General features: G+C 40.4%; 1 long non-coding RNA gene across 3 annotated transcripts; it reads right to left on the minus strand.

The window, feature by feature from the left end:
- Positions 1-10,949: 10,949 nt before the first annotated feature.
- LOC133385342 (uncharacterized) lies at positions 10,950-31,215 on the minus strand. 3 transcript variants are annotated; one of them, XR_009762855.1, is made up of 3 exons: positions 31,038-31,215; positions 12,336-12,390; positions 10,950-11,955 (listed from the first exon to the last, which is right to left on the minus strand). It is a non-coding gene; the product is annotated as an uncharacterized LOC133385342 (long non-coding RNA). The 3 variants fall into 3 exon arrangements; XR_009762857.1 differs by lacking the exon at positions 12,336-12,390 and adding an exon at positions 29,990-30,103; XR_009762856.1 differs by lacking the exons at positions 10,950-11,955; positions 12,336-12,390 and adding exons at positions 23,810-27,136; positions 29,990-30,103.
- Positions 31,216-72,089: the final 40,874 nt, after the last annotated feature.

Consider the following 72,089-nt stretch of genomic DNA (forward strand, 5'->3'; position numbering starts at 1 on the left):
TGAAAATTTCTCTGCATTTCCCCCCTGATCATTCTCCATCTGTTAATGAGTAAAGGAATTGAATTCAAAAATTATGAAGGGGGGGATAAAATGTTGATGAAATTCTCATGGATAGGTGCAGATTTGTTATCCTTCTTTCAAGGTAGCCAAGAGGTGTTTGAGTGAACTTTTGTTCATTCTATAAATCATCTCTCTGGTGATCTGCACTCTGCAACCTTCCTGGTGACTCACTTTTCCTGAAAACCCATGTCACTCTCAGCTGGGCTTTTCTGTAAACACAGGAAGATGCCAGGGTGGGGGGCTACTGTGCACCAGACAGCTGTTGATTGTTGTTATTTTTAAAAGTGAAATCATTTTACTTTTGAAGAAATTAATGCAAAAAGGGTTTTTTAGAAGGTAGAAGGACTTTATAACAAACCAAACCAAACCAAGAGTACTAATCTCAGGTATTCAGTAGCCAGGCTCTCTCTCACTTCCCACACTTTAGTTAAAACTAAGAAGACATTGGGCCTGTTTACATGCCAAGAGAATGTGCATCTGGTGCAAAATGCAGATCCTTTTAATTTGGACCGTTTACTTGACCTTTTACCCAACCCGAGTGCAAACTACTGCTTTTGCCTTTAACTCCAGATTAAATGGATGCGATAAAAACCAGCATTTGCTTTTAAAATCCGCTTCTGCTCCTCCCGTGTATTACCTTTAAAGCGCCTTTTTTTTGGCTGTGCAGTTTCTTCTGCATTAGATCCTCCCTTTTAGCCACCCCTTTAACTGTCCCTGGTGTCATTTTGTTTCCGGCCCTTGATGAAGCAACTTCCATTTGCTCTCACCTTCAGTCAAAGCAGGGCTTCTATTAGTGCCGAAGAGTCAGATCGGAGACCACATTATGGGGAAGATCAACCTGCAAAGCCCAGGCTCTGAAAGCAGGCACTGGACTTTTGTGAGCCAAGAGGCGCTGCAACACGCACACAGGCACACATGCACCCACACATCTGCATGTGCTGGACACCTCTGGTGATTTCTCCAGGTCCTGCCTGCCTGCGCTTCTTCCCCCCCACCCCCCGTGATCTGCTCTCTCCTCCTGAGCTCTGAAGACCGAGAGAAAAAAACGGTGGGCTACAGGCTTGCTCAGACTGGCTCCTTTACCAGCCGCCTCCATTTCCAGGAGTGGGGTCGAGAGCCAGGGTGAAAGCATGTCCGTGTGTCTTTGCCCTTGCATTTTCAGGGATGCTGGAGTCCCAGGCTGTGCACCGTCCTTTCTCCTGCTTTCTCCCGCTTCCCCCCTGTTAAAGGAAATTTTTAGCCCTTGGTAGTCCAAAGCAGAGCTTGGAAAAGTTACTTTTTTGAACTACAACTCCCATCAGCCCCAGCCAGCATGGCCACTGGATTGGGCTGATGGGAGTTGTAGTTCAAAAAAGTAACTTTTCCAAGCTCTGGTCCAAAGTACCTGTTTGGGAATGCTATTTGCTAAAGTAAAGTCTAATGCCTTAAGATTGTGCAAAGTCCTAATGATTTAAGGAACTTTGCTCAAGATGTTTGCTAAATATCTGTCTCCTGTTTGCCTTGTAAAGCTGGTAATGCATAACCACAAGATGTGTACAAGAAATAGAAACAGCATGATCAGCAAGGCAAAGGGTCAGATACTGCTTGTATTTGTTTGTTTGTTTAAAAACTTAAGGCATGGTCAGCAGACTGTGACTCACTGTTTAAACTTGCGTTTGCAAAAGTAAGGATTAAACCGTTGAACCCTTGGGAAAAGATTAATTAGACTACTGATTAAGCAGAGCATAACAAACATGGGTGTGAAATTAACCAGTTTGTTTTGTAGAGGGTATACAAATCCCTGGTTTTGGGGGCTCGGGGCTCTCTCATGCCTCACCCCTTGTGTGAAGTGTATGGTTTGCCTTTATTGCCATAAATCATAGTGCCTTGGAGTCGATATACCCGTGTCAAGTGGTTATTGTCTCCGCCTGGAAGGGCCGTAAGTCATTCTTATGACACCCCCCAATACATTTCCTCCCCGTGTGTGTGTGCGGAGGACCTCTTCAGCCTCTTTTGAATAAACTAGCAGAGCCTCTAGCCTCTGCTGCAGAGGATGGCATTGTATGACTGCAATCGCCATGCACACTTTGGCAAAGAGCCCCATTCAGCATTTCTGAATTAATATGCTTCGTATGCTGTCGTTGCTGGACTTTTCCAAATTGTCACTGCTCATGTAAACTGCTCCTGTCTGAAGTTGTTGGGCAACAAAACAAAACAAAACAAGAAACCTTACTGGGGCCAGTGTCTGTGATTTTCTCTTTCTAAAGATAATTTCACACAGGGTGCGAGCGATTCCCTTTCTTTCAAGCGTCTATTCCTTCATTTACAGAAACACTGACCCTTCCCCTCCTCCACAGTTAACATGCTAATGTGTGGGCTGGGCAACAAGGAAACACTGATAGCAATAAACGCACATGCGTGTGAATGCTACAAAGAAAAACAGCCAATTCATAGCGAGGGCGGAAGTATGTAAACTGTCAAAATCAATCCTGATGGAAAAAGCAGCATGTTTAAACTGGATCTGGGGTCCCATGAAACAAGCCCATTGTGAGATCACTCCCCCCATGGGACTTTTTCAGAGCAGGTAGCACAGGCAGCCTTGAAAGTTGCAAGGAGCTGGGGAAATTTCTTTAATGGAAAGAATGAAACCACACACCACTCATAGCCACCTCACAATGATAAAATAAACTCAATCCACCAAAATTCTGAATAAATTCTAAGTAAATTCTAAAGTGACTTAAGAATGAGACAAAAAAACTGAAACCTTTTTTGCAGAGCTTTCCCCCCCTGGCAAATTGGAGGACAGGTTTTGATATTGCACTAATCTACATCTAACAGGAATGAGGATCTATTCTGCTATTGATTTGAACTGGTTTGGCATCAAGATGCATGCATATTATCGATGACTTATATTCTCTATTGACTTATATTTAATTTCTTTGGGGTTGGAGATCAATATTTTAAGGTCTGCACCAAATGTTTAATAAGGACCACAGCCACATTTTCATGGTGATGAGGAGGCATGTGAAGGTATAGCTACCATCTTACACTATACCTGTTTAAGAAAATTAATCAAAAGCAGAAGGAAATAATTACTTGAAAAAATAAAAGCCAGGAAAATTATAATCATAGTTGTGTGGGGGCTTGACACATCAATCCATCTGCTCTAATAGCTCAGCCTTCTAATCTAATGAAACTGGATTTACAGCAAAAAAGATTTCCAGACAAATTAACCTGCTGCTTTTCCAATGTGCTGATGAAGGGATTATTTTTTCATTTATGGTATGTATTACATGTGCACAAGACTGTACAGATAGATAGATATTTGGATTGAATACACGTATTGTGGTGAGTGCCAACAGAAATGGAGCCAAAACAGGACAAGTGAGAAACAAGGGAGGTGTCAGCATGCTCACAGGCACAAGGTTTGCAGAAGTACAAAAGAAGCCCAAATATCAGAGAAAAGCATATTTGCACAATTTCATCATTGCACAATTGTAAGACAGGTTTTGTCGGAGTGGAACTGCTCCATTTTCCTCATCCCAATTAGGTATATATAGTAGTAATGTTATTCTGCTTACTGAATAATCATTTATTGGTTGGTATTACTCATCTGCATAATTTAGGAAGGAGGATGGAGAAGCAGCTAGTGATGGAAGTTGGAGAGGAGAGAAAGAATTGTCACCCTGGATAAAAAAGGATATGTATGACACATCAGAACAATTGCAATCCATTCTCATCCTGTTTTAAAGAGAAGATATCCCGGACAGTATGTAATTTTGATGAAGTCACTGACTAAACAGTGTAGTTCGGTTGCAAGACACCGAGAGCCTTGAATTTGGCGTGCTTGAATGCTCTTTCTGTATCTCCTGTGTATGAATGTGAAATTTAGCTCTCTCTGTAATCTCGGCCACTATTGTAAAATTTCCATGTTACCTTCCTCGTATAAAATCAGAGGAAGGGGGAGACAGGTGGATATTTGCACATCCTAGCGTTCTTCAGTTTTTTAAAAAATCCCATCAAATTGCTAAATGCTGCTCAAAAATTGAAAACAGAGAATATTTGACACAGGATTTTGAACAATGGAGATGGGGAATTGTATGATTGAATAGTTCTCCTTCTTCTGATGTGCCACTTTTCCAAGACTGTCCTTTATGTGGGAGAGCATCCAGTTGTGTGATTTCCCTACTTATGTTCCAAATGGTGCTCAATGCATAGCAGCTCTTACCTATGAAGCAAGGTTTGGGTGGCATGAAAGATTAACAAATGACAGGGGGAATGAAAAAAGCAGACAAATCTGCATTAGAAGAATTGGTAAGCAATCCTTTTTGTCTTCTTCTCAAATGGTAACGTTTTGAGTCTGGGAGTCCAAAGTGCCCATTTATGAGTAATCATAAATTTGTCAGTGGTTCAAGTCAAAACAGAACATAAAATGACTACAGTTGCTGGCTGCATTTCACCTTCCACTCCTACTCGCAGAAACATCCTAAGAGTTTGTTGTTCTTGCTGTTCTCTGTGCAAAATATGTATGTGTTTGCTTTCAAAGTAAGATCAGTGATAGCAGCAATAAGAACATTTGTTTCTTTATCCACAGAGAAAAAAAAAGTCATACCCTGAATGTCTGGCACCCTTTTAAGCAATATTGGCTGCTGATCACCAACAACCTATTACTAGCCGTTGTAGAGCACATATTTTGCATGCAAAATATCCCAGGGTCAATCCCTGGCACCTCCAGCTAGGGTTAGGGAAGACTCTTGTTAAACCCTGCTGCGAATCATTGTAGACAATACTGAGCTAGATTGACCAATGGCCTGACTCAGTATAAGGCTGCTTCCTATGTTCCCAATCCAACTCAGTGGGACTTGCTTCCAAGTGAACAAGTTTAGGATTGCACTGATTCACACAATGTTCACAACTCAATGTAGCATCAGTAGATTATTGTTCAACATTCATGTCAGAATTAGTTGACGTGTCCATATAGCAGTCACTTATAAAAAAGGATCAGAACCATGCCATGTGGATAGGGAATTTAACCTTTCCCTCCCCCCACAGCAATCCTGATTAAAATTGTCCCTTCAAACTGTGATTTACCCTGGCACCAATGGAAGTTGCCTTCCCAGGGAACACAGTGGGAAACAGGGATTAAAACCTTTCCCCACACATTGTGGTCCTGATCCTGATCATGTACCCATGCAGTTGCTATTTACATTTTTAAAACTAGATATGTCAGTTGCAATTATGCAGTTAGCTTTGTGTTTAGTCTGGCCCTGAGTGCCTCCCCGTTGTCTTGCATCTTGAAGATGGGCCAGGGTGAGTGGGAAGTGAGTCTGGTTATATGGAGAAGATGCTGTATGATAGTGGTGTGTGTGTGTGTGTGTGTGTGTGTGAGAGAGAGAGAGAGAGAGAGAGAGAGAGAGAGGAACAGGGATGAAGCAGAACTGCTTTGGGGTAAGCAGGAATAAACTAATCGTCTGCTTTCATGTTTTATTGCATATGCATTTTTAATGGCAAAATAAAATAAAGTATGTGGCTGTTACAGGACAGCAGAGATATGCAATGGTAAAAGGAATGCTGTGTGTGTAGAATGCCTTTCAGCATGGATAACAAACCTGTTATTATGTGTAAATCAGCTGCTGAGAACGTGATACTGCTAGACTCGTCCGAAAAACAAAGGTGATTTACTCTCTGTAATTAAATCACACTGCTCAAATTGCATGAGCCCACTTGAAGTGTCACCCTTAACATTAACTTGAAAACACTGCAGCCAATAATAATAATAATAATAAAACTCACCATACAGGTCTGGGGATTTAGTAGCTCAGTGGTTTTCAAACTCCTGTGACTGCTCACTGGACAGCTGTTGAAATCCTACCCTGATCAGATAGTTCTTAATAAGTCCTTAGTGAAAATTGGATCCTTGCAACCGTTTCCATTTAACTTTACGCATCCCCAACAGTGACCTATCAAATATTTGGCAGGATAATACAGCAATGTTGATTTATGCTTAAAGCAGACAGAAATCCTCCCTTTATTATCCTTATCTCAGAGAAATAATGCCCTCCCAAGTGGGAACATGCCACAATGAGAAAAAGAAGCTGGTGCCAAAACTATGGGTAGGATTTGGTGTTTGGACAATGGGAACATCATCAGAGGAATATTTTAGCTGAACATGAGTAAACAGAGATTTTTGCATTCCTGTGCATATCTTGGTTTATTAAGGTGAGATATGTACATCTGAAGGGGGATATCTAAGGAAAAAGAAACATCACTTTAAGGTGACTCATATTCTACCAGACCCAGTACTGAGGTTTTGTTAAAACGGTTCTCTGAAGAACCCCAGGGAAACATGAAACTACTCCTGTTGTCCAAACAAGTGTTTCAACACCTTCTTGTGGAAGAATTAAAACTGGCCAGGTCTAAAACTGTTTCTGGCAACTCAGATGCAGTTCACTCTATGGCCTCTGCTTCTCCCTATCTCGGACATGACTTAAATTTGAACCTTGCCCTCCTCATTAGCACAATAATGACAACAGCATGCCGTTCTGAATGAGATACACATTCTCTGATAATTCCACAGTTAATCAAGCTCCCAGAACATTGAAGCTTTGACAACTAGGCCACTTTGTAATGATGTTCCTTGACAATAATTCTTGATTCGGAAACAAATTGTTGTGGCTTGGGGGGGGGGGGAGAGAAAAAGTATGCAATAGCAGACACTTAAGAACATCTAAAGGGCTATATTGGTTAAGAATCTGTTTATTTGTCATTTAGATGTATACCCTGCCTTTCAATCAGATTATCAGAGCCACTTAAAATGATAAAATATTTTAAAAACTCAATAAAATAAAAGTACATAAAAATAAACTAAAACCATAAAATCAATAAAAACACAATTAAAATATCCAAAGCAGAATAAGACATATCCTCAAAAGTTAAAAGGTCTGGGGAAATAAAAATGGTCTTTGCCCAGTGCCAGAAAAATATCAAAGAAGGTGCTAGCGAGCTTCTCTGGGGAAGGTATTCCAAAGCTGGGAGTCACCACTGAAAAAAGTCATTTCCCCTGGAAATACCTGTTGTACTTCAGAAAGCAGGGAAGCTCAGAGAAGGGCCTCAGTAATCTCAAAGTACACACAGGCACAAGTTGTCATTTTTGGGTATGTGAAGAATCGAAGCCATGGCCATCTTAACTGCCTAGTGCTAAATAAATAATTTCAATTATGCTTTGGGAAGTTACAACAGAACCCCATTTTTAAGAACCAATGAAAGATCAGACCTTTCCTAAAATCAGAACAATCATAAAATACCATATCCAAATATTGCAAAACGTATAGCCCTGGGCTCCTACTGGGAGAAAGGGCAGGATATAAATCTAATAAATAAATAAATAAATTTTCAGCCTGAAGAAAGCCATAGAGAAAGGCATGGTTATTTACTATTCAATTTGAGGACATTTTTGAACAGTAGTGCTCTCTGAAAAACTACCTAAAATCAAGAATCAATGGGGAAAGGCAATTTACCCCATCCCTGACTTCCTGAAAGCCCATTACTAGAGGGCCAGAAATAAAAAAGGAAAAATTGAAAAAAAGAGTTTTTCTTGTTTTAAAAACCCTTTCGTTTCCACCCTAATTTTATGGGTTTTTTACCTGGCTTTCACATCATCACCTATTACACAGAGGAAAAAAATACTTGCTTAATCCTCATGGCTGAGGATGTTTATGGTAACTTTTACCCTTGGATCTTTGTAGAGTGTCCAGAAGTTATTATAAGATCTTGTGAGATTTATTGGAACCAATCAGAAGGAGGGTTAGAACAGAACAAGCCATTCTGAACAGTGAGCTTCTGACCCAGGCCATACTATAGAAAGGAGAGACAGTGAGCATTTGTAGAGCAGGAAACTCATGAGCTGTTTGAGAGACTGGGAGAAATATGTCAACCTATGTGCCATGCATGCTGTCTCTCAAGAACGAGGTCCCAGAGTTCTTTAGACCCTGCTGGCATTTCTTATGTACATGCAGGAGGAGTCAACAGGATGTGGAATCTCGCAGGCAGGAGGAGCGAGGGATAAGCAAAATCCTATTCAGAGACATTAATGTCCCAGGCAACGTGGGAGGTAGTGCTACTGAAAGGATTTATAGGCCCCAGGAACATGGGTAAGTAAATGTCAGCCCTCTAGTCTAAGTGTCAGGAACATTTATCATTCATATATAATTAACATATATGTATGCCTTCTTGCTATGTCTCACTATAAATAAAAATCTAGCAACCGGGAGTGTAAAGCGCTTAAACCAAGAGCCCTGAACAAAGGACACCAATTGGTGCTCCATTTTGTCAGTGCAATCCAGTCATGTGTGTCTGCATGTGCTAGGGGAGTTAGTGTTAACAAGTTTTTGTCAGACTGATAGAAATGGTGCTTTAGTACTAAAACACTACTCATAATAAGATTTTAAAATCATAAGGAAGGAGCAGATATACCTTACATTTTCCCCGCCCATTGTTACATGTTGCTTTGATGTTTATATATAGTAAGAGGTGAACCTGGGCTCAATTGAGAATTGGGTTTGGCAAACCAAGCTTCCCCCCCTTTTTTTAAAGGAGAATAGCTCATTTTTTCCAAACCCAAATCCAAAGTAAAAGTCCCGATATGCTCCACATGACAACCCAGGCATAAGTAGGCCCAGGGCATGTCATTTTGTGGGTTGCCACATCCCTTTACTGACTATTGTACTAGGGTACTCCAGAAAACTGCAAGGACTCCCTGCTGATTTCAGAACCATGCTTAGAACTTCAGTTTATTTATTTTTTTCAAGTCTGGAAACAACATCTCATGGCTCTCAATTTGTAATGGAGCTGATCATTAAGAGCTAAAAAAGTTCTTATTTAGAGTCAGATAAATAGCAGCTTCGGTGACATCACTAGTTATGCCTCCTTCTTTCTCTTTATTTTACCCCTATTAAAAACCTCCGTATGTGTGTGTGTGTCCCATTATTGCTGAATCTGGATATTAGTGCTAAGTACTACAGCATTAATATTTGATATGTGAGAAATGCTGTTTGCAATTTGACATTTTACTCTCAAAAGAACAGAGGGGGGGAGGAAGAGCTGGTGGAGGCTAATCTCCCTTCTTAGTGCTGTAGTGCTTAGCACTTAGCACTAAGATAGGATATACCTTATCAGATTGGCACCAACAGATTTCTCTGCCTGATGTTACATCATGACATCAGTTTTCTGACGCGGATGTGGTTTGCCCAAGGTTTGTGGGCCAGTAGCTCCCCACAGCTGCTACATAAAGAGGAATGAGTTAGTGCATGCTAGCCCCATGTCTGAAGGAAGATTATTCATACATTCAACTGAACATACATAGAATCCTCCTCATGACTGGGAACTCTGATAGTGCGGGATTCTCATTTGTGAAGGCTTTCAGAAGAACACGTGAACAATCTCCCCCTCAGACCTTTTCTCTCAATTCAGGAAGGTTTGCAGTGGAGTCAGTGAGTTGAAGGATGGCGGGAGTTGGGCTAGTAGATGTGATTCCACTTTTGCTTACACGGATTCAGGCTTAATGCCTTAATGGACTGCCTTCAAGTCGATTCTGACTTATGGCAACCCTATGAATAGGGTTTTCATGGTAAGCGGTATTCAGAGTGGTTTACCATTGCCTTCCTCTGCGGCTGTGAGGCAGTGACTAGCCCCAGGTCACCCAGTGAGCTTCATGGCTATGTGGGGATTCGAACCCTGGTCTCTCAGGTCGTAGTCCAACACTCTAACCACTACGCCACACTGACTGTGAACTCCAGGTTACTTCATTTGTGATTGATGGTGACCCCATTCTCATCTGATGCTTTGTTCTCAGTCTTTTATGTCATTCTTATGTTGTTAATTGTTTGCTTTATTGGGATTAGAATATGAATGCCACTTGCCAAAGAAAATATTGTTTCTCCCATCTTTCATCACAGATGGATTAGAATAGGCACTTCACAGCTCTCTCTTTCTTGTTGGAAGTTCCTCCCACTCTCTTGCTACGATGGTGTCTTTCTTCCTGTGTATTAATCTGCCCGTTTCCTGCTTTGATGCGGTTCAGGGGTATAATTGGTGTTCTTTATTAATGGCAAGTTTAACAAGTTTCATTCTTTTATCAGTCTTTTATGTTTGATGGATGTTGGCCTATTCTTAAGCTTTTCCTTTAGAATGTTTTGTCTCCTTTTTTAATTAGTATACACTGCTGCTCAGATTTTCTTTCAGTTTTTTTTGTGTGTTTACACATTTTATGCATCACTGTATATTTGTGCATTTATGTATGGGTTGCTATGGACTGTTCTGTGAAAATGCCATCTCCAGGTGCACACTTTGTTTTATTTAAGGCCACATCTGTATTTTACAGCAAAGCAGTATTATACCACTTTAACAGTCATGGCTTCTCCCAAAGGATCCTGGGGATTGTAGTTTGTGAAGGGTGCTGAGAGATGGTAGGAATTTCCTGGGAAGAGCTATTGATTGTTAAACCATTCTGGGAATTGTAGCTCTGTGAGAGGAGTAGGGCTCTCCTAACAGCTCTCAGCATCCTTAACAAACTACATCTCTCAGGATCCTTTGGGAGAAACCATGACTGTTTAAAAGTGGTATGATGGTGCTTTCAATGTAAGGTGCAGATGTGGCAAAACTCAATGAAGCAAATCACAATGTAAGCCCTCAATTGACTGTAGATCCCGTTGTCCAGACAGGTGGGTATAGTTACTTGATATGTGTTTAAAAACCTCCCCTTGATTAGATTGCACATTTGAAACCTCCCTTGCAATTGTGATATGCAGTACACCCACCCACAGTGTTATTGGACAGGTGTGGATACACCCCCTCCTGTTGCTGGGACTGCTTACATTTATTTTCAAATGGACACACTGTAGGGTAATGCAGAATTAATTGGCAAAGAGCTTTTATTTGGGGGATGAAACCAGTTTGTCAAGATGCTCTTTTCAGGGGCAAAAATATGCAATCGATATAGATTGTGTGTGGACTAGGTATAATAACAAAGAACTCATTCTCCATTGATTCTAGAATAAAGTGTGTATACACCAGCAAAGACTTTAAGCACATGCAAAGTGCCATTTCTTCACTACTGAGTAACCTTAACTGGCCCTATACATCTAGCATAGGAATAGGATGCATGATTTCAATGCGGATTTAAGTCCTAGCTTTTCTCAGTTTGAAAATCAAGCAGGCAGTAATGTAAAAAGCACACACCAACTATAATAAGGAGATTATGTAGGGCATACACAACCTTGGCAAGATTTTTTTTTTTTTTGGTGACCTTTTAAGTCACAAAAGGGATCATTTGAGGCAGATGAACTCAGGGCTCCAGACTCACAAGGTCTTTTTTGTACCTCATTGTAAACCTTCCCTCTGACAGAGCTCACTAGTCTTTAAAGTAAACAGTGACATGGAAAATGATGCTACATACACTATTGAATTTTTAGCACCCTAACTCATCATGCATTGTTATGGTCAAGTCTCCTTTACGAACTTCATGCTTTGAGACTTGGTGGTAGTCAGCAAATCAATAAAGATTGGAATGATAAACAGAAGTTCAGTTTTGCTTATATTTTTGAATAAATCTAGCATATTTTGGATCCCACACACATTGGTATAAACAGGTTTGAAACCCCTGAAGTTATATCAGCACAGAGGAGGCTTTTGAATAAATAAACACCCGGTGACAAATGAAAATAACAATTTCCCTATGAATTCTAGTTATACACAGTGCAGCCCTAGCCTCAACAGTTCAATTATATGATTGAAAGAAACACAAATTGTGTTCATCTTAGATTCTCGATTTTGCAGCATCATTTTGATGTCTTCTTGGCTGGATCCTGCAGTGCCGTGAGGGTGCGGGGAGAGCTCTTTCATACTGACCCGTTCACAGGTCTATAAAAAAAATATGGGGAATTAGAATAAGCAATGTTTCAGAAGAGAACTTACATGTTTGGTTATGGGGAAAAGTCAGAAGAGAAATGTCAATTCTACCACAGTGAAAGACCAACCCAAAGTGAATGCCACTGAAAAGTGGGAGGTCTTGTGCAGATAGGCATCTAGTTGGCCACTGGGAGAACAGGATGCTGGACTAGATGGGCCATTGGCCTGATCCAGCAGGCTGTTTTTATGTTCTTAAGCCATGTGGATAGTGATTATGTTTTCAGTTTTAGCAACTATTATTATAAGATTGAACCAAAAGCTAACTTTCAACTCAAAAGTGAAGGGAGAGGTTCAGGATGAAAAGAAGGCTGAAACAGGCCTGCCTCTTTCACCTTAGTACTTCTTTGGATTTTTATTTTTAACCACTGCTGCCAAGGCCACCCAGAGCTGTGAACAGAATAATACAGAAGAAAATACAATAAAATTAGAGCAAATACAAATTCAAAAGTACAATACAATCAATACAAATATGAAATAAAACCCCAGGCACATCATCTATCACACTTTATAATGTTATGAGTTACATTTATGCTCTCATCACAAACACAACTGCAATCTACAATCAAGAGCCCATACAAAAAGCCACCCCCTGGAAGCATCTACAGCTGTGGCAAAGTTCTTATAGTTGCTTTCCAGAGCAAGGCTAGTTGTCTCAACCTTCTGGATCCTCAATAGGCTGCAGTTCTCCAGGTGCAGGATCAGGTGCAACAAAGAAGGACTGGGGAGGCTTCAGATTATATTCACCTCCAACCCAGCAATAGACCTATTGCTGCTCCTTGGCATCGTGGTGACATCGTCATCTAGTGATATGTACTGAAATTGAGGAGTTCAACTTGACAGCCACCATAGTTACTCCCCCAAGGAAAGTCCATTATATATATACTCCGAAACTAAAGACAGCAGTACATAGCACAATACCCAGTTTGTTAGGATCAACAACTGCAATCTTACATATAGTTTCTCAGGAGCAAGCTCCGTTGAACTTAGTGGTGTTTACTTCTCCCTGCTTAGGTTCAACTTGTAAAATACATTGCAAATACAAAAGATGTCATCTGGCTGAAATGCAACAATCAGAAATGCCAACAATCTTGCAAAAGAAGTGTTATTTAAACTGCTAGTGCAAAGTAGGAAACCCATCAAAGAAAAGTAAAGTATTGAGGCTCTGGTTGATTATTTTCTCATTCTCTAACTGTGCTAATTTGTCACAAACTAGAAAGCCTCATTATCACCTCAATTACTTGCTAGAATAAGGAAGGTCCATCAGATATCCTGACGCTTCTACAGATGATGTCATTGTTTCCGCTCTGAAAAAAGTTCAGGAGTTGTGGTCCCTTCTGTTCCCCTTCTATAATAACACTTTCAGGCTTGCAGCCACCATTCTACCTCATGCCCCAGAAGATACCACATTATCTCAGAAGCTCCCTTTATATATTACGAATGTAAAACGTGTTCAGGATTGAAAGGGGCAGCAGACCTACACCAGTGGCCCTGCCACTAATAATACACAGCTTCCCTAGTCCTTCCCCTGACATCCATATGTTAGGCATGGATTCTGAGCTCTGGAAGCCTACATGTTTTCACTAGAGGTGGAACCCTGTATTACCAGGGTTTGAGATCCTGTGGAAGTCTGCATGTATAGACTTTCCTGACTCAGATCCCCTTCAACCTTTCAATACATTCCAAAGTGATCTGGAGTGGAACCAAAGAAATGTCAGTCTTGGAACAATTATGGAAAAGGACTGAGGGAATCCACTCATTCCTACTAAATCACAGATCTGAGCTACAACATACTATTAAGTTTCAGTTTCATTATAGTCAAAAATCACTTCCATCTTTTGGTGTGTTTTCAAGTCGCCCCTCAAAATTAATCTATTTTTCATCCAGTTACTGGACACTAATTGCAGCTCAGAAAGAATCAATATTAGCCTTTGGGGGCTTTGCACAGCTACATCTGAGCTGTAATTGGTGTCCAAGGCTTGTACAAAATGCAGAGAAATACTGTAGATTTTCAAGGAATTTGCTTAGCTGTTTGGCAAAAGGTTTTCCCTCATCTAACTTGCAAACTTTGATGCAAAATCTAAAATGCACAGTGATTCCAGTCATCTTTCCTAAATAGTTGCAGTACTAGTTAATGCACTAACTTCAGCAATTGTGTATGTGTGTGGGGGGCAGACAGCCACAAATAGAAAGATCCCCAAAATGTGATATTTTGTACGATTTCTGCCAAACCTTATTGACCTGCCTTCACATCCATGGCATAACCTGGACAAAATGAACCCAAGGGTCCATATGAACTGAATACTGTTTTGAGGTAGTAGGGGACAGCCCCAGTTGCTGTGCCTTGCTAAATCTGACACAGCTGGGGGTACACATGGGTGGCTGGAAGGAACATGGTACAGCTGTCTGAGAAGCCTGAAAACACCAACTCAGCCCCCACCTGCATATAAGGCAAGGGAGAGAGGCAAGCGATGGTAGCAGCAAATGATGGAGGCTGAGGGAGAGCCTTATCACAACCTCAGAGGCAACAAGGAAAGCCGAGAAGAGGCAGACTTAAGGTGGGGATGGCTAAAATAGAAAACTGTGAGCAGAACAACTACATAGTCCTGGACACTGGAGGTACCCTGGGAGGAGGAGGGAAAAAGTGGCTATAGAACTGTGGAGGATAATAAATGCTGTACAGCTAAATGTCAGAGGGACCTGATCATGAGAAGAGTCCCAGAACTTGTTAACAAAGGAATGAGTTCATCAAGTCACCTCTAAAAAACATGGATCTAATTCACTATAGAAGTGCCAAGTAATTGGTGCCTTCTGGAAGGAAGTACAGGATAGAATTAACTTGGGTCTGGACACATCCCTATTAATAGGGTCTGCCAACCAGGGCTGTGGAGTCGAAGTCGTGGAGTCGGAGTCAGGAGCAATTTTGGGTGGAGTTGGAGTCAGAGTCGGTAGAAATGTACCAACTCAGATTCCAACTCTGTCATAAATGGCAAATGTATATTAACTAGTAATAACAAATTTACTGTAGTAAAATGGTAGCACAAGGCATTTCATCACCACCACATGAATCCAGAGCTTGGAAAAGTTACTTTTTTAAACTACAACTCCCATCAGCCCCAGGGATTGGGCTTGTGGGAGTTGTAGTTCAAAAAAGTAACTTTTCCAAGCTCTGGATTCACATGGTGGTGATGAAATGCCTTGTGCTACTATTTTACTACAGTAAATTTGTTATTACTAGCTAATATACATTTGCCATTTATGACGGAGTTGGAGTCGGACAGTAGAGAAATAGAGGAGTCGGAGTTGAAGGTCTGGCGTACCGACTCCACAGCCTTGCTGCCAACACAGTAATCAGCTACATCCCTACAAAGTGGGGGCTATCAAAAGGACCAGAAGGATGGTTTCACCGAACCAGATTGACAGCACAACAAATTGCCCTTCAACACTGGAAAGCTCACAGAAATCTGGATATAAGACCTTCTGCAACCAGCAGCCCATGAGGAAATTATGTATTATAAACTATACAAAAAGTCAAACTTCCAAGAGACTTTGAGTGTGGTTTTGGAACTCTTCACTGAGTAAAACTTACAAGCAGAAGAAGTGGGAGCCCATAAACTTCTCCAAATCAATGGTTGTTAACCCAGGACGCTAGCAAAACACTGAAACTCACCTATTGTAACTTTCTGAACATATGGACCTGAATATTGCATAACATGTGAAACAACTGACCGTAAGAAATGAAACTGTATGTAAAGAAATAGAAAACGGCATGAGTGCAAAGGGAGATGGGGAAGGAACAAGGGGTTATAATAATGTTAAAACTCTAATAAATTATACTAGAGATGTGAAGGCCCGGAAAAAAACCAGAAAAATGGGGAGGGGGAAGTTTTTGCCCCTGTTTGTTTCTGAAGCCTTTTTTGTTTGTTTGTTTTCTGAAAAAATGGAAAAAAATTAAAAAATGAAGAAAAAAATGGATTATGGAATGTTTTATTTTAGCATGATGAATAAAATGTTTCATTGAATCTTGCCCCCTTTTTTTCTCAGTTCTTTTTATGGGAATGGATGCTTTATGTCTGCTTGATACTATGGAGGACTAGTGGACACATAAATAATTTTCTTTGTTGCTAACGTAGATGGTTTCTTATGTTTTTTAAATTGTTTTTTGCCTGCTCCTCATAAACTGGCAAAATGAAAGAGGTCCCTTACAGTTCAGGTGTTCCTTACAGTTCAGGATCTTGTAGATCCATTTGTTACCAAAAAAAGTAAATTTTTTTAAAAAGTAAATTCAGTTTGTAAGAATTGTTTGAATAAAATGTACGTTTAATATACCAAATGTGATAATTTTATGCCAAACCAACTTGTACACAATTACATTTGATGATCCTGAAGTAACAAAGTGACTTTCAATCTGTAAAAAGTGCTAATATTGCATTTTTTCAATTTTTCTGAAAATTTCCATTTTTTTCTAAAAAAAACACCAGAATTTTTTTTTTCCCCCATGGCTTCAAAATTTCTGGAAATTTTACATCTCTAAACCATACACTAAAAAAAAAGAATTGGGGCTCTGAAGGAATCCTATTAAGTTGTTGCATCTTTCTGGGGCAGTATCATAGGACAGATACATCTTGTGCAATTTAGCTCTTATCATGACAGTTGCACTCATAGTAAACATGTCTGTGGGCATAGAAACAGAACAGAATCATAGAGTTGGAAGAGGCCTATAAGGCCATCGACTCAACTCCCTGCTCAATGCAGGAATCCAAATTAAAGTACACCTGAGAGGTGGCTGTCCAGCTGCCTCTTGAATGACTCCAGTGTCGTACCGCTCTAGCAGTTAGGAAGTTTTTCCTGATGCAGTAGAAATCTAACTTGAGCCCATTATTCCATATTCTGCACACTGGGACAAGAAGAGATCCTGGCTCTCCTCTGTGTGGCAACCTTTCAAGTACTTGAACAGTGCTATCATATATCCCCTCAGTCTTCTCTTCTCAAGGCTAAACATGCCCAGTCCTTTCACTCTCTCCTCATAGGGCTTTGTTTCTAGTCACAGATCATCCTTGTTGCCCTCCTCTGAACCCATTCCAGTTTATCTGCATCCTCCTGAAAGTGTGGTGTCCAGAACTGGATGCAGTACTCAAGATGAGGCCTAACCAGTGCTGAATAGAGTGGAACTAGTATTTCACGCGATTTGGAAACTATACTTCTGTTAATGCAGCCTAAACTAGCATTTGCTTTTTTTGCAGCCACATCACACAGTTGGCTAATATTCAGCTTGTGATCAACAATCCCAAGATCCTTCTTGCATGTAGTATTGCAGATCCACTCCATATATTTAGAGCACATTCAAAACATTAATTATTATTACACATTAAAGCACATGACTCCCCCTCAAACCCCGGGAGCAATAGTTTCTCCTCACAGAGCTACTATTCCCAGCACCCTTAACAAACTACAGTTTCCACTATTCTTTGGGAGGGATGCATATGCTTTAAATGTGTGTCAAATACACTTTAAATGTATGGTGTGGAATTCTGTATGTGTGCTTTGTTGATGCTGTACCACATGCTTTGAGATTCAATGGACTTGCTGAGCTGGATTTCTGAGAAAATCCTTGCCCACAGCTACAGCTTTCCTCTCTGCTGCCTTAAACCTAACAAGATCCAGGTGTTCCCTTTCTGAACACTTCTCTTGGTGAATAACAGCATCAAACCAAACTGGTTTTATTTTTGTACCGTTCCACAAGTTCTAATAAAGTAAATTGAGCAATATCCTCTGTTTATTGCATTGATAAACAGACTGTAAAGTGTTTTATGATATTGCACTTCTAGTATGAAAGACATTAGATGAACATAAATTGCCACTGTAGCCATAAAGTACTAAAAACCAAAACAAAGCCCCCATATTTTCCCTTTAGGGCTTTCGACTATGTTTGGCTCTAGAAAAATAAAATAAAACAGACTTGTTTATTGTGTATATTTTAGTGTAATTAAATGTTTGAACAGCTTCCCCATGGAAGCAAATAATTCACACACACTCTCTTCACAGATTGCTCCCATGTACAGACAGACCATCACCTGTTCAGATCCATAGAGGCAACTACAGAGGGCTGAATACAACTTATTCAAAATGCGGCGGCTCGATTACTCACAAACAGTCGTCGCCGGAACCACATCACGCCAGTGTTGTCCGATCTACACTGGCTTCCAGTTGTTTTCCAGGCCCAATTCAAGGTGTTGGTTTTAACCTTTAAATCCCTACACGGTCTCGGCCCAGTTTATCTAAAGGAGCGCCTACAACGCCACCAATCATGCCGCCTGACAAGATCGGCCACACAAGGCCTTCTCTCAGTCCCGCCAACCAAAGCAGCTAGGTTGGCGGGCACTAGAGAGAAGGCCTTTTCAGTGGCGGCCCCCACCCTCTGGAACTCCCTCCCACAAGGTCTTCGGCACATCTCTTCCCTGAATATGTTCCGCAAGGCCTTAAAGACCTGGCTTTTTCAGCAGGCTTTCGGGACTTCTGGGGAGGCTTAATATTCTTCTGTTTTAAATGCCTCCTATTATGTATTGTTTGCTCTTATAATTTATATATTTCACTGTATTTTTATATTGTATTCTGCCATATTTATTGTATGTACGTCGCCTAGAGTGGCCACTGGCCAGATAGGCAACACATAAATTAAATTGATGATGATGATGATGATGATGATGCCCCAAATGAAGTAAGAAAGCATTCCCAGGAATGTAGGACTTCGCTGTATGTGAAGGAGCAAAATTGCTCAGTAAGTGATCCCAAAGTAGATGGAGCAAGCACTCTTATATCTCTGTGTATGCATGTGTGTTGTGCCTGCACCTGGAATAAAGAGGGTGATACATTTAAAACTGTGGTGATACATTTAAAATTGAGCATGAGGCACAATGGCAATTTCTGTCCAAAGGGGGCCATAGCTGGAAAACCAGCCATAGATGGAAAAGGGTACTCCTAACCACCAAGGCCAATTGAGCCTCCTGTGACAGGGCTGAATCCAGGAACATCTCCAAGCTGTGGACCTGCTCCTTTCAGGGGAGTGCAACCCTGTCCAGAACAGGCCATCTCCCCACTTCCTGGGCACAAGAAGTTGGGACATATAACACCTCTGTCTTTTCAGGATTCAGCCTCAATTTATTGGCCCACATCCAGCCCATACGAATGTCAGCATTCCTCAGATTTTGGGCCTGAATTGTAATATGGGGAGACAGACTTGTTTCTCTAATCAAAATCCAAAAGATCCTCTTAACAACCACACAAAAATGTGGCAGTTTACAAGGACGTGCAGCATGTATGAAGAGGCTACTGATACTGATTAGGACTGTGGGAGAAGGGTCCTATGAGCCCTTAAAGGCAGACATTGTGAGACAGCATTGTGATATGATCCTTAAACCATGGCATCCAGATCAGTGCCATGGAGAGGTATGGGTACTGACTGGCCAGGCACTTTCAGTAGATCTGCTTATACATTGGTTCACCTCTATGCCAGTCAGCAGTCACACTTCTTACTGGTGTAATGTAGATAGCCTTCTGTTTCTGCCATCACAATGTCAGTTGTAAAGGCTGGGGGGGTGGGGTCAGTCACTTTTGCTCAGCCTTTTCTACATGCCACTCCCCCTTATAAGCTATTGCTGCAGCCAAGACAGATGGGGGGGTTGGATTTTAGCAAATACTTTTGGAGATTCTATGAAAACCTGGGAAAAGCTTGTTTCCTACTGATATGGAAGTGGAAAGAAAAACTATCTAATACTGTATATATAAGACAAGGATAAGAGCTAACATCTGTATTAGCCCTAAATTTAGCAAATTAATCATAGCTCAGTGGTAGAGCATCTGCCTTGCTTGCAGAAGGTCCCAGGTTCAATCCCTGGTGTTTCCATGCAGAGCTGAGCAAAGCTCCTGCCTGAAACCCTGGTGAGTTGCTGTTGGTCAGAGTAGGCAGTACTGAGCTAGGATGCCCAATGGTCTGACTCAGTGTAAAGCAGCTTCCTATTGTCTTTGGAAATTCCTGATTCCTTTAGAATCCTAAGGTCCTCCTTCCCCTGTATTCATTTATTTATTTGGACAATTTCTACATCACTTATATTTAAAGCAAACTCTAAGCAGTTTACAACACAAGTTAAAACATCTTAAACAAATAGCAAATACAAAAAATACCAAAGAATTTTTACAATATATAAAACACAATTAACTAAACAGAACATCCTCCTAAGTATCAAAACAAACATTGCAGATAAAATCAAGTACAAAAATACAGGGGGGAAATCATAACAAGCACAGAAAACAACTGAACAAAATATCCTCTAGACACAGCTGTACCAAGCTGTATGGCAGTTAAGATCATCCCTTAGGGCCATTCTCCAAAATTATTGACACCAGTATCAGAAATTATGCAGGTAGCAACAGGAGGGCTTTTTCAGTGGTAGTTCCTTGCTTTTTCAGTTCCTTTACCAGGGATGTTTGTAGTGCCTGCATTTTATGCACCAGGTTAAGGCATTTTATTCTCCCAGGCATTTTAATTGATACTTTTTTTTTATTAGATCTGATAGAAAAGGAGGCTAAATACCATAATTGAGTCAATTCATTCTGCTGTGTGAATTTGTTCTGAAGTTGTGATAACTCTGGAAAGTGCTTTTGTGTCTGCTTTTGGTAGTATTTTAATAATATAATTGTGTTTTACTGTAAGTTATTATTGTAAAGTGTGCTGGAATATATCTGTGCAAAAGGTGGTATACAAAAATGCTAAATAAATTGTAGCTGAGTGTTATGGCCAAACTTGATGTGCAGTTTGTCAAAAGGTTAGCCTTAGCATGCAAGGTTTAAAAAATAAATAAATTGTGGGTGTGTGGTGGTGGTGGCACACAATGGGACCATGATGTGACAGGAAGGAGCAATAATCTTTGCCCCCTGTGTGTTTTCAAGCAAAATTCTCCCCCTCCCAGTCTTCTCTCCACAACGGGAGGAAGGATGAATAATAACTAACTTACAACCATTCAAAATGTTAAATCACTGATCTTGAATTTTCACCCAACCTGAAAGGACTGCATCTATTGGCATCATACAAAGGTGCCAGTCCATAGATTTGGCGATTTCATCGAATTCCCACTGGGGAGTCCCTATGTGCTCCCAAAAACAATTCCAAAAGGGTGCTAGATAGAGAAGAGCCATAGCTCAGTGGCAGAACACTGAAGGCCAGTGGCTCTAATGTCAGTAGAGCAGTGAATCAGCTCTGGGTTTTAGTCTAAAAAGTTTGGATTTTACTATTGAACACCTTAGACAGCTCCCTGAAAGTTTGGACTAAACCTGGGGTGGACCTCCACTGGTAGAATGCATGCTTTGCATCCAGAAGTCCCCAAATTCACTCCCTAGCATCTCCAAGTAGTTCTGAGAGAGATCCTTGTCTGAAACCCTGGAGCACCACTGCAAATAAGTGTAGAAAATAATGAGCAATTTGGAATAATCATCTGACTTGGACTTGGTACAAGGCAGATTCCTTTGTTCTTAATCAGTTACTGGGTGTTTTGTCCTTGATGACTACTGAATATTACTACAGAACTGTTGCCACTGAAAAATGTCATGATTTACCTGAAATAGTTATTTGGCATATGAAAGTTCTGTCTGTGGAGATTAATCTGAGCCGACTAGAATCTATTTAAAACAAGTGGTGCTGTACAGATACATTAGTCACTAGCATTGTTGTGCAGTTCATGGTCTGGATTTCATTTATGTTCATTTAAATGAAGATTGGGAACTGATTCATTGTATATAGGTAGTAATGATCTACAGTATATTTGTTTATACATCTCAGATTTGTTTGTGCCAAACCTCACTTAGGTTTTATTTGTCAAATTTCTTTTTTGTTTTGTAATGACCTTTGGTTTCAGCAAATAAAGTACTGACTAACTGATCTCTCTCTCTCTCTCTCTTTATCTTTCTCTCTCTCTCCATTATGGTGTCCTCCAGCAGGGCCTCTGAGAGGAATTTTATCAAGGGGTACAAAGTTTCTTTTGGGCCCCTTCCCTTCTCCATTAGTCATTCTGTTTTTATCCACTACGGTTTTATGCCATGAGCTGTAGCCTGTAACGTCAAAAAGGGCATGGAAGACAAGAGAGGGGTGGAGTGGAGCGCTCTGTTAATTTTCTGTATTTAAGGCCTTATGCTCTTATACTCCCTCCACGATAAATATAAATAAATATAAATAAAATAAAAGAGGATCAGAGATAAGAAGCACATTTAATTTGAACATCTTTTTTTTATGCTACAATACAGATAAGGAGACAGAATTCACATTGAAACAAGGTAGATAAACTTACTATTTACTTTTAAAAAAGAGCTTTCCTGGCCTTTTTTTGTGAAAAATTTCAAATCACAGCATTAAAATTAATTGTTCTGGCAATGTTTGATTCAATACTTAGCCTGGCCAAATCCACAAGACGTTCCTGAGACATTGTAGACCTTAAATAATTATTAATTAGCTTAAGTTTGCTAAATGACCTCTCTCCAGAAGCTACTGTTGCTGGAATTGTTAATAGTATTCTTAAGCTAACACAAACATTTGGAAACAGGTCACCAAGTCTGTACTCTGTTAACAAGTTCAACAGATCTAATGGGTTTAACTGTGCATTTACAAAATTTGCTTTATGTACTGAGGGTAAATGTTGCATTTCTTTTCCAAAATCATCACCATTAAGGTCAGCAGGATATTGCTCTGATAAAGATAAAGCTTTTCTCTCCACATCACTTTTGGTCATGGTGAGATATTTCCCCAAGAAATCATTTTTTTCTGCCAACGGCTTAACAGCATTGAAGCGGACAGTTAATCCTGCTATAACATTGTCTCCCAAAATGTAAAACACACACATTCTGAAGTAGGCTTCTTCTGGAGTATCATCTGTGTCATTCATTTCTTCCAAGTTAGCATCAGGTGTGCTATCGTCATGCGGCCTTGCCCTCTTGCGCCTAACTCCATCTCGTCTACGGGAGAGTTTTATTTCTATGTTTAGGTTTGACGCAACCAATTTGGCTTCATGCCACATGCATTTCCAGTTCTTTCGAAGTTTTGTCAGCTCTGTGAGGAGAGTTTCTATGTTTGCTACTTCAACATCCAGTGTGGCATCTCTAGCTTGGATGACCTTGTTGCAAATATCTATGCCAGCTAATATTGTGTACCACATGGCTGACATTAACACACAGGCAAAAGATGTCACATATAATAAAACTCCATGGACTTCATTTCTTGTTGTGGCCATCAAATTTAGTTCTAGGAGGTCTTCCAGTGCTAATTTAATGCCAGACAAGTGAGCTGCAAAAGGCTTTACACATTGAACATGATCTGACCATCTTCTTTCAGACATACCATGAAGAGAACAACCAATACGGTTTTGTAGTAATTCCCACCGCTTAGCACTGGAACTGAACAGGTGGTACACAGTTTGAATTGTTCCAAAAAAGGTTATTGCTTCAGGTATGCATTCAGCAGCATCATTTCCACATGAGTGTGTGACAACCGCAAGGTGAAAAAATTGCTGTTGAGCATTGTTCTTGTATTTTTGCTTGTGCGCCGTTGTATTTTCCGGCCATATTTGCCCCATTATCGTAGCCTTGAGCTCTACAATCACTGAGAGGAATAGCATGTTCTTTCAATGTATCAGTTATCAACTGAGCAATTTCTTCCCCTCTTTTGTTGCTACAATCTGCAAACTTGAGAGATCTTTCTTGAATCTCATACTGCATTTCTTTTGAAAGTACGTATCTCAAAAGAAATGTTGTTTGTTCAATATGGGAAGAATCTGGTGTGGAATCTACTATTATTGCAAAGTACTTTGCAGATTGCCTCTCAAGAAAAATGTTTCACAAGATTCGAGCATTCTGCAATAAATTCATTTTGTGAGTCAGGGGACAGATAATGAACTTGAAGCCGCTCACTCATTTTCTGTGACTCCTCTACACTTAGCACATGTTCCTGAAGGATGGTGTCCCCCCGGCGAGGAGTTCAATGAGTTGTAAAAAGTTTCCATTGTTTGAATCACCAATTTGATGGGATGAACCAGTAAATGCTAGACCACGTTCTCCCAAGAAGAGTACAACATCGATGATGTGCTTTAAAAGGTTGTACCATTTCACAGCTTCAGTTTTGATCGACGCTTCTAAGATGATGTCAGCTCCTGTCCCAGACAGCAGGCGCCTTTCTAGTTCTCACCAAGCTAGGTAACATTCTCTGTGACTATTGCCTTTTTCATGTTTTGGGATCCTGTAGGAAAGTTTCTGCCACTTCCCATTAGAATCCTAGCCTTCAGCAGATACCAGTGCAGACTTAGACACAGAAGTGCTAGTCTTGACTGTCTTGTGCCAAAATAGTCGACATGGAAAGCAATATAAAGCTTGTTTCTGTTGACTCCAGACAAGCCAGTCTCTTACATGTAGGTCTCCATTAGTGCTTTGAAATTTCAGTATGCTTTCTGGGAACACTTGATTGCAGGTGTCTTTTGGGAATGTTTTAGGCAGAGGGATGTGACCATTCGTAACTTATTTTCTATTTCCTTTTGAGATGGAAACTTGGTTGTGATACATCCAATGTCAAGGCCTACATTATGATTACTCCTCTCATCTTCCAAATTCACTTCCACATGCGTCTGTATGTCTGTTTCTTTCTGTTTTCCATTTTCATTTTCTGCATCTGCCCCTTCATCAAAATACTGTGCACGATTACCCAAATCAACTGCTCCTTGTTTGGGGATGAAGTTTCCAACAGTTTCTTCTTGCTCCAATTCTGTAGGTGGGTTCAATGAAAATTTTTTTGAAGCCGCACTTAATTCAAATTGAAAGAGCGTTTGTTGACCCCCTTTTTCATTTTCCTCTTGTTCTTTCTTGTCTTTTCTTTTCTGGGCTCCTGATTTGTGAGAATACATTTTGGAAAGATGATTTCTCATCGTGATAGAGGTTAAAGGTTCACATTGCTTACCTTATATGAGGCCTCAAACCCCATTTTTCCTTTCATGCTAAAGGGGAAGGGTTAATCTAGCTTCCTAATGACCACACCTCCTTAAGGTCAAAGTATCTCTTCCTCTTGTTACCTTGGACACCGAGCATGCTCTGTTTCTTCCAGAGTAAGTTTCATAAAAAATGAAAAAAATCCTCAAGTTTGATTATTTGTATTTTCAGAATCCAACAGAATATTTGTTTGAACAATGTTATGCTTTTTTGCACAAGTTAGGGGAGAAAGAAAAAAAAAGCACCATTTGTAGCAGGCTTGCAGAATGGGAGCCAGCAGGAAATGACATAACAAAGGGAGCTCCCCTCCTTTGGCTCCCAGGCCCCCTTTTTGACCCCGGGCCCAGGTAAGATGTACCCCCTGCACTCCCCTCTCATGGGCCCTGTCCTCCAGTATTAGCTTCTTCCCAAGCCTTCCCTTCTAAAAGCATTTGCAGAAGCTTCCTTGAGGCAAAAATTAAAAAAATGGATCTTTAGGGAAAACGGTAGGTATGAGGTATTTGTAAAATTAACCTCCATTGATTAGGCCTACTTTGCTTAAAATGATGCCAGATCCATCTCTTTCTGTAAGGCTGAGATCTATCATCTCACAAATACATAAGAGAATACAGATCCCAATTACATTTCTGCCCTTTGTGTTTTGGATAAAAGGGAAGATCATACAGAGAGATGGAGAAAAGGAATAAAATTTTTGTTGTTCAAAGGCAGGATCCATCATAGTCTAATCTCTACAGGTACCCTGTTTTAACTATCTAAGACAGACTGTTCCTTTCTGCAAGTTCTACTACTACTGAGTTGCTTTGCAATATCTTTGATATTCTTTTCACCTGATATCTACCCAATCCTTTAATAAAGTTTTTTTTTAAAAAAAGGGTTCCCAGATACATTGAAATACTGTCATTGTTTTGTTCACCACTCCCACATCCTGTGATCCAATAAAAAAGGGTTCCCAGATACATTGAAATACTGTCATTGTTTTGTTCACCACTCCTTTCATTTGTTCCTTTCATAATTCACCACTGGGTATTTTCAGATTATGCTTACTAAGGTAACAAAAAGGGAGCTGAGTACCCTACTGTGATCAATGATGACATCAATTTATTCAGGTTAGCTGCTTGTCAACACTTTTTAAAAGATGGGAATATTTCTATCATTACAGGAATGACCACATGATATTCCAGAATGTATACTGCATTTTTTCCTGTGCTCACAGAACAGAGATTCCTCCTCCTAGGATACTTGGATGACTTAAATGGTTAAGTGATTTTATAACAAGTGTACAACCCCCCCCAAAGTCTTGGTAAAACCATAGATTCATCATTGCAAGGTACCCTCTGTCACACAGCCTACTTTTCAGTCATCAAAAGACACCTTCACAGATGCCCATCCAAAATTACCAGTTGCATGATTTTTGCTGTTGGACGTTTACTTGTTTTGTTCTTTTATCACAACTTTTGTTCTTTTGCCACAAGGACCAGTGTGGACACAGGAAAACATCATCAGTAGAGGGAGTGTAAGAAAGTTCCAAGGAAAGAACATCTTGCCTGAATTAAGGAATGGCAGGATATTCACCGCAAGGCTGAGTAGCTCTTGACTGGCATTGCTGTTTGTGATTGTGAAGGCTTTATACTACTAACAAGGGTTGCAGGTATCTCTAGCAGAGAACCTAACTCACCTCCATGTCTATCCACAAAGGGGATGAGTAGGAGGTGCAGCTTCAGGGTGAGGTGCATTGGGCTAGAAGAGAGACAGTACCTTAGCTCACTGATCTTGAACTTTGGGTCCCCAGATGGTTTTAGACTACAAACCCCATCATCCTCAGCCAGCTTGGACAGTGGTCAGGGGTTATGGGAGTTATAGTCCAGCAACATCTGGGGACCCAAGGTTGAAGAATACTGCCTTAGCTGGCTGTCCATGACAATCACAGTGGGATGGGTTGTTGCTGTTGTTGTCAATATCCACATTGCTCTTAAAAGTCAGTTGGTCTGACTCTGTGGTCTGCTTAATCTCAGCAGTTTGTAGCAGCTTCTTTATTCTTCCCACATTCTTTCATTTCTGCTCTTGCTCTGAATGTGTATTCAGATATCCATTACTTTTCCAGAGCTCTGTCTTCAAGAAGATTCTGCAGTAGTGTTTGGGATGGAAGATACAATAACAGAGGATGACATGGCTTCAGAAACAGAGCGTGAGATCAGAGTCAGTATCTTATTTACTGAAACCATGGGAAAAATTAAAATTTGTCAAAATAAAACCAAGTGAGGTTTAACACAGCAAAACAAATGAAAGTAATTTTTTTGCACTCTGGAATACAAACAAGACATGGAAAGTTGTTCATTATATTAAATAATGGACTGTATGAGTACGTGTAACTGCCATTGACATTTTATGAAAAAGAACAATTTTAAATTATTCTTACACATGGTAAATGTGAAACATGAAGTACTTCACATCTGTAGAGTCTGGACTATGAATCAGTAAAAATAACTTAAGCAAGGAATTTATCCAATGAGAGAGATTAATATCACAGTAAGTTCCATACTTAAGTAGAACTCTAGCTTTTATAGCCCTGATGGTTTGTATCATGGAACTGCAGATAAGTAAGACTAAAATGCTTTGCCTGACAGTTACTGCTCTTATCCTGAAATTGGAGGCATCTGCTAAGAATATCACAGGGGAAATGTGAACATCATGACTTAAGGGACTATTCTCTTTCATTCTGTCGTATCCAGTGATGATATTTGTACAGGATCATGGTGATTCTCCATTACTTACTAATAAAAACACTTGATTCTACTTCTACTAAGACACAGTTAAGAATCACATTATTGAGTAAATCTGATATTGATGCTGTTTTAGAGTACACTTCAAAAAAACAGCTTTTACTTGAAATACAAATTCTTTTTGGCAGGCTTTTGGGGTGGGCTAGATTTTATTATCTTGTGTCCAGATTTTTAATGTTTATTGTATCTGTATGCTTATTTTGTACATCGCCCAGAGTGGCTGGATAGCCAGCCAGATGGGCGACTAAGAAATTCAATAAATAAATAAATAAAAATTTTACTGGCAACCTTTTTATTAAAAGAATCTTTGAAACATTGTTCATCTCATGACATATCAAATTAAATGCAATTAATGGGGGTACAGGTTCCCTTCCTTTCCTAAATCTCAAATCTAAGAAAAGTATATGAAAAGGTTAAAGGAAAGGGGAACAGTGCACTCTGCAAATCAATGATCAGAGGTGAAGGCAGCATCAAAGTTGACATTATCTTTTTGTTTTCCTCCAGAGTTGCTCATAACTGAGCAAACAGTGGTAATATAGCTGCACTATACAGGGCACTGAATACAAATGCTCGCCTGGCTTGACTGAGCAGGTCTTTGATACCACAAAGTTGTCTTTAGCCTAGGACTGCAAGAGATCTACACTCATCAGTCTTTTTTCTCCAATTATAATTCTCTTACTGAATAAAGTTGAGAGCAAGTGTGTGTTTTATATTTATATAACACCATGTTTAGATGGTGTTTTATATATGATGATAATAATGATTATGGTGGCGGCAACAATGTTACAGTCTCTCTTCCCAGAAAGTAGCTGAAGAACAGTTAATGAAGACACCTCCTTGATTAAGTTACACAGCAATTTGCTAAGCCTATTTGCTCTTATTCTCTTAGGAGCATAGAATATGGAACAGATGGTCTCCAATGTCACATTTTGAACTAGATTTTACTATCCCTCCTGTTTCTTTCCTTCCAGTTTGTACTTCAAGTATTATGGTTCATGTTTCTCTCTGGAAGACCAAGTTACATTCTCAACCACATATCCCTTTTACCTTTGCACTAATTCTACTTCTGAAGAGTATGTCTCTATTTTGTTGTAAGGAAGAGATGTTAGGTCACAGGGCTACATATGCTCTCTTGGCGATATCTGATTGTTCCCACATTTAGAACAAATTTCAGTCTAATTCCTCAATATCCTCCTCCTCTTCCCTGGTATTTAGTTGTATCTGATGCCGAATAGCTTTCTGCATGTCTTTTAACCAAAAATGTCATTCACTTCTGTATACAACAGACAAAGGTCCACATTTTCTCTCCCACAATTCTAGGCATTATATTTTCCCACCTTACCAAGTTCAAGGTGCTGGTTTTGGTGTACAAAGCCCTATACAGCTTGGGACCGGATACCTGAAAGACCGTCTTACCCCTTATATACCTAGTCGATCACTGTGGTCTGCAGGTGAGGACCTCCTGCAGATACCATCTTATCAGGAGGTCTGTTCTGCACAACATAGGAAGCGGACGTTTAGTATAGTGCAGCCTTTCCCAACCAGTGGGCCACCAGATGTTGTTGGACCACAACTCCCATCAGCCTCAGCCAGCATTGCCAATGGTCAGGAAAGATGGGAATTGTGGTCCAACAACATCTGGTGGACCACTAGTTGGGAAAGGATGGTATAGTGGCACCTACCCTTTCAAATTCCCTCCCCTTAAACATTAGACAGCACCATATCTGTTATCTTTTGGCACCAACTGAAAACCATCCTCTTTCAACAAGCCTGTTAAGTTATCCCAGTCTGCATCTGTGTTGGAATTGCTTTTTAATGCATTTTTAAAGCTTTTTTTTTTAAAAAAAGATGTTTTACAAGCTTTAAAAAATAATTTTAAAAGATTTTTCGTTTTAATATGTTTTTAAGGATGTCTTGATGTTACAAAAGTACTAAAAACACTCTAAAACATAATAAAAACAGACTTTAAAATATAAACATTGTTAAAGTCTATTTTAATGATGTTTTAGAGTGTTTTTGGTGCTTTTGTTTGCTGCTTTGGCCTCCTACTGGGAGGAAGGGCAGGATATAAATCTAATAAATAATAATAATGATAATAAATACTTAACTGCCTAATCACATCCCATACTCCATCTCTGGACAATGCCCAAAGCATATGTGATGACAATATATTTCTTTTCAAAGTGCACACCTACCTTGTGGTTGGGCCTTCAGACTACTTGGCAATGCATTTATTTATTATCCCACCTAAACATAAAAGTGGGTCCCTTCTTCAACATCAATGTACATCTGGTAATCTCCAAAACAACCTTAAAATGATAAGTGAAGGATTATTGGATAAGAGAGTTAATGGGGATAAAAAATCTAAATCTTTCCTAATCACTTTTCCCACCTTGATCAAGTTTAAATTTAAGGGGACAGGCCTTAGTGTTGCAAAGCTTTTTTTTTTTTATGCAGTTGGAAAGAAGAAAATAGTCTTACTGAGACCTTTATTAAAACAATGTGTTAGTGGGTTTTTTTTTTCCTAATGGAGCTGGGGAGTGTATGTTTATGTTTGCATTTCTAGCAGTGGCTTAGAAGCTGGTGGGTGGAGCAGGTAAGAAGACAGCTAGGGCCTGGCAACAGGCATTGCAATGTGTGGAGGCTAGTGTTCACTAGAACTCACAGGGCAGAAGGCAGGGCGGCCAACAAAAAGTGGAGCCAAAGCAAATGAATGGTGGAGACAACCAATGTTCACTTCTACAAAGGCAACACTGAGGCTAAGAAGGAGGAGGAAGCTGACAGCCAGTGCCACATCCTAGACTGGTTGTAAGAAGATAGACAAGTGGGGGCTGGCTGAAAGCAAATAAATCATTATAGGGCAGTGCCCCATTTGCCCTGATGGACCATCCACCACTCTTGTTTAGCTGCTGACTTGCTAGGCATACATAATGGAGCCCGCATTACCCTGAACCAGTTTTCTGCCTCTGCTACTGCTTTGAAAGTGCCTCCCTAGGTCATTGCTCCAGGGTTGGTAGCCTCTGTGCCTCCTCAGTGCCCATGAGTAAACTGATCCAGTTAAGCAAAGTCTGAATCTTGATCTGTCACTGTGTAATGCCGCAGGGTTCTACCCCCTGGGCCAGGGTGACTGCCAATTAGCTAGTTCATGAATCTCCATTAGGCTGTTAAAGACACCAAGAGGTAAGCAGTCTAGTAGTGTTTATTGCTGAACACGCACATAAAAATAAGCATAAAATATCTCACATTCCTTGACAGCAGTGTTTAGAAGATCCCCTGGAAGCAGCTGGTTGCCACTCTGTCACTCCTGAAAGGGGCCTCCGTGACTATTCTTCTCTTCTTCCTGGGCTGATGCCTGCTGTTTCTGTCTGTGCCTGCCACAGTTGTTTCTTCCCATGAGTCTTCCTTCCTGTCTGTGTAACAAGCTGTTAGACATAGTCTACCTGACCCCTCCCTCAGAGGAGTGACATAATACAGGTTGAATGTTCCCCTCATGAGAGCTCTGAAGGGGACAGTTAGTACAAGCCTGGGCATGCCCTCCCTATACGAGATGATCTAATAGAGAAAGAATGTGACCTCTTTCTACTGCTTTCTTTCACTTAACTAAATCCATACCCTTATGCAGCACAAATGGACTTCAATATTACAAGATCCCCCCCTAGACCCTAAGTATAGCATTTGAGAGGTAATCTGTGAATGTCACCTATACCTCCTTGTCTATACAACAGTGTTGGCATTACTCACTGTTTCTTAAGAGTGCTTTCAGATGGAAGTTTACTGTGGGATTGGTGCTCATGCATGCTGGTTTTTTGCAGCATCCACGCAACAACACTGTCATCAAAATGGCAGCCTGTATTCCTCCCCCCACCTTTAATCCAGAGTTACCCTTTCTGGGGGAAATCCAGTAACGTACAACAACACCCTGTTGCCAATAACCCAGCTACAATATTTCAACGACCCATTTACAATATTAAGCCCAGTCCAAAAGTATACTTGGTATGTTAGCAGTAAGCAGACAGTCCCCACTTCACAAAAGAGATATGCACTATTAATTTTGGATGTCACATAAATGTTGGATGGTGTGAGCGTCAATTGCCATGTATGGCTCAGAGTTATATGCTTAGATATTTTGGGTATGCCTCATGTCTTCCGGGTCAAAGGAATATTATCTAATTGCCAAATATCACATTTCTTCCTTATTGTGCTAATAATTCCCTAAAGGCTTCATAATTCCACTTTAAATAATCTCTAAACTAAGAACCTCAGCATTCTCAGTGAGTCTACTTCTTTTGTACTATCATTCACATGGTCTCAACCATCACAAGAAGGGCATATTTACATCCAATCTGCTTGTTAGGTGACAGACATTTGAGAAATAAAATGTTAAGAGACTCTCCCTGGATGGAGCTTGGCTATTAAGCCCCACCAACTGAGGATGGACTAAGTGAATGAACTAGGGTTTATTGGCAAAAGGTTGAACAGAAGAAGAACAAACAAGTCAAAGATTATAGGGTTTACCATGTTACATAATATAATTGATTCGTTCCTCCCCTATTTCTCTCTATGTAACTTAAGTATAAAAGAACAGAAAAAGAGCTTTGCTGGATCAGACCAAAGAACTATTAAGTCCAGAATTCTGCTCTCAGAGTTGTCAACCAGATGAATATAAGAAGGTGTTTGTTAGCAGAAGCTTCTCATGTGGCTGCAATGATTTCAACCATAACACTGCAACCCACCTTTAGCTGGCATGGTTGAAAGGACCACAGGAGGCTAGGAGAGGTTTCACAGAAACAACTTCCTGTGAGAAATGGTAACCACACAGTTTCATTTTCAAGTGGCTACCAAGCCATAGTTGAACTAGTATTCTTGTTATGTGCCTTCAAGTCGATTATGACTTATGGCAACCCCATGAATCAGTGACCTCCAAGAGCATCTGTCGTGAACTACCCTGTTCAGATCTTGTAAGTTCAGGTCTGTGGCTTTCTTTATGGAATCAATCCATCTCTTCTTTGGCCTTCCTCTTTTTCTACTCCCTTCTGTTTTTCCCAGCATTATTGTCTTTTCTAGTGAATCATGTCTTCTCATGATGTGTCCAAAGTATGATAACCTCAGTTTCATCATTTTAGCTTCTAGTGACAGTTCTGGTTTAATTTGTTCTAACACCCAATTATTTGTCTTTTTCGCAGTCCATGGTATGTGCAAAGCTCTCCTCCAACACCACATTTCAAATGAGTTGATTTTTCTCTTATCCGCTTTTTTCACTGTCCAACTTTCACATCCATACATAGAAATTGGGAATACCATGGTCTGAATGATCCTGACTTTGGTGTTCAGTGATACATCTTTGCATTTGAGGACCTTTTCTAGGTTTCTCATAGCTGACCTCCCCAGTCCTAGCCGCCTTATGATTTCTTGACTATTGTCTCCATTTTGGTTAATGACTGTGCCAAGGTATTGATAATCCTTGACATGTTCAATGTCCTCATTGTCAACTTTAAAGTTACATAAATCATCACTTTAGCCTTTTTGACATTCAGCTGTAGTCCTGTTTTTGTGCTTTCCTCTTTAACTTTCATCGGCAGTCGTTTCAAATCATTACTGGTTTCTGCTAGTAGTATGGTATCATCTGCATATCTTAAATTATTGATATTTCTACCTCCAATTTTCATACCTCCTTCATCTTGGTTCAATCCCGCTTTCCTTATGATATGTTCTGCGTACAGATTAAACAAATAAGGTGATAAACACACCCCTGTCTCGCACCCTTTCCGATTGGGAACCAATCAGTTTCTATATACTCTGTCCTTATAGTAGTCTCTTGTCTAGAGTACAGGTTGCGCATCAGGACAATCAGATGCTGTGGCACCCCCATTTCTTTTAAAGCATTCCATAGTTTTTCATGATCTACACAGTATTCTCTGGGATCCCCTTTCTTTGGAATTGGGATGTATATTGAACGCTTCGAGTCTGTGGGCCATTGCTTAGTTTTCCATATTTCTTGACAATATTTTTTGTCAAAATTTGGACAGATTCAGTCTCAGCAGCTTGTAGCAACTCTACTGGTATGCAGTCTGTTCCTGGTGATTTGTTTCTTCCAAGTAGTTTAAGAGCAGCTTTCACCTCACATTCTAAAATTGCTGGTTCTTCATCATATGGTTCCTCTGTGAATGAATCTGTCATCCTGGCATCTCTTTTACAGAGTTCTTCAGTGTATTGCTTCCATCTTCCCTTTATTTCATCTCGGTCAGTCAGTGTATTCCCCTGTTGATTATTCAACATCTCTAGTCGTGGTTTAAATTTCCCTTTCATTTCTCTAATCTTTTGGAATAGGGCTCTTGTTCTTCCCTTTTTGTTGTCCTCTTCTATTTCTAGACAATAACTATTGTAGTAGTTCTCTTTGTCCCTACTTACTAGTCATTGTATTGTTGCATTTAGGGATCTGACCATGTTTCTATCACCTTTTGCTTTTGCTTTCCTTCTCTCTTTAATAATAATAATAATAATAATATTTAATTTGTTTGTCGCCTATCTGGCAATTAGCCACTCTAGGCGACGTACATTAAAAAAGATAAAATACAATAATATCAGATGCAATCACATTAATAACAATAGATAAAAATATTGGACAGTCATCAATACATATAAAAGCAAATTATATTAACAGCATACGATAGATGACAGACTCATGGCGATTTACCCATCCCAAGGACCTCAAAGGCTTGTTGGAATAGCCACGTCTTCAGGGCCTTGTGGAAGACATCTAGGGAAGGGGCATGTCGAAGATCACATGGGAGGGAGTTCCAGAGAGTGGGGGCCACCACAGAAAAGGCTCTCTTTTTAAGGGGTTCTTCAGTCATCCATTGAGGTCTTTCTCTCTTTTTAACTAGAGGTATTGTCTTTTTGCATTGTTCCCTGATAATGTCTCTTGCTTCACTCCATAGTTCTTCTGGTTCTCTGTCAACTAAGTTTAAAGTCTCAAATCTGTTCCTTATTTGATATATTCTTCTGGGATGTTATTTAAATTGTATTTTGGCATTATGATTGCTTTGTTGTTCTTCTTTAGCTTTACTCTGATTTTCAATATGACCAGTTCATGATCTGTACCGCAACCTGCTCCTGGTCTTGTTTTTGCTGAAAGTATGGAACTTCTCCATCTTCTGCTACCAATTATATAATCAATTTTATTCCTATATTGACCATTTGGTGATGTCCAAGTGTACAGTCGTCTTTTTGGTTGCTCAAAAAATGCATTCGCAAGAAACAAATTATTGGCTTCACAGAATTCAATAAGTATTTCTCCTGCTTCATTTTTGTCTCCTAAGCCCCATTTCCCCACAATTCTTAGTTCTTCTCTGTTCCCTACTTTTGCATTCCAGTCCCTCATGATTATCAGCACATCTTGTTTTGGTGTGTGATCAACTTCCTCCTGTACTTCTGTGTGAAATCTCTGAAATTCTTCTTCTGCATTTGCTGTTGGAGTGTAGACTTGGATGATGGTTATGTCAATAGGTTTCCCACTAAATCTCATTGATATCACTCACTCAGACCTTGCGTTGCAGCTCCTAATTGCTTTTGCTACATCACTTCTCACTATTAAAGCAACCCCATTTCTTCTTGATTTCTCATTTCCTGCAGAAAATTTTGTATAGTTACCTGATTGAAAATGTCCCATTCCTGTCCATTTTAATTCACTCACACCAAGTATTGTCATGTTGATACATTCCATTTCTTGCTTGACAATTTCTAACTTTCCCTGGTTCATGCTTCTCACATTCCATGTACCTATTGTGTGCGTTGTACAACTCCAGACTCTCCTTTCGCATCTGTGCGCATCAGCCTCTGGGCTTCCTTTCGGCTTTGACCCAGCTGTGTCATTAGTCACAGTGCTACTCGTAGTTGTTCTTTGTTCTTCCCCAGTAGTTTGGTGAGTGCCTTCTGACCTGGGTGTCTCATCTTCCAGCACTATCTCGTGTTGCATTTTGGATACTCTGTTCATAGGGTTTTCTTGGTAAGAGGTATTCAGAGGTGGTTTACCATTGCCTTCCTCTGAGTTTGGATGCATCTTAGTCTGGTGTCTCAGCTTTGACCATTCCGCCTTGGGTGCCCCTGCTAGGAGTCTAGCCTCTTGGTCTAGACTCTTGACGGCTTGCTCTCAGCTTCTTCAACACTCTCAACCCCCCTCACCACATTAAGGTGTGCATCCTAAAGGGGGTAGTTGAACTGAGCCTTAGTTTTCTTTTGTAGATTCAAAAATATTTCTGTGGTGGTATATCCCAGAAGTGTGCACTGACCCAAGATTTGGTTCAGATCCAAAATCAGTGCTTTGTAAAACAGAACAGTCCAAGGTGCTTTGTAGGTTGCCCAATCCGCCTTGCTTTGTTTTATCTAATATAATTATTTCAGTGTCTTTCTTGTAGAGAGCCAGTGAAAGCCAGGCATACCTGTTTGTCTGTGCCAGCTGTTCCCCATTCTGGTTTCCTCCAGATGTTTTGAATTACAACTACCATGATCAGACCATTGGCCATGCTAGCTGGGGTTGATGGAAGTTGGAGTCCAAAACATCTGGAGGACACCAAGTTGGGTAAAGCTGGTCTAAGGCCTATCTGGTGGAAAGTACACTGGATGCTACTACTCCTCATTTAGCTCTGAATTAGTTGTTAATACATTCTGGTTGTGCTTCAGGTCCATTATTATCACATGAGTTTGTCGCAAGTATAACTTATCACTCTAGATCTTGTAAACCCTCCTTCCTTAGAGCTGGCAGTCTGAATGGCCATGAGCTCAGAGTGAGCTAACTTCAGGTGGGTGAAATTTGTCAAATCACTAAAGCTCCTCTAAGTCAGCCTTGCAGGTGTTAGCTGTGGAGGACAATAAGAACATCATTTTTTCCCACAGTCTCATACTTCCTAGTTCTAAATCGCGTAGACAGGATTCATTCCATAATTATAGTACACATACAACCATTTCTTCCAGACAATGTCAGTTTGCAAGAAAAGAACTTGTCTTCATGGATTAAGGTGCATCTATCAGAGCTTTTTCAATCCATCAATTTAGTTTCTGCAGTCCTTGTATCCCTTGATGTTTAGTCTGAGTAGGTTCCCCCAGAGGCTCTTTTGGGAGAAAGGGCAGGATATACATTTAATAAATACAGTAGGGCCCCGCTTTACAGCGCTTCGCTTTACAGTGTTCCGCTAATACAGCGGTTGTGAACTGTAGAAAGGCCCCGCTTTACAGTGCTTGTTCTGCTTTTACAGCATTTTTTTTGCCGCCGGGCGCTATTTTGGTCAATGTAAGTCAATTGGATCTGCTTTACAGCGGTTTTCGCTTTACAGCGGGGGTCAGGAACGTAACCTGCTGTATGAATGGGGCCCTACTGTAAATGAGAGCCAGTGTGGTGTAGTGGTTAAGGTGTTGGACTACAACCTGTGAGACCAGGGTTCGAATCCCCACACATCCAAGAAGCTCACTGGGTGTCCTAGGGCCAGCCACTGCCTCTCAGATTCATGAAAACCTTATTCATAGGGTCGCCATAAGTCAGAATCAACTTGAAGGCAGTACATTTACATTTTTTTAAAATAAATAAATGCACAAAACACTGGTCCCAATTGCTAACCTCTGATAACCAGCACAAAAGCCAATTCTTCTGAACTTTCAGTGGTGGTCTGTGCTAAATTGGAAGTGGGACAAACTCCTTTGCAGATGGGCCCTCAGAGGTGAGACAGACACAACAGGTGCCTGTACATCCCACTCAAATTCCTACATTATAAAAAGGCATTAGAATCCACGTGGATATCATTTTGTGGAGTGGAGTGATATGAGATGCAAATAACATATGCTCAATTTAAAATGAGCTCTTTGCTTTTTGATAAACTAGCCCAGTGTAATGCAATCTCCACTTCCCAGCCCCATGCAGGTTTGCCAGTGGCCATTGTTGAGTAGAGAAGAAAAGATGAAATGCAATGATCTTTGCTGATCGCTCACAGAGAAGATTATGGAGCATTTTGAAGCGCGTCTTCTTATTAATTGTTCCAACTGCAACAACATCATTCACATTGAAAACCATTGTCAAAATGTGTACACATTGGAGCTTTAACTCCTGAAGGACATTATTTAAATAAAATTCCATCTCCCCTGCCCCCGCCAATCTATTTTAGTTTCAGAGGATGGAGACTCAGTTTTGTTTTGCAAATTCTCTTCCTGTTGAAGTTTATGTATGAAGGGATGGGAGGGAGGAATCAAGATAAGTGGACATGTCAGCAGAGTATTATCTCTCTCTACATATACTTGTACTTTTCTGACTGCCAGTAAAAATCCCTTTTATGCACTGCCTTTGTCTACCTTGTTATGTCTAACATTCCAGTACAACAAGAATGAAATGAAAGATAGCTTTACTTGATGTGTTTTCAAAAATTGCAGTCTTTAAAGTCAGTCCATTCAATTGGATTAGACAATGGCCTGCATTCAATGAAACCAATGAATGCTATGCTGAATGAAAACAAGAAAAGAAAAAATGTATATGGAGCAACCAGTAAGGAGGAAATGTGATGCTTCATATTTGAAGTCTTCGTATGTCTTCGGTGTTTTGTGTGACTTTCTGCCTTCATTGCTAAATATACACATCCTTTCATTGTCCTTTGAAAGGGCTGCCAAAAGAATATTACCCTATATATGTTGGTGGTGGGGATGGACGAGAGTGAAACAAAACATTTCTCTCTAGTGTTAAATATAGGTAGTTTGGCCTTACTTCTACACTGAGGTATCCTTTTGGATAAGAAAAAAAGGGAAGGAGGAAGGAATAATGAATGAAGAGATCATGATAGCCATTGCACCTAGACTCCCAAGGAGTACCCCGAAATGCAGGTAGCTGTGCTGATTCAGAAATTCATATGCATACATACATGTAGGGAAGGGCCATAGCTCAGTGACAGTGCATCTGCTTTGCATGTTGAAGGTCCCAGGTTCAACCCACAGCATCTTGAGGTAGGGGTGGGAGTGTCCCCTCCCTGGAAACCCTGGAGAGCCACTGCCAGTCAGTGTAGACAATACTGAACTAGTTGGACCAGTGGTCTGATTCAGTATAAATTCCTTATGTTCCCGATCCCTGTGTCCACATATCTCTTGGGGAAAGCCTGTAGCTCAGTGGGAGAACATCTGCCTTGCATGCAGAAGGTCTCAGGTTCAATCCTCAGCATCTACAGATAGAAACTCCTGCCTGACACCATGCGAGCTGCTGTCAGTCAGTGTAGACAATACTGAGCTAGATGGACCAATGATTTCACTCACTATAAGGCAGCTTCCTATGTTCACTCCCTCTAGCAATATTAGGCTCAACAGATAATAATAAAATGGGTGTTTATAGAATAAATTCTTGTAAAACACCATGAGCTTTAACAAAGTATCTTCAGCCAGAGGTCAGTCTATTACCCTGGTACTCCATCTGATGTGCTCCTCTGCGTTCCCTTCCACCAGGCATCTGTATATCACAATAGTTTGGTGGATCTGGCACATGAAATTTTGGAGAAATTAAAGAAAGGCTGTCAGTTTAGTTGGTTTGTTCCCTAGTTTCCCTTATTAAATGCATCCATAACTTTACTTATATATACCCAGCCACACCTTCAACTTCATTGTTGTTAACACCCCTGCCCCAGTAGGGTTGCCAGGTTCCTGGCCTGAGATTGATCCTGTATCTTTAGGAGAAGAGAAAGTCAGCCAAGTGCAGGTGTTCTTGCAACTCTGTAATGGGAAAAACCACAATGTGGAATTCTCCCTTCCTCCTGCCCGGCCTCCAAGAGGTCTTCTGTATCTTTAAAAGTTGTGCATGGGGAAGGGAGAATTCCACCTTGTGGTTTTTCTCATTACAGTGTCGCAAGAACACCTGCACTTGGCTGACTTTCTCTTCTCCTAAAGATACAGGATCAGTCTCAGGCCAGGAACCTGGCAACCCTACCCCCCCCAGCTGTAAACAATATAAATGTGCTTTCCTCATCAAGAAGCTCATTTAGCTGCAGCTTGATTGCAGGTAATTTATTATTATTATTTATTAAATTTACACAAACTGTCTCTGTTTTTTGTTTGTGCCTCTTTCTAATCTATAAACTGTAACTTCAGGCAGGCTATCTTTGCCTTACCATTTCCTCTTTGTAAAGCATATCTAATAACCTTGCTCTTCTGACTTTATGTATGTAGAATCCGATGAACAGAAGAAAAAGCCTTCCTATTTGAGTCAAAGTCCATTAAAACAATAATAAAAATCCATAATATTTTTGGATTTTGAAAGAGGAAATTTAAAACGTCCATGAAATTTTGTCCCATTTTCACATGCAAATCAAGGTATATTACAATGATATAAAACTGACTTTCTACTTTATTCTGAAATTCTGAAAATTCGTTCGTGTGACCTTTGAGATATGTAACTCTACATACCAATTTGGACACCCTGAATTAATCAGAAACCTGGTGAATTTTATTCACATATTTTGAAACTGGCACGATTTCTCACTGGAAAAAAAGAAAGCATGATCTCATCCATTAGTGTTTCTGGATTTACTCAAAGTCTGTCCATAAGACAGAGTCTTTAAAGTAATCTCATTAGAAAGTCTTCCAAATGTGGTATCCATGCCAAATCTTTTTATTCCTTCCACCCAATCCTCTTTACCCCAAAGTGCAAACATAAATATATTTATGACAGATAAGCAATGCAGTCAGGACTAATCTTTCATATATATATTTGCTGAACCCTAAACATTTTAGTTGCGCTAATTATAGGAAAGCTAGTTCTCAGAGTGAATAGTATTAAAGTTCTTTCTAATGAGAGGTTGCAGCCTCTGTCTCCTTGGTAGAATATGAGCATGTTCTGGCCCCAACCATCAGTCAGGTGACTTAAGGTTGCTAGGCTGAGCATGTGTGTGCAGATGTGTAAGTTTTGGGATTTTTGTATTATTACCTGTTCCTTGTAAGATGCCTTGAGAATCATTTGACTGACAAGCAGTGTATATGTCTTCAAAATAAATAAAGTGAATAGCAATTTCTCCCCCCCCCGCTCCAAAATAAGCTACATTATTTACATACTTCCACTCATGTGGGAAATTATTTCACAAATATCACAACAAAATTTGAGGGGCATTTTGGGCGGTATTCTACTAATGCATCCCATCAGCGCACAGATTTTCACTTGACCAAAACTTTCCCCCTTTCTTCCACCCACAGATGCACATTTGCCTTACCCAAATCTGCTCCAGAGGACTGGGGGAACCCCTACAACAGATCTGGGAGGCAGCTGGAGGGAGGAGAGTGAGAGAACATTCCCTTACATAAGCAGAAATCCTTGCGCTGATTGAACATTCACCTAGTGATACTCTGGATACAACCTTTGGTTCATGCCATTATCATTTACAATACAGCTACTGTAAGCACAACAGGTTTGCAAAATATAGCCAGCATGGAACTAATTTGGGGGATCATCTGTTGACAGTGGCAAACAAGTAGCATGGTTTAGTGCTGATTCACATTGTAAGTAGTGGTAGTTCATGCTTGGTCAGATTCAGTGGCTAGGATGCCATCATCCATACTGCATTGCTGCAGTTTTTGAGGATGGGAGATCTTGTGTATCATGTCAGCTTCCTTCATTTAAATGGAACTTCATAGCTGTCTTCAGTCATTCTCCCCTCACACACTTGGTGCTTCACTTGTTGTCCCTTCTCTCATCATTTCATGCCCTGCTGACCCCAGCCTGTACTGTCCATGCACTGGGGTCAAAGATCTGAAGCAGGGAGCATGCTATATGTGCATAAATTCCCCATGTGATATAGAACTGTAGTGCCACATATCCACAAGACTATTGTATTTTGAGGAGGCTTAGGTTGGTGCACAACACTTGCTCATTTCATACTTAGGGATACTTTTTAGGCCAGAATGCATATAATTGGTTAATGCCTGATATTATCTGACCCATATAATGGTTTAATGCCAGATATTCTCTGACTGGTATTGCCATATAAGAGATGTATGCAATGTTCCCTTTAACATTTCTGGTGTATTTAGGGGCCTGAACCCATGCTTATTAGGAGTCATTATATGACGCTTATATCGTTAACTAGAGCTGACAAGTAAAATGCCTTCCTGAAGGAGCTAAATTAGCTTTCCTGCAATTCTCATAGTGCTAGGCTGTAGGCTGCAAGCTCAGCACTCATCATGAGAGACTGCACTAGGTAACAGATGTCTTATCAGCTATGTGGTGGCTACTATAATGAAATCATTAATGGTGGTAAAACAATAAGGTAAACAACTAGGAAACATCTCCCTTTGATGTAGACCATTAGGCTCTTCCTATGAGATGAGCTCATTACTTCATGCTGTGCACCTTTTGCTAAAATTGGGGAAACTCACTAGTCAGCAACAGATCTTTGCTGTTTCCCATGAGTTATCTGTCATAGCTACTGTGGATTAAAAATTCCTAGGCCTCAAACTTTGGTTAAGACTTTGCAAGTACAAAGGGGTGTTGGAAAGAATGACACTGAAATATCCTGGAAGAATATGCTAGACTAAGCACTGTCTAAGCCTTGTGGAAAACATAAACATGGTCACAACCCTCCCAAAAGCAGGTGTGGCTCATTAGCATTTAACAGTATGAAAAGCCCTGTAAAAGCATTCCATGTTGGAAATCAGTGTAGACCCGAGCAGGAGTCCATTCATTGTTGTTCTGAAGGGTTCCCCGACAATAGAAGGAATGTAAGATTGAGTGCTTCACTTTCTATATCTCTATACTTTGCTTAGTAGTTAATAAACCTGTGACTTTTCACACCATCTGCATTGTTATTGTATCAAAATCTGCAAAAAAAAAAACCCTTATCCTTGGGCATTACAACTTGGCCTGGGCAATACAAGAACTCTTAGCATCAGGATTCCAAATCATGGGGGGGGGGCACACACACAAGAGGCTTAACCCCCTCAATATGTGGATGGTGGAATGTGTGGCCATCAGGGGATGCAATGACAGGGGCACCAAGCTTGGCCCATTCTCTCCCCCCAATGCTCTTTCAACCATGAGGAGAGAATGACCAGTGGGTGCCTGTCTGTATAGCAAACAGAGTAACTCTTGGGTTCAACAGGAGGCGATAAGCACAAAACCAGGCTGCAAGGGGTCTGCATGTGACAATTACTTCAGGAGAAATGTTCCTGTTTTCTTGGCAGTCTCACAGTGAGCTATAAAGTTATTAATGTTCCCTGATATTTGCTTTGACAGTTGCTGTGTATCCTCTTTAATCATGTCCAGCATGGTCCACAGCACTTTTTTTCTCTTCATGGGTTTTTTTTGGGGGGGGTGTCTTTCTTTCGGACAATGATACAACCAACAAGCTGATAACTCTTCAGGCCTCATACATTTCCTATAATTTCTTTTTCTCTTATTGTCTCCTGGGTGTCGACTTTTTCTAATGTTTTCTAAAATGGAACTGGGGGAAAAGCAGCCTAGGGAGCCTTGCAGCTATGTTAGCTTAAAAGATGCTTAGATTCAGGAGAGACCATTAGCTTGCAGCCCACATCTGTTCATCAGTAATTTGGTTATGCATTGAGGGCTCTGTCAATACTTGAGAAGCCCTTTCAGAAAAAAAAATCATATTACATGTTAGCTGTATGACTTTATTGTATTTCTCTGCATTTTTTCCAGTTATTGATAATCTTTGGAGGCGTTTAACAAGCCCTTTCCTTTGCAAGTCATGTCTCTGAATGATCTCACACTTTCAGGTTAGGAGAGCCAATTATTCAAGATTAATTATCAACTGTAGTTTGTCTTTGTTATATATTCAATAATAATACAACATAAGATTGTCAACATCACATTAGTTCATTTTATTCTTGCTATAATTTGTTTATATTTATGCACAATGTTAAAATGTCTTAAGATCCTCGTTCCTGATTTAAGAAGAATTTTCTTTTAAAGAAAAATATTTTTTTCTTTCTTTCAGAACTTGAAGGAAATTGTCAATAAGCAGCATTTTCCATCCAATATTAATCAGTAATAATCTTATTACATTTGTCTGCTTAAGGGAAAGTCTGAGGAAACAAAGCTTGGTAGAGTCTATTAATTATATTATTTAATATTTCTAGAGCACTTTCACTATGCAAAATATTGTCCAGTTCTTGGCTGCAATTAAAGCCCATTTACTAGAAAATCAGTCCCATTGAGCTTGAGTAGCCATGCTTAGGATTGTTCTGCTTATCTCATATATTTACAAACTAACCCTGGTGTTGTAGGGCAGCCATATAAGATCACTATACAGTTAGGAGAATGGGATCACCTGATCAGTTTGTGGAGGAGCAGGGATATGACCGTAGGTCACCTACACTGGCTTTACAGCTCATGGACAACATTAAGGATGAGAGGATTTCCCCCATTCTGTTAGTCTTTTGGTCTTGCCCCTTGTTGGCAACAGTTGGTACAACTTCTCCATGGCCTTGCCTTCCTCCCACAGCACTTAACCACTTTAACTTTCCAGAGTGACACACTTCCTTCCTAGGTCTTTGGGGCAAAAGTTTGAAGCCTTAGGTCTTCATACTGCAACTTGCTCCTCTCTCCTCAGTGTGACACTTTCCTTTCCCTCCTCCCTCCCTTTTTGTTCCAGACCCCTTCTCCTTTAGCCCTCACCTCCAATTTCTCTTTGATTCATTTAAATAGTCCATCGCTGATAAGCAGCCCTGCCCTCAGCCAGCTTACTGCTGCTGCTGCTGCAGCGGGCTCTTGGGTGAGACCTTAGCATCTGTGTATGAGGTCATCAGTGGGTTATAAGAGCTGACAGATATCACAGTCTAGCCTGCAGCATTTCCAGAAGGGGAGGCATCTACAGGTCTGGCTGCCCCCCGACATACATCTGTATATTAATAAAACATGCAAAAAAAGCAGTCTTGAAGTAATTGTCCATATGATTGCATCAAGTTGTTTTTTTTGTGTTGTCCACATGAACTATTTTGCATTTGCAAAAACAAACTCAAATAAATATTGATCTTATAATTGTACAAGTAAGAGTGTTTTTGGAGAGAATGTGTGTGTGTCAGTGCTTTACCAATACCCAAAACTACATATGCATATTTTGGTTAGACACCATATAAATATAACTTTTATTTTATTGGATGGTACAGACTTTACTGTTTTGAGGAGGGAAAACAGAAATCATGTTCCCTCCCCAAGTTTTTTTTTGTGGGGAGGGGGCAAAATGTGGAGTAGTGCAAATTTTGAAGAAGAGCTATGGTTCAGTTTGTGTATTGGTTTGGGAAGTTTGAATTCAGTAAGGCCGCATTAATATGTAAACTGAACTAATCTTTCCTTCATCCCTAGGACATCATTAATGCAGAGGCTGGGAAAGGATGTAGCTCAACTGAAGGAACTGAAAGCTGAGGCAAATTGTGCATGTGCAACGAGCACAGGAAGTCACTTTATGTCAAGTCAGACCATCTAGCTCAGTATTGTTTACACTGACTGACAGTGACTCTTCAGTGTTTCAAACAGAAATCTTTCCCTGCCCAATCAACCTGGAATAAACCTGGGACATTTTACATTCAGTGCATGTGCAGTGCACTACCATTGAGTCATGGTCATTCCCCAGTGCAGGGCCAGTGCCAGGTGTAACTGGGCACTTGGACGCCAGTCTGCCCCGGGCCCTGTGCTCCCAGCCCTCCCTCACAGACCATGTGGGACCGCTCCACCTACTTCTTCTCTTTTTCTGTGAGTGCCCTGCACGGTGGGCATGCAGGTCGCTGCCATCAACCAAGATGGTGGTGGAGTCTTCTCTAAGGGGCTGATACCCCTGCCACCATCTTTGTTGATGGCACGCATGCACACTATGCTGAGTGCATGACATACCTGCCATCGATCAAGATGGTGGTAGGGGCATCAGCCCCTTAGAGAAGCCTCTGCTGCTATCTTGGTTGATGGCAGCTGCGTGCACAGCACGCAGGGCATTCAAAGAAAGGGAGATGTAGGTGGAATGGGCAGGGGCTGTGTGCCTGCAAGGTCTGTGGGGGGGGCTAGGAGCTCCATCTTTGTGACCTGCAGCAGGGTCGAGAGTCGACCATACCCCCACACCCTAAGGAGGGGCTCTTAAGGGGCCCTCAGCCAAGGCCCAACCTGGCTGCCCTTTGGCGCCGATGCTGCCCCAGTGCTTTGTATATAATAAATAACAGGGAATAATAAATATTTCCCTGGCCATTGACATCAGGCAGATGCCTTCATTGTACTCTTTTTGGCACCTGCTAAAGACATTTTTGTTTAGGAAAGCCTACCCAGGCATGTAGAAGCTATTATGTTTTTTATTTGTTTTTAACTCATTGTTGGTTTTATTATTGTTTTATTATATCTTTAAATACTTGTCTTGAACTGTTTCTGCCAATAATTTCTTTTAAAATTCCTTCTGTGAACAGCTTTGAGGTTTTTACAATAAAGTGTTATATAAATGTTGTAAATAAAATACGTAAATAAATTTTGGAGTTACTGTGGCCTTTGAGTCTCTTTCCACTTTTAGAAACAAAGGAAACTGCCTTATAGCACTCAGGCCATTTGCTACCATCTAGCTTTGTATATAATAAATAACCAGGTCTCCAGTTTTTGCCTGGAGACTCCGGATTTTTGAGGTCCTCTCTTGGTCTCCAGGTGAGTCACCTCAATCTCTGGACTCTCAGCTTTCATTTAAAAAAACAAAAACAAACCCTAAGTTTCTAGGTGGTCTGGTTCAAGAAATATATATGTCAACGATAGCCCCCCCCGCAACTTGTTAAATGAGCTTGTAGCTGGCTGCTGTAACCCCGTCCTTTTAGGTTTGGAGCATATACGTGAAATCAAGGTAGTGATTGACAAGGGATTTGTTGACCTCCAGGCAATAGCTGGAATCCATTGCAAGGCAAGAGAACTGTCGTTTGTTTCTGCTTGTCTGAAAATCTCATAAGTAAGTTTATAACTTTCAGCAGTAGCAAAAAAAATTCTGTGTTTAGGAGATCTAAATACGTTATGCTTTTCTAATTATGAGGAATCAAGCAAGTTTAAATTTTCCTGGGCTGTTGAACAGGGCAGTGTTTTGAAAACCTTCCCAATATGAAACTTTAATCCTATACTCACTTTTCTGGGAGTAGAGCTACAGTGCTAATCCACAAACTGGGAGTAAGCCCCATTGAATTCAATAGGACTTACTTTTGAGTAGACATGGTTAGGATTGTACTGTAAATTAATGGGACTTTCGAGTGAACATTGCAAAGGATTGTGTTTGTGTTGTAAATCTTTCTCTCCCCATTCAATCCTATTTTTTAAAAACAGGCAGGGCTTCCTTTGGTTTCTCTTCTTTTATTTTGTGGGGAACTAATACTGATTTTAATTTTTATAAAATATTCTGCAATGACAACTGGCTTTGACGATAAACAAGTATATGAGGTGTATGTATTTTACATCTTCAAAGTGTGTGTAATCTTTCCAACATCCCTGTGAGGTAGGGTTGCTGATTGGAAACTAAGCCGGCTCACAACAAGAAATAAATCACTTAAATTGCATAAACACAAGCATAAAACAGTTGCAAAACAGCTTAAAGTGGCATGATTCTGAACTTTGGGTTGAATGAGTGAAGTTCCTTATCATGAGAGTTTGCAGTTCTGTGCACACTTCCCTGTTTGAATAAGCCCCATTGAATACATTAGGACTTGCTTCTGAGTAAACATGAATAGGATTACCCTATAAATATCTTTACAGATTGTGTAAATAATAAATATTTTGACAGTAATGCTTATATAAATATTTATTCATACTATGTCCCAATAAATATCTGATTTCACTCTATGGTTGTAAATTATTATTTCCTCTACTGTACTCTTCTTCCTTGGGGTGGTCTTGATTCCCCTCTGTTGTTTTCACCCTGAGGGACAGATTAGACTGAGAAATGGTGAGTAGCCTATGGCCACTGAGTAAACTTTGTAGCTGATTTCCATTTTAAAAAATTAATTGAAACTACTTATATGCAGGCGAAGTTTATGAAGTAGATCCATCCACATAATACATTTAAAGCACATCCAACTCACATTTAAAGCACATGACTTTCCCCAAAGAATCCTGGGAAGTGTAGTTCCCCCCTCACAGTTACAGTTCCCATGATTCTGTGGTCGGAATCATGGACAAGTATTTAAAGATATAATAAAACAATAATAAAACCAACAATGAGTTAAAAACAAATAAAAAACATAATAGCTTCTACATGCCTGGGTAGGCTTTCCTAAACAAAAGTGTCTTTAGCAGGTGCCAAAAAGAGTACAATGAAGGCATCTGCCTGATGTCAATGGCCAGGGAATTCTAAAGAGTAGGTGCTGCCACACTAAACAATCAGTTTCTTACAATAGCAGAACAAGTACTATGTGGCACCCATAACATGGAAAGCACACCTTGAACCTGGCCTGGTAGCAAATCAGCAACCAGTGCAGATTTCAAAGCAGAGGTATTATGTGCTGATAGGATCTCACTCATGTCAGCAATAGTGCCACAGCATTCTGTACTAACTGCAGCCCTCAGGTCACGTTATGCTGCATGGGGATTTTTGTGACCTTGGCTGACTGGCTGCCATAATTTTTTTAGTTTTTGTTTTTGTTTAGGAATCCTGACTGGTTGTGGTATGTTGAGTTTTCTGCCTTACTCATAGAAATCTTATTTTGGTTGATATTGTATTGCATTTAGAAAATAATAATTGCTTTTTGTTGTTGTTTGTCTGTTTGCATTTCATTCACTTTTAACCTCACTCCCTTATATCCATTGAAGCAACAACACTGGTTCCGTGTGCTTAGCTCAACCCCCTGAAACCCACTGATGATTCACCTTATTGGTTGCATGACAATTTATTTCTTGCCCAATAGTTTGTTTCTTGCCCAATTCACATACTGGGAAGTGTGGCTTCAATCACTGTTGTTCCCAAGCTACTGCTTGTGAAGGTAGACCAAACCGTGTGTGTTTTCTCTGTTAATTATTACGCACTGGAATTGGGTTGGCTGTCAAAGTGAGTTTATAGCAGCCCACAAGATAGGCAGAAAGAGATGGAGAATCTTCTTAACTCTTACTCATTTCTCAAACATCTTTCTGAAGTAAAGAGTCAAGTCAGTAAAGAAGTTTGGAGCAGTCAAGTTAAAAGGTGGGGGCAAGCAGGGGGTTGCCAATCCTGCTTGAATATGGATATTGTTGCAGTGGATCCCTAGTCAAGTTTTACCAACCACACAATCTTAGCCCCTTCGTAAGTGTTTCTAGAATTGTAGCCTTTAGGGACATCCATCTTTACTCTTGAGTGCTTCCATCTAACATCTCCACACACTAGAATCCCTTCTTCCTACAATGGCCTTCTGGTGATTGGCCTGGCCTGAGGACACTTATACCCTTCTTGCTAGAAGCAGGTAGGCTAGATTAAATGTTCCCTACCCAGGCTCCCTATGCAGATGAGAAGGAATTATCCCTTCACTTCAGGTGGACCTGGGAACACCCTTATTTAGCTAAGGTTTCTGTTTTAATTTCCAATCAGATAATTTTTGTTTGTTTGAGTGGTATGCTCCAAGCAAGTGTAGTTAATCCTTAATGCATCATGCATAATGACATCACTAGGGCCTGCCCCATAAAATATCTAGAGCCCAACCCTGCGACAGCATTAGAGCCCATCCCTGAAATGCCAGGGTTTGGAATGCTTTGGAGCTGGCAATACTACTACCAGACTCCCTAAGTAGGTCAGAAGAAATTATTCCATCACTTCAGCTGGATTTGGGAACGCCATCTTTTATGCTTTTGTTTTTGTTTGAATTGTATGCTCTAAGCAGCTGCGGTCGATGCATAATGTGTCATGCTTCATGACATCACTAGGGCCTACCCCATGATATCACTAGGACCCACACTGTGACATCAGTAAGTCCTGCCCCCGAAATCTCAGGGTTTGGGATGCTTCTGACTTTGCAACCGTAAAAGGGGGGAGGAGTTAATGTTTGCTTTGATTTTTATTTCTCACACATTTACATGAGAAGAATTCAAAATGCCACAAGGAAGAATGTACACAATAACAGATTTACATTGATGAACACATTGCTGTTTTGGGACTGGGAAACATTATTTTGCCAAGAGAAAAAAATGAAGATCTTCCTAGGTTGTAATGATGATTTGATTAGTTTATTTCAGGGGTAGGGAAATGGCTGCCATCCAGATGCTGTTGGACTATAACTCCCATTGTCCCTGACCATTGCCCATGCTGGCTGGGACTGATGAGAGCTACAGTCCAACAACATATTGAGAGCCACAAGTTCCCATCCTAGCTTTATGGGTTTGAAGAAGCACAACAATATTTGATTATTTCCAAAAACAGGTGTTTGGGGAATTATATACATTGACAGAGAACATATAATTTATTTTTTTGGGGGGTGGGAAATGGAGGTTTAAGATATACAACTGCAAATTTGAGGACAGAGAATAATGGTGTATACTAATATGGATGATAAATTGTCAGAATTTAGCATTTTTGGTGCATTCCCAGCTCTTTGTGACCGCAGTCAGGCTGAAAATACAATAGCAGGTTTTTCTCACACTTTCAGGATTAAATTGTGCTTTTTGATCTCATAGCTAGAGTCTTATGACATCAGTGAGCTGTGAAGAATGTGACAGATTTTGGTCCTAGATTTAGTATAGTTTAAAGTCAATTGACTTTGGGAAACATAAAGATTTCCATAGAACATTAATTTCAAACAAATTATCACAGGTGCAGAGGTGTTTTTTCAACCTTTGTTACATTTACATGGAGACTGCTATTGTTAGAAGTACTCTTTTTTACCAATTTAGTGTATGAATTATGCCTCATGGCTGATTTTTAGACAGAAAAAAAATGCCCAGGGAGTCTTCCACATACATACACACTGTCTAAAATTTATCACTGTGTGATGACATCTGCCTGGCCAGCAATACAAACCACATATGAAAATAGGCCCTATTGATCAAGCCACAAATACCCATGAGACATGTATTTCTGGACAAAACCTTATCTGTCCTTTTCCCAATTATTTTCATTAGCTGGACTAAGAATGAGTAAGAGCTAATTAATCAGATTAAATAAACTCTCTTGATTTTCAAAGTTCTTAATCCTTTTGGTGGGTTTGGGGAAATGAGATTTTCTCTCTTTTCATGTGTGCGTATGTGTGTGTGTGTGAGAGAGAGAGAGAGAGAGACAGAGAGGGAGAGAGAGCTTGCAAAACATATCGACATTTCAGTGCCCTGGCTCAAATTTAGGATTTTACTGAATTGCTAAGCCTAGGCCCAGTCCATGTATTTCCAAAACAACAAAAACAAAACCTAATCTCACCAGATTCAGGAAACATAGCAGAACCAAAAAAATAAGGAGAAATACCCTGCATTTGCCAAACCAGACAGGAAAATTATAATAAGGTATAATAGATCTGAAATGATGTCAGAATAGCAGTTTCTAGGTGACCACGATAGATAGATAGATAGATAGATAGATAGATAGATAGATAGATAGATAGATAGATAGATAGATAGATAGATAGATGCTACAACACTACCAGTACTCAGTTTGACAGCACTCACATCTTCATGTATTACCAACAACAGTAACTCTTTTGCTACGCAATGGCAATGTTAAGCAGTGGTAGGCCAAATGTGCAAATAGTCTAGGTCAAGTGAACAAAAGCCTGAGATATCCACAAATAGGTCAATATCTATTTGTTTTTAATGAACATTCATTAAGAGAAGAAAAAAAGTAGAGAAGGAAGATTATTGCTCAAGGAAAATGCTATGCTTATAGTAAAAAACCTGATAACACAAAAACCATGAAACATGTATTTACTCATCTACAAAATGACTAAAATAATAGAGTTGGAAGGGGTCGAAATATAATCTGGTCCAATCAATTGCTGTTTATCTTGGATAAAGTTTCTGTTGATGAATCGTAATTTAACATTCTTTGCATCAGTATTATGTTCCTAAGCCATAAAGTGTCTGTTTGTGATCTATAACACCCAGATTCGAAATTCCATAGTACTGAAGAGAGCCAAGCATCGCATGGGGCCAGGTCAGTTGGCAGTTTCCTCTGGAGCTCAATTCCTATTCTAAGATTAAAGAAAAGAACACACATACACACATCTATTTGTAAACGACATTACATTTTATTAATTTATTCAAGTTAAGATAAGACACTCGTATTTATCAAGAAAAGAGGACAGCAGATCTTTTCAAGTACAGTTCAGAAGTTCACGGTTATTTAAGTATCCATATGTAGGCTGATTTGTCTGTCATAGTCAGAAAATCCCTATTAGTAGTAACAAGTGACTAATACTATGTTTGCTGCACTGCACATATTGAGTAGCTGCAAATGTGGATCTAGACTGCTGAATACATCATTAATATTCACTATTACTTTTGTACATATAATGACAAGGAAAGAGATCCTGGAAGATGTGAGCAAATATAGTTCTGAACTACAGTGTACAGGATGTATTATGAAATTTGATCAAAGTTGCCATGAATTTTATAGGGTTCATTAGCTGATGTAATATCAATTTCAGTAAAATAAATGCATACAGAGGAGCATGTTTATCCCTGTCCATTTTTATTTTAAAGAATGGTTTGGGATGGGTATAGATATATTAGAACCTAGCTATCAAGTTTCAACAGGGGGAAAAGCCTGTTTTCCTATTTTAAAGCTGAGTCTTTGTTTTAGTTTTTTACTCTCATACAACTGATGGACTAAGATAACGAGATTAGGTTTTGCCAACACCACACAGGAAATATGTGAACAGAATTTATCTGCAGATCTAAAGTACGAAACATATCCAGAATGATGCTGGGACAATGCCAGCTCCACAATTCTTGGGTAGAGCAGTGGATGTTCATCAGATCCTCAGGACCTCTCAGGATTTTGCTGTGTAAGCTCACCTCATCAGATGCATCATGAAATGTATCCCAGTTGATAGTTGATGAAATGGGCTTTAGTCCTTGAAAGATTAAGCCACAATGAATCTTAGTCATTACGTTCCACAGGACTCTTTATGGAGTTTGGCTATAGGATTATCATACCAATATGTTGAATTTACTGCTGGACTGAGACAGAACATTTTTTTCATAGTGGTTAAGGTGTTAGACTACAACCTGGGAGACCAGGAATCGAATCCCCACATAGCCATGAAGCTCACTGGGTGACCTTGGGTGAGTCACTGCCTCTCAGCCTCATGAAAACCCTATACATAGGATCGCCATAAGTCAGAATCGACTTGAAGGCAGTACATTTACATTTTTCACATGAAAGAAGTAGTAATTACTCAACATAAAGATAAAAATAATTTTAGGCTACAGTCCTTCACAAAGTTACGTAGGAGTCAGCTCATTTTAACACAATGGGATTGTTGTTTGAGTAGATACACATAGGTTCTCAAACCTTGTTGTAGGGTATAAATGTTGCAAAAGTAATTTCAAACAAAATCCTGAACTCAAATTATACTGGATATAGGAGTTATATGCTGATGAGTTGGTAGTGCATCTAATTTTCCCATCGTTCCCTACACTACAGCATGTTGTTATCCAGTGCAACAAAGGAACACCTCCCCCACATACACACTTCCTCTGCTGCTCTTGCCCAGCCCAGATTCAAAGTTAGGAGAGAGAAAAGGAGTACTGGGTGGTGGGGGATGGTCTTTGGGGAAGGGAGAGAGAGAGAAAGAGAAGGGAGGAATTCTTCTCTGACTCATATTTTAGTCTGAGTGGAGAAGAATTTTAGAGGACATTGAACTTGTCAAGGATTATCAATACCTTGGCACAGTCGTTAACAAAAATGGAGACAATAGTCAAGAAATCAGAAGAAGGCTAGGACTGGGGAGGGCAACTACGAGAGAACTAGAAAAGGTCCTCAAATGCAAAGTTGTATCACTGAACACCAAAGTCAGGATCATTCAGACCATGGTATTCCCGATTTCTATGTATGGATGTGAAAGTTGGACAGTGAAAAAAGCGGATAAGAAAAAAATCAGCTCATTTGAAATGTGGTGTTGGAGGAGAGCTTTACGCATACCATGGACTGTGAAAAAGACAAATAACTGGATGTTAGAGCAAATTAAACTAGAATTGGCACTAGAAGCTAAAATGATGAAACTGAGGTTATCATACTTCGGACACATCATGAGAAGACAGGATTCACTAGAAAAGACAATAATGCTGGGAAAAACAGAAGGGAGTAGAAAAAGAGGAAGGCCAAAGAAGAGATGGATTGATTCCATAAAGGAAGCCACAGACCTGAACTTACAAGATCTGAACAGGGTAGTTCATGACAGCTACTATTCGAGGTCGCTGATTCATAGGGTCACCATAAGTCGTAATCGATTTGAAGGCACATAACAAAGTGGACTTTACAAGCCCCTGAAGTTTGTTCCTAACTCTTCTGACAATTCTAGAAAATTCATGTTACTGAATTCTGGCTGCTGAGTTTGTTGCCTCATTTAGAAAGCATTCACTGAGATTTCTCCCAAATTCGTATGGTATATTGTCATATTTTTTTCCTGAAAGTGACATAGCACAGAGGATACGCAGGGGCTAATTTATTGATCTGCTTGGGGATCACAATGGTTTGGCCTTGCAATCAATGTATGAAAGACTAAATTATGCTCCTCTTCCCATTTAGATATATTACCAAAGTTTTCAGTTAACAGCATGCTACCCAAGGTCAAAGACACATTTTACTGTCTTGTCCACTTTTTTTTTAATAGACAGCATCACTTATAGCATTGGAAGGGCAAATTCTGTTTTCAGCTCAATCAAATGCTCTGGCAAGAACCTGGGTCAATTTGATAATGAAAGTTGATGTATACCAAGCAGCTGTGCTTATTCCCTTAATGTACAGGTCAGAATTGTGGCTCTGCTGTTATCATCATCTTCCCCCTCTAAATTAGGGTTGTTAGATGTCCAGTTTCCGCCCAGAGACTCTGGATTTTTGGAGTCTTCTCCAGATTTCCAGGTGAGTCACCTTAATCTGCAGACTCTCAGCTTTCATGAAATGATCTCTTAGCTGGCTGCTCTAACCCAGCCCTTTCAAGTTTGTAGCCATAGTGAAGTCAGGGTTGTGATTGACAAGGGATTTCTGGGCCTCCATGCAGTACCTAGATCGCATTGCAAAGGGAGAAAACCGTTTTTCCTGTTTATCTGAAAATCTCATAAACTGAGTAAATATTTACATTTCAGCAGTACGGAAAGTCTTTTTTTCTGTTGTGTGTAGGAGTCAAACAAGTTTAAATTTTCCTGTGCTGTTGAAGAGGGCAATGTTTTGAAAACCTTCCCAATATGAAGTTTTAATCCAATACTTACTTTTCTAGGAGTAAAGCTGCAATGCTAATCCCACATACCCAGAGTAAACCCCAGTGAATTCCATAGGACTTACTTTTGAGTAGACATGGCTAGGATTGTGCTGTAAATTAATGGGACTTTTGAGTGAACATAGCAAAGTATTGTGCTTGTGTTGTAAATCTTTCTCTCTCCCTCCAATCCTATTTTTAAAGCAATTAGGCAGGGCCTACATAGCTATCACTGCTTTTATTATGTAGGAAATTAATACTGATGTTATTTTTTAAAAAAATGTTCTGCAATGACCAATTTGTTTTGACAATAAACTATTATATGGGATGTATGGATTTTTACATCTCCAGTGTGTGTGTGTGTGTATGGAGTCTTCCCAACAATACTGTGAGGTAGGATTGCCAATTGGAAACCAATGCAGCTCACAAGAAATAAATCCCTTTAAAAGCCAATAACCATAAAAAGTATAAACAATTGCCAAAACAGCTTAAAGTGGCTTGATTCTGAATTTTGGGTTGGGTGAGTATTCCTTATCATTTGAGGCTGCAGTTCTGTGCATGCTTCCCTGTTAAGTTCCATTGAATACATTGGACTTGCTTCTGAGTAAACAATCATAGGATTGCACTACAAATATCTTTACAGGTTGTGTAAATAATAAACATCTTTGACAGTCATGCTTATATAAATATTTCTTTATACTATGTCCCAATAAGTATTTGATTTCACACTATGGTTGTAAATTATTACTTCCTCTACATTTTAAGTGTGCCCTTCTTCCTTGGAGTGGTCATGGTTCCCCTCTGCTGTTTTCATCCTGAAGGGCAGATTAGGCTGAGAGATGGTAAGTAGCCCATGGTCACCCAGTAAACGTTATAGCTCCTTTCCATTTTAAAAATTAATTAAAATGATTTATATGCAGGCAAAGTTTATTAAGTAGATCCACACATTTAAAGCACATCCAACTTGCATGACTTCTCCTAAATAATTCTGGGAAGTATAGTTTCACCCTCACAGTTATTGTTCCCACTACACTTAACAAACTACAGTTCCCATGATTAGTGAGATTCATGTGCTTTAAATGTGTGTTGAATGTGCTTTAAATGAATGGTGTGGATCTGCACTAGGTATATTGTGCATTCATTCATGAACTGAAAAGAACAATTTTAAAAGATTTTTTTTAAACAGGGAAGGGGCTATAGCTCAGTGGCAGGGCATATGCTTTGCATGCAAAGGTCCAACATTCAATTTCTGGAAAAGACTATTGCCTGGAATTCTGGAGAGCCAATGCTAGTCCATGTCATCAGTACTGAGCTAGATAGTATTAATTGGCCTGTGTTGGCATATAGTAGATTTCTTTGTTCCTAAAAGTAGAAAGAGACTCAAGGGCCTCCAAAATTATTTATGTAGTTTGTTTAAAACATTTATATACGGCTTTATTGTAAAAACATCTCTGAGAGGTTTACAGAAGGAATTGAAACAATAAAATCATTGGCAAAAACAGTTAAAGATAGGTATTTAAGAACATTCAAAATAATAAAACCAACAATGAGTTAAAAACAGATTAAAAAACCACAATGGCTTCTACCTGCCTGGGCAGGGCTTGCCTAAACAAAAATGTTTTATCAGGTGCTGAAAAGAGTACAATGAAGGTGTCTGCCTAATGTCAATAGGCAGGGAGTTCCAAAGTGTAGGTGCCAACACACTAAAAGAATGATTTCTTATAAGAGCAGAACAAGTACTATGTGGCACCCTTAACATGGAAAGCACACCTTGAACTTGGCCTGGTAGCAAATCAGCAACCAGTGCAGACATATTCAGAGCTTGGAAAAGTTACTTTTTTGAACTACAACTCCCATCAGCCCAATCCAGTGGCCATGCTGGCTGGGGCTGATGGGAGTTGTAGTTCAAAAAAGTAACTTTTCCAAGCTCTGGACATATTATGTGCTGAACGGGTATCACTCTTGTTAGAAATCATGCCACAGCATTCTGAACTAACTACAGCCCCTGGGTCAGGTTGTGCTGCATGTGGATTTTTGTGACATCGGCTGACTGGCTGCCAGGAGTTTTTTTTTTTAGTTTTGGGTTTTGTTTAGAAATACTGAGTGGTTGTGGGATGCTGAGTTTTCTACCTTACTTATAGGAATTTTGTTGTGGTTGGTATGGTATTGCATTTAGGAAATCATCACTGTCTTTTGTTTTTCTGTTTGCATTTCATTTACCTTTAACCTCACTCCCTTACAGCCATAAAAGCAATAACAGTGGTTCCATGCACTCAGCTCAACCTCCTTAAACCCACTGATGATGCAGTTTGTTGTTTGTTTCTTGCCCAATAGTGGCAAAACAGAATTCACATACTGGGAAGTGTGGCTGCAACTGTTGTTGTTCCCAAGGTTCTGTGAGGGTAGATAAAACCATGTGTGTTTTCTCTGTCAGTTATTATTCACTGGAATTGTGTTGGCTGTCAAAGTGAGTTTATAGCTACCCACAAGGTAGACAGAAAAGGGTAGAGAATCTTCTTACTCTTACTCATTTCTCAGACCTCTTTCTGAAGTGAAGGGTCAAATCTGAAAAGATGGTTTGGAGCAACCATGTTAAAAGATAGGGACAGGGCGTTCCAGTCAGGGGGTTGCCAACCCTGCTTGGATATGTACATCTTTGCAGAGGATCCCTAGTCAAGCTTTACCAACAGCACAACTGAAACCATATCTACTCAGAAGTAAGTCCTATTGAGTTCTATGGGGCTTGGTAAGTGTGTTTAGCGTTGCAGCCTTCAGGAGCATCCATCTTTAGTGCTATCTAACATCTCCACAACACTAGGCTCCTTTCTTGCTACAATGGCCTTCTGGTGACTGGCCTGGCCTGAGGGCACTTAAACCCTTTGTGTGAGAAGTAAGTAGGCTAGATTAAATGTTCCCTACCCAGGCTGTATCTTTTTAAGATTTCTGTCTTAATTTCCAATCAGAGAAATGTTTTTATTTGAATTGTATGCTCCAAGCAACCATAGTTGATGCTTAAGGTACCATGCTTAATGACATCACTAGGGTCCACTCTGTGACAACACTAAGACCCGCTCCTGTGACATCACTTGAGTCCACCCCATGACATAACTATGGCCCGCCACATGATATCAGTACAACCTGTCCCTGTGACATCACTAGGGCCTGTCCATGAAGTCTCAGGGTTTGGGATGTTTCTGACCTGACAACCCTACTCTGAATAGACTGTCCATTGTCTGCCTTTCTTCCTCCCCTCCCTTCCTTTTGTTTTTAAATCAGTGCTTTTAACCCAGATATCACACTCCTTCCTGCTCTCCTGCCTACATTCTCTCTCAGCCCAACTGTGCATACTTCCTATCCGGTCAGCAACATCAGAGAGCTGAACCATGATGCACTACCATATGACTTGCTACAATCTGGTTGGTTCATATTTGAATTGTGATTGTTCCATTTAGGACTGGGAGGAATGATGTCCCAGGTTAGATTAGCTAGAGACCCTGGGGGTTTTACAGAGCTTGAAAGTAACTAGTTACAAGTAATGAATTACTTGTAGTTCATTACTTTTTTGATTAACGAGTGGGTAATTCCTTTACATTTTGATTGTAATAGAACAAGGAGTAGTTTTACTACTTTTGTAGAGTAATTGTAATGTTTCCAGAATTACTTTTGGGCATTACTTGGGGGGGGAGCAGGGGAAGTCTTCTGCTCCTCTGACTTGTGGCTGAAAATCATGTGCCTCAAACTGGGCTTCTGTGCAGTGTCGCTCTTTCCTCTTGCTCTGTGGATGGGTAGGAGGCGACGAGGGACGAGGCAGAGAGTGAGACAGGTTGGAGTGGAGAAAACAATTATTTTAAAAAATGGATAGTGGTCGTGAAGAATGGAGTGGAGGGGGAAAGGATCCAGAGGTCAAGAACGTGGATAAATGAGGAGAAGGAAGCAGCAGGAGAATGGAGATAAAGAACTGTGGAGGTGAAAAATGACAACGTGTGTGTGTGTGTGTGTGTGTGTGTGTTTGTGTGTGTGTGTGAGAGAGAGAGAGAGAGAGAGAATACTGTGTTTGCACTTGGCACACAAAGTGGCCTCCACCACCCTCTCTGGCTACTGTGCTGCATTTGCAGTATTTAAACTTTTTTGGATCTCAGGGGAAAATGTTTGCTTGAGTGAGTGTCCTTTAGTTGGTGGCAGGGCAGGGTCTGGGAGGTGGTTAAGTGAGAGAGATTATGCTGGCTGACTGAGTGGGGGGGTTGCACTTGGTTTGACGTGCAAAGATCTGAGTAGTGGCCTCAGCCTCCCTCCCCACCACCCTTACCAGTGGAGAGACCACCATTGCTATCTTATGAATAAAAATAATTATCCTACTGCCTCTGTATGTGTTTGTTTATTTTTAATGTTGTTTTAGGCTACTTAGATGTGCAGCAGCCAAGGCCAGCACCTTGTAGGCATTTTTTTAAAGTAACTGAAATGTAATTGTAGTGATTACTTTGGAGGAAAAATATAGTAATCAGTTACTTTCAGAGCAATTGTAATCGCAATGGTAATTACTACTTTTTTGGGCCATGTAACTGTAACTGTAATTTATTACTTTTTAAAAGTAATCTTCCAAGCTCTAGGGTTTTATCAATGTATTTATGTGTTTGTTTGGTCTTCTCCTGCAGTAAGTAAATGGCTTGGTTCCTTGCTTGAGTCACTTGGAACTTATGTTTTGTAGGTACTATTCCACAGTGCACAGATTCTCTGCTTTGATCTAGACTGCAAAGGTTGACTAGGAGCAGGGTAGATCTGTTAGGGTGCAGTCCATACAGTAATATCAAAGAGGACAATTGAGGCATTAAACTTGTATTAAAGAGTACTCTTCACTTTTGACCTAAACACTTGAGAGGACAAATTACACATATCAAATGTGCCATTATTCATGTCAGATTGGCTTGCATAATTTTGAGGCTCTAAGACTCTACTGAAATGATCAACATCTGAAACTGCATATAAACATCTGGTGTTCATTTTCCTCTCATCTATTTTCTGTAAGAGCATCTGGTTCAATGGGTAACATCTGACTCCCTCAGGGATCCTAAGATCTGGGCAGTGAGGGGAAAAAAGGGGAAATTTCTTATACATGTAGAATTGTATCACTGAAGCCATCATTTAATTCTGCTGTAAAATGTCAAGCCTAAAAGTTAAAGCATATTTCTCTCACTTAAGTAGGTGCTAGTCCTCAGAGGAGATTTTTTTCATTCAACCCTGCAGAAAAAGTAGTTGGTTAAATTAAAATATTTAATTTGCATAAGCTCTTATCTTATTTCAAAATAATATAGAGATATATGCCGAAAGGTTTCCTCACAAAAATTGAGAAACTTATTTTTTTTATTAAATTTATATCCCATCCTTCCTCCCAGAAGTAGCCCAGGGCAACAAGTATTAGCAGTCATTATTTGGCTCCACCCATATTATCTTCAGGTTAGGTTGTGAAAGAGCTCCACGAGCTAGAGGGAGCCCCCAACTGACAAAGCGTTGAGGCCCCAGCTGACAAAGCGTCAAGGCGAGTTAAGCAGCAGAGCGAGTTTGGCAGCAGGGCGAGGAGGCCAGGCTCCCCACTCTGCCCGTCTGTTCCCTGACCTCAACTAAACTGCAGTTTCCAACCCATTAACTTAAACCTTAAACAAAACAATGTAGGTAAGAAGCCAGCAGGGGTGTGGGGGCTTTCCAGTGTTTTGCACCACCTGCAGCATGTACGACTATCTGCCTGTTGGACAGAAGTCATGGGTGTGCTCTCGGTGCAATGAGCTCCTGGCTCTCCGGGAACAACTTCATTTCCTTGAGGCCAAGGTGGCTGACCTGGAAAAGCTGAGAGAGGCAGAGAGGTGTGTGGATGAGGCCTTCGGGGACATTATAGCTGTGTCCCACTCCAAGGGTGAGGCTCTCCTGCTATCATGGAGAATGATGGTCTCGGGGAAGGATAGCATCCAGCTGAGGAAGAGGGAAACGATCCCTTAGAAGGGACCCATTCCTTGGGGGATGAGCAGCTATCCTCTTGTGACGAGGATATATCTCCGGGGTGTGCGTGTGGAGGAATCCTTGTAGTGGGTGATTCGATCATTAGGAACATAGACAGGGGTGTGCAATGGGCGTGCAGACCGCAAGGTGATTTGCCTGCCTGGTGCGAAGGTTGCGGATATCGCCCGTTGCTTAGATAGTTTGGTAGACAGTGCTGGGGAGGAGTCAGTGGTCGTGGTGCATGTTGGCACCAATGACATAGGGAAATGCAGCCATGAGGTCCTGGAAGCAAAATTTAGGTTGCTAGGTAGGATGCTGAAAGCCAGGACCTCCAAGGTGGCTTTCTCTGAAATGCTACCGGTTCCACGCGCAGGACCAGCCAGACCAGCACATCTTTGTAGTCTCAATGCGTGGATGAGACGATGGTGTCGGGAGGAGGAGTTTGGATTTGTTAGGCACTGGGGAATATTTTGGGACAAGCCGGGCCTGTACAAAAGGGACGGGCTCCACTTGAACCAGAATGGAACCAGACTGCTGGCACTTAAAATTAAAAAGGTAGCAGAGCAGCTTTTAAACTGACTGAGGGGGGAAACCCGACAGGAGCTGAGGAAGGTCCGGTTTGGAATAAACCTCCCCCCTGCGATAAAGACCAAACAAATGATGACATTTTAAAAGGGGTAGGCCTAGAAGTAGGCATTGTGAGAGCAGGGGCACAGGATATCAGTGCAGAAGGGCAAAATTACCACAGGCCAAACCAAAAGTGCCAAAGACACTTGAAGAGAGACACTGCTTACTGGTGTCTGTACACTAATGCTAGGAGCCTCCGAACCAAGATGGGACAACTGGAGTGCTTGGTCTTAGAGGAGAGCATTGATATAGTGAGCATAATGGAGACCTGGTGGAATGGAGAAAACCAGTGGGATACGGTTATCCCTGGATATAAACTATATTGGAAGGACAGGGAAGGACGTATTGGTGGCTGTGTCACTCTATACGTGAAAGAAGGCATTGAATCCAGCAAGCTCAAAACCCCAAAAGAGGTGGACTCCTCCACAGAATCGTTGTGGGTGGTGATACCATGCCCCAGGAGTGATTTAATACTGGGAATGATCTATCGTCCCCCTGATCAAAATGCTCAGGGAGACCTGGAGATGACATATGAAGTTGAGGAAGCATCCAAACTAGGAAATGTGGTAGTAATGGGTGACTTCAACTACCCGGATATAGACTGGCCGCATATGTGTTCCAGTCACGACAAAGAAGCAAAATTTCTAGATATTCTAAATGACTATGCCCTAGATCAGTTGGTCATGGAACCGACCAGAGGGACGGCAACCCTGGACTTAATCCTCAGTGGGGACCGGGACCTGGTGCGAGATGTAAGTGTTGTTGAACCGATTGGGAGCAGTGACCATAGTGCTATTAAATTAAACATACATGCAAATGGCCAATTGCCAAGAAAATCCAACACGGTCACATTTGACTTCAAAAGAGGAAACTTCACAAAAATGAGGAGATTGGTAAAAAAGAAAGCTGAAAAACAAAGTCCAGAGGGTCACATCACTCGAAAATGTTTGGAAGTTGTTTAAAAACACTATATTAGAAGCTCAACTGGAGTGCATACCACAGATCAGAAAAGGTACCACCAGGGCAAAGAAGATGCCAGCGTGGTTAACGAGCAAAGTCAAGGAAGCTCTTAGAGGCAAAAAGTCTTCTTTCAGAAAATGGAAGTCTTGTCCGAATGAAGAAAATAAAAAAGAACACAAACTCTGGCAAAAGAAATGCAAGAAAATAATAAGGGATGCTAAAAAAGAATTTGAGGAGCACATTGCTAAGAACATAAAAACCAACAACAAAAAATTCTATAAATACATTCAAAGCAGGAGACCATGTAGGGAGGCGATTGGACCCTTGGATGATAAGGGAGTCAAAGGTGTACTCAAGAACGATCAGGAGATTGCAGAGAAGCTAAATGAATTCTTTGTATCTGTCTTCACAGTGGAAGATATAGGGCAGATCCCTGAACCTGAACTAACATTTGCAGGAAGGGATTCTGAGGAACTGAGACAAATAGTGGTAACGAGAGAGGAAGTTCTAGGCTTAATAGACAATATAAAAACTGACAAATCACCGGGCCGGATGGCATCCACCCGAGAGTTCTCAAAGAACTTAAATGTGAAATTGCTGATCTGTTAACTAAAATATTTAAATTGTCCCTCAGGTCATCCTCTGTGCCTGAGGACTGGAAAGTGGCAAATGTAACGCCAATCTTCAAAAAGGGATCCAGGGGGGATCCTGGAAATTACAGGCCAGTTAGCTTAACTTCTGTCCCTGGAAAACTAGTAGAAAGTAATATTAAAGCTAGATTAACTAAGCACATAGAAGAACAAGCCTTGCTGAAGCAGAGCCAGTATGGCTTCTGCAAGGGAAAGTCCTGTCTCAGTAACCTATTAGAATTCTTTGAGAGTGTCAACAAGCATATAGATAGAGGTGATCCAGTGGACATAGTGTACTTAGACTTTCAAAAAGCGTTTGACAAGGTACCTCACCAAAGACTTCTGAGGAAGCTTAGCAGTCATGGAATAAGAGGAGAGGTCCTCTTGCGGATAAGGAATTGGTTAAGAAGCAGAAAGCAGAGAGTAGGAATAAACGGACAGTTCTCCCAATGGAGGGCTGTAGAAAGTGGAGCTCCTCAAGGATCGGTATTGGGACCTGTACTTTTCAACTTGTTCATTAATGACCTAGAGTTAGGAGTGAGCAGTGAAGTGGCCAAGTTTGCTGACGATACTAAATTGTTCAGGGTTGTTAAAACAAAAAGGGATTGCGAAGAGCTCCAAAAAGACCTCTCCAAACTGAGTGAACAGGCGGAAAAATGGCAAATGCAATTCAATATAAACAAGTGTAAAATTATGCATATTGGAGCAAAAAATCTTAATTTCACATATACGCTCATGGGGTCTGAACTGGCGGTGACCGACCAGAAGAGAGACCTTGGGGTCGTAGTGGACAGCACGATGAAAATGTTGACCCAGTGTGCGGCAGCTGTGAAAAAGGCAAATTCCATGCTAGGGATAATTAGGAAAGGTATTGAAAATAAAACTGCCAATATCATAATGCCGTTGCATAAATCTATGGTGTGGCCGCATTTGGAATACTGTGCACAGTTCTGGTCACCTCATCTCAAAAAGGATATTACAGAGTTGGAAAAGGTTCAGAAGAGGGCAACCAGAATGATCAAGGGGATGGAGTGACTCCCTTATGAGGAAAGGTTGCAGCATTTGGGGCTTTTTAGTTTAGAGAAAAGGCAGGTCAGAGGAGACATGATAGAAGTGTATAAAATTATGCATGGCATTGAGAAAGTGGATAGAAAAAAGTTTTTCTCCCTCTCTCATAATACTAGAACTCGTGGACATTCAAAGAAGCTGAATGTTGGAAGATTCAGGACAGACAAAAGGAAGTACTTCTTTACTCAGCGCATAGTTAAACTATGGAATTTGCTCCGAGAAGATGCAGTAATCGCCACCAGCTTGGATGGTTTTAAAAGAAGATTAGACAAATTCATGGAGGACAGGGCTATCAATGGCTACTAGCCATGATGGCTGTGCTCTGCCACCCCAGACAGAGGCAGCATGCTTCTGAAAACCAGTTGCCGGAAGCCTCAGGAGGGGAGAGTGTTCTTGCACTCAGGTCCTGCTTGCGGGCTTCCCCCAGGCACCTGGTTGGCCACTGTGAGAACAGGATGCTGGACTAGATGGGCCACTGGCCTGATCCAGCAGGCTCTTCTTATGTTCTCATGAGTGATTTTTTCAAGGTCATTCTGTAAGTTTCATGACTGAATGGGAATTGGAAATGGGGGTGGCTGAGTTGCATTCAACACTGCATGAATGATGTTCCACCCACACAATGGGATTTCCTCTCCTCTTCCTCTGTGCCTTCAAAATCTGCTCCAGAGGATCCCCAATCCTCAACAGCAGATGTTGAAGATGCTTTGGGGGGGGGGGCTGAAAGGGAGAAGAGACTGAAGTTCTAGACTGTAGACAGGCATAGACTATTGCCAACACATAATTCTGGTGTTTAAAAGCTTGCACTGGCTGCCCATATGTTACCAGGCATGTTCAAGGTCCTTGCATTAATTAACAAGGCCCTTAACAACTTGGGTCAAGGATATCTGAAGGACCACCCGATCCCTTATATACCAGTCCAATCACTATAGTGTCTGGGAGAATCTTTTTTTGTGTTCCCCCATGGCTCAGATGCATGGCCTGCAACAACTAAGTAACACTGGCCCAAACCTGTGGAGCTTCCTCCCAACTTATGTTAATGTTTTTGACTGAGAACACAACTAGCTGAGCATGCTTGTAACCCAGATACTTAAAGGTTTTCCTCTTGCCGTATGAGTTGCTTTCTGAGATCATCTGTAGAGACTCTGTTGCATATCCAGCTTCTTTCTGAGGCTCAGTTGGTGGGAATACATAATAGGTGCTTCTCTGTTGCAGTATCTAGACTCTAGAATGCCCTACCCCAAAAGATTCACATGTCCCAGCAATGACATTCCAGTGAACATTATTTTACTCCAATGGGCCTTCAATTTGTTGTATGGTTGATTTCCCCCCCTCCTTTATGCTTTGGTCCTCTCTGCTAGGGCCAAAGCTCAGTGGTATAGCACATCCATTTCATGCAGAAGGTTTCAGGTTCAATCTCCATTTATGGCTGTGAAAGACACTTGGTCAAAACCCTGGAAGGCCACTACCAGTCAATATAGGCAACATACATGGATCAATGGTCTGACTTGGTTCCTATGTTGATTTATACTATCTGTTGTTGTTTTTAGTTTGTATATTTTATGAAGTTGTGGATTGCTATTGTGTGCTGTCTTGAGTACCTCATACTGAGGTAGAAAGGTGGGATACAAATCTTTTAAATAAATAAATAAATAATTAATAGCAGTTATTAAAAACCAAATGAGTGACAAAAATGGAATTATTTAGAGGAGGAGTGCCTTGTTACATGCATTGCAGAACCACTCGAGAGTAGCGTTCACAATAATATCAACGTAAACATATATATAAGAAGAACATTGTTCAGGCTCCAACGAAGTTCTATATAATTTCAAAAGTGGATTCTAAGTAAATGCAAGGTTTAGATACAAGGAAGATTAAAGTCAATTGGGAGGATCAAAGCTTGGAGATATTTAAACAATTTGTGAAGGGGGAGCCTTGGTCAGACCAGAGGATGAGTCTTATTGTTATAGTTGGCTCCTGCAGGCTGAGGGAGAGAGACTGTAGGGGAGGCGTGAGTAACCTTTGGCTGTCCATATGTTGCTGAGCTACAACTCCCATCATCATTAGTAAGCATGGCCGGTAGTCAGAGGTGATGGGAACTGTAGTAACATCTGGAGGGTTAAAGTTTATCCACACCTACTGTAAGGAAAAAGATCCTCCATGGCGCAGAGTGGTAAGCGGTAAGCGGTGGTAACGCAGCCAAAAGCTCTGCTCACGGCCGGAGTTCGATTCCAACGGAAGGAGGAAGTCGAATCTCCAGTAAAAGGGGTCGAGGTCCACTCAGCCTTCCCAGAGCTTGGAAAAGTTACTTTTTGAACTACAACTCCCATCAGCCCAATCCACTGGCCACGCTGGCTGGGGCTGATGGGAGTTGTAGTTCAAAAAAAGTAACTTTTCCAAGCTCTGCTTCCATCCATCCGTGGACCAACTTGCAGAAAGCCCAGCTGTAAAGATGGGTGTATCTGAGAGGATGCTGAGCAACTGCCAAGATGAAGCCTAGAGGCAGGCATTAAAAGGCAATGATGGTTTGTTACACTAGCTGTGATTGATATTGGGACAGAGCTAAAACTAAGCAGGAAATTAGAACAGTGTGAGTGTGTGTGACAGTGATAAGTGCAGGAAAAAGGGAGAAGTGGATGGTCAAATAAAACTTCAACAAAAGGCATGTTAAATTGTTAAATCCCCTTTTCCTTAAACTTTATAAAGGTGCTGTATATTTTACAGACAGTTCCTTGCAGGCTTACTAAGTAGTTCTTTGGTTATACCATAATTGTGAAATATGGCTTCTTGTCATCTTGCAAGTAGCCAGATTCTTTTCCAAATCTATTACTGCAAAAGCTAGACTGAATATACTTCTGTATCTAAAAACATACACACATATATCTCAAAAGAATGAATCTACCTTTTTATTCCAAGATTTAGATATGACTCAATAACTCATGAAGCAATTTTGAAACACGGCTGTAGCAAAGACACGAGCCTTTCCAAGAATGCTTGGCGCAAGGCACCACACAGATGCATTTTTGAGAGAATGAAAAATAGGTATTTCCATGTCATTACAGAATAATTCAAAGAACCTTTGCTGCCAAGAAGAAAGGGGAGGAGGGATGTCTACTTAATACTTTTTTTTCAGTACCTAGTCTGTTCAAATGATGGCTGATAAAGCTGCGGCACATAATGTAACTGTTAGGAAGTTTCGCCATACATATACATGAGCCTATGCTATCTGTGCCTATGAAATCAATGCAACAACCACAAAAAATCTGTTCGTTAAAACATAAGAAACTGTGCTGGTAAAGAGGACACTCTTTCCAATGCCAGAAATGAACTGTAGGGCACTAATAAAACACAACAAAAATAACAGATACATTTTCTTAGTGATGAATGGCTTTAGATTTATAGGGATCTCTTATAGAAAGATCTATTGGGAGTTATATAATCTAACGTACAAAATTTATAGGATGGAGATAAAAATGGGGATAAAAGAAGAATTACCTAACAAAATAAATCCTGCTGTTGCATCCTATTTGAATACTGTTTAGTACAAAAAGTCTGCCTATCTTGGTGGAGGCGGCCATTGGTTCAAAAAAACAATTGTGATTTGGAACCTAGTTATAAAAGTAAGACAGGGTGTATTAAACTTTCATGAGGTTGTGGAAGTACATAGATTTTAATATAAAGGAAGAGAGGAACTTTTTTTAGCTTGATTTGTCTTTGTTAAATAATTCATATCTGCTGGCAACTTTCAATGCATTTCATTTACATTTTAGCTAATTTGAACTCTAAAGACGAGATGCTAGTGCAGTATGTTTATATCATTTGAAGTAGTGTTTTTTTTTAAAAAATGGGAAGGGGTATTGCAATGCTCTGACCTCAGCTAGCTTCACAGGCTTGCAAAAAATGCAACCATTGCTGTCAGAGTAGCTGCTAGATTTTTAGAGGATTAATACAGTGACAATATTTCTTTTGATCATGTAAAATACACATCATATTAAAAATGCTGAATGTGTTTCATCCTTAGATTTCTGTTGCCTGCATTAAATGGGCAATGGGTTGTGTCCAACTAAGGCTTACTTAGAGGAAACCCATTGAAATGAATGAATGAGTTAGTCATGTCTGTTCACTTCAGTGGATCTACCCCGAGTAGCATTGAATACCATCCAAGATTATAATATGTGTTGCATACATGTGTATTCAACTAAGGCCACATTCATACCATACATTTTTTCACTATTTATTTCACATTCATGGCTTTCCCCAAAGAATCCTGGGGAGTGTAGTTTGTGAAGGGTACTGAGAGTTTATAAGAGATCCTATTTTCCTCACAAAGCTTTCAACTAAAGTGGTTGTAACATCAATATCTCTTCCCAGGGAACCTTGGGAATTGCAGGTCAGTGAGGGGAAGAGAAGTCTCCTAACAACTCTCAGCACTGGAGTCTATGATAGTACAGGCATGTCAGTGTTCTAAAAGTCAGACTCACAGCTGTTTTGCTTGGCTAATCAGGGGCACACATCCATGCCAAACATTTATTCCACTTTAAACAGTCATGGCTTCACCAAAGGAAACCTGGGAAATGTAGTTTGTGAAGGGTGCAGAGAGTTGTTAGGAGGCCCCAATTCCCCTGACAGAGCCCCTGTGGCCATAGTATAACTTTCCCCTCCTCCAGTCCTCTCCTCTCCTCCCTCTCTCTTCTCCCCTCCTTCTCCTTTCTTCCTTTCCTTCCTCTCTTCCTTCTTCTTCCTCCCCGCCCACTCCAGCCCTCCCTCCTTCTCCTCCCCCGTGGTCAGTTTCACCTAGCCTAAGCATGATTACAAGGGAGTAATTCCAACTGAACTTAATAAGCATGCAAGAAACAGAAGCAAAAGAAAATAATTTACTATAGGAAACTTCACTAAAATTGCAAAGTAAATCAAACATATTTAAAGTGACTATCTGAATTACATCAACTGTCTTAATATTGTTGCTTCCTCCCTGCTAAAACAAGATCAGCACATGTCTTGTTTCTGTTATTTGGGCTGATTGCAAATGTTGCCACCACTCACCATATGCTCAGAGGCATATGTTACTAAATTTCTCCAAGCTACACTGGAAGTGGATTGGACTGTGAAAGACCAACCCAAATTGTGTTTGCATTTTTACAAATTTATAGGGCAGTACAATATCTCAGAGGAGGTCAGATCTCCTGCTCTCCTGGTGCATTCATTATAGCTACCTAATTTCCCTGCTTTTTAAAGTTTGATAGAAATATCTGTTGGCTATAGGTATGTTCTTAAACCACAAGATTTTTTGCCTATTAGTGAAGTACGTGTGTAGCATATCTAGTACCATTAGCACCTGTGTCCACATTATGATCTGAGAGAGAACTCAGAAAACAGACAAGCTCATCGAGAAAGCTCATAAATACTGAGCCAGTTCTAAATGGAACCAAGAAGAGATCACACATCACTAATACCCAGTTCCATCTTAGCTCAGTTTCCCTTCATTGATCTGAGTGAATAGACAGGCTCCTATAAGTGGAGGCAGCCTTTATGATATCCCTGGCCATTTAGTCCTTTAAAGATAGCAATCATCCCTTTGAATTGGGATTGGAAACACATAGGTAGGCAGCCAATCCTGATAAGCCACTGCCAGGTTTTGTCTGCTGATGGCCTAGCCAGGCGTTACCATGCTTGCTCAGCACATGTGTCTCTATTCAAGTCTGCAAACTCATTCTCTGTATTCAGTGAATAAAGATTTCTGGAAACTGAATGACTCGGACAATTTAGCTTGTAAATGCTAGTGAAATAAGGCTGGCCCTACCAATAGGCAGAGTGAAGAGGCTGTTGCAGCCAATCATAGGTGTCGTGAAAGGGCAGCAGATTATTAGTTATTTGATTTGTTATTATTGTCCTTTTACTGTCAGGGAAAACAAGAGAGGTGCATCTGTGATTGTCTGCTTCAGACAGAGGGCACTGTACACCTTGACCGGAGAAGACGACACAATTTGCTGTTGGTCTCATGCAGCAAAACTTGTTGAGCCGTTCCTGTAGGGAAACCTTTCCTGTTCTGACCTTGGCTCTGTTCTGCTGGCCTAGAAACTAGCAAGTCTGGCAGAATACACAGGAGCACAACACACATAACTTTAGATTACTTAGTCAAAGTAGCTGAGTGTCCTCATGTTCAGTACTTAGCAAAGCAACAGAGATGAAACCAGAGCTTTACCAGAAATGGTGTTTTATTGGGAAAAATATAACACAAAGACAATTTGCTGGGTAACTGTCAAGGTTGTCCCATAGATAGGTAGATAGATAGATAGATCCAATGACAAGTGATGCTGCCAAGGAGGCTGTATTGTGATTGCTTTGTTTTTTAGGAAGAAAGGAGTAAGATTTGGAAAGTTGGCAGGAGAGGGGGGGTATATTTTCCTTCCTTATGCAGGGAATTTTCTTGGCTGTAGCAAAAAGGCTAGCTTTACTTTGCAAAAATGCACTGGATGTGGGAGGGCAGAAAAAAGGACACCTAAAGCCTAGATTATGGTCAATCCAGGTAACCATCTCTCTTCCCCCCCCCCAATACATGGGAATGATTCTATATGTTGCAGTGTTCCTGGGGCATCCTGTCCTGGAAACATGGCACAGCCAAGGAGCAGCCACTTCACTCCTTCCTTCCTTTCAGGCATCTCTTGAAAACTGAACTTTTTAGACAGGCCTTTTAACATGATTTCCCCCACCATCACCACTGCAGTATATATTTATGCTCTTACTGTTTTGTTTTTTATGTTTTTACTGGTTTTTCAAATTTTATTGTGTCTCTGTATGTTATGAGCAGCCTTGATGTAATTTTATGAAAAGTGTGGCTTATAAATACTTTAATAAATAAATAAATAAATACACTGCAACCTGAAGCAGCAGCAATACTTTTTCACATTGGAAGGATACCGTCAGCCACCTCAAATTTAAGATATGCCCCAAATTCACTGAATATCCCCCTACATGTGGGGAAATGGTACAATGAAATGGAGCATGGGGGGGGGGATATCCAGCACATCTTGGCTTCCTATCATATTAGATCTATCCAGCCATTATTTCCAGACAAAAATGTAAAGTTTTCAGCCAAGGTGATTGTGAGGGGACACACAAAATGGCAGTGGAATAGTGTCCTCTGGAAACACATGTATTGTTGTTCAGTCATTATGTTGAAGGACTATGGGATTAAGGAAGTATGAAGCATGAGAAGTGATGATGTTGTTTGGTTCACAGTATATAAGAATATGGAAAGCAATAAAATCAACTTTTTAAAGTGTTAATGTCCATAATTACTGGAATAATAGGACTTAAATATAAATTCCAAAAACATTCCTCCCTGCCCACCCCCCACCCCCTACAAATACATTGACAACTGAGTGCCAGAGACAGCATTTTGGAAACTAAGTGCTTGTAATAGTTAGATTCTAATACCAATTGCATTGGGAATGTGTAACTAATTGTATATTGATTTCCTATTTAATATTTAGAATTTTGTGTATGTAGATTTTTTTCCCTTTTGGGATTATAAAAAATAATTTTATTGCCATATGTGGAGCAGCACCTGATTTATGCTGCCATAAGTGAATTACAACCTAGTGTGTGTAATTTTTGTGTCTCATTAACATCTTACATATTGCTTCATTTGGCTTCATTAAGTATCTGATAACTCTTCTAAACCTGGATATTGAAGAAA

This window comes from Rhineura floridana, chromosome 5 (genome assembly GCF_030035675.1).
Source record: "Rhineura floridana isolate rRhiFlo1 chromosome 5, rRhiFlo1.hap2, whole genome shotgun sequence".
In the NCBI taxonomy this organism is placed as follows: domain Eukaryota; kingdom Metazoa; phylum Chordata; class Lepidosauria; order Squamata; family Rhineuridae; genus Rhineura; species Rhineura floridana.